This window comes from Colletotrichum destructivum, chromosome 12, assembly GCF_034447905.1.
Source record: "Colletotrichum destructivum chromosome 12, complete sequence".
Classification (NCBI taxonomy): Eukaryota; Fungi; Ascomycota; class Sordariomycetes; order Glomerellales; family Glomerellaceae; genus Colletotrichum; species Colletotrichum destructivum.
Window position 1 is genome coordinate 272,758 of NC_085907.1, and position 55,601 is coordinate 328,358.

Here is a 55,601-nt window from a genome sequence, read left to right on the forward strand (position 1 = left end):
AAATCCAGCCTTAGCACCTAGCAATTGGGACCCTAATAGGGATCCAAAAGCTATAACAAGGGCCCCTAATAAGGCTATGGTTATCAGAGATTATAATACTAAAGCCTCTATTAAAGGAAAATCCCCTTTAATTAATACTATTAATACTACTATTAATAATAGTAATAATAATAGTAGTAATAATAGTGATTCTATAGATGTAGAATTACCTGATTTCGACCTTGATTATGAGGATATCGAATTTGAAGACGTTAATATAGGAAATACTCCTATAGAGGTAAAAAACCCTATTAATAGTAAAGAAATACCTAAGCTAACTAAAATAGATTTAAGTACCCTAGAAAGGTTACTTAATAATAAGGAGTCTATTAGTTATGTTAAGGTAAATAATACTAAGAATAATAATTACTATCAAGCCAATTTTATAATAGATACTGCAGCTGAATCACATATTATTACAAATAAGGCCTATTTTAAGGACTTTAAATACTGTAATAAAAAGGTTAGCTGGGGATCTGCAAAAACTATTATAATTAAAGGTATAGGTAATTGCTATATTAAATTCTTAGATAGTAATATTACATCATTACTTAAAAACTGTCTCTATATGCCAGAATTAGGTGTTAACCTAATTAGTCAAGGCCGTCTTGGTAATAATTCATCCTCTATATTTAACAATAAGTATACTTATACTATTCAAAATAATAAAAGAATAACTAAAGGACTTAAAATAGGTAACCTATATTACCTACCTATTGAAATTATTATCAATTTACTTAATATTACTAGTACTAGTATTAATAATACTAGTAATAATAATACTAGTAAGAATAATACTAGTAAGAATAATACTAGTAAGAATAATACTAGTAAGAATAATACTAGTAAGAATAATACTAGTAAGAATAATACTAGTAATAATAATACTAGTAATAATAATACTAGTAATAGTAATATAGAAAAAGATATATTTCTTCATAAAAGACTAGGCCATATGAATAAATATTATCTTAGTAAACTAAAAGATAATACTACTGGTTTAAATAATAATATAGTATTAGCAGATTTTAAGAACTGCGAAGTCTGTATTAAATCTAAATTAACTATTAATAGTAATAAAACTACTAGTTATCTAGAAAAGGTTAACAGTGATCCTTGTGGATCTATTACACCTATAACATACAATAACTATAGGTATTTTATTACCTTTCTAGATAATTATACTAAATATCTAGAAATTAGGCTATTAAAAACAAAAGAAGACGCCTATATTGCTTTTAAAGGCTTTACAAATATAGCTGAAAATAATAACCCTAATAATAATAGAATAATGGTATTAAGTACTGATAATGGTACTGAATACGTAAATAAGCGATTTAAGGGCATATTAGATGAATCTGGTGTTATACATCAAAAATCTACTCCATATACCCCTTCGCAAAACGGTACAGCAGAAAGGATAAATAGGACCTTATTAAAGAAAGCAAGGGCCTTATGATATACTGCTAATTTACCTAAATACCTATGGGGTGAAGCTTTCATTACAGCAGTTTATCTATATAATAGAACGCCTAATAAAGCAATAAAATATAAAACCCCTTATGAATTAAAAAATAATAATAAACCTGATTTAAGTAATATAAGGGTTTTTGGTTCTATAAGTTATTATAAAAATAAAGAACCTAATATAGCTAAATTCGACCCTAGAGGATTAAAAGCTATATCAATAGGCTTTGGTGCTAATAAATCTCACTATAAAGTATGGGATATTATTAAAAGAAGGCCTATATGGACTAGAGATATGATAGTTCTAGAAAATACCTTTCTACCTCTTAGTTATCTTACTATAGATAATAATACTATAGAAAATAATATAGAAGGGTATATAGACCTAGACTTAACTAGTAATAATACTAGTAATTATACTAGTAATAATACTAGTAATAATAGTATTGCTAATAGTAATATTATTAACCCTTATTCTAGGGTAACTAAACCTTTAACTTATTATAATAATGAAGTAGATGAATTAACTACTGATGTATTAGTAGTTAATAGTAGTTATAAAGACCCTACTACTTATAAACAAGCTATTGATAGTAATAATTCTATAGAATGGCAAAAAGCTATGGATTTAGAAATAACAGAGCTAGAAAACCAGAATACCTGGAATCTAGTTAATTTACCTAATAATAGGACCCCTTTAGGCACCCGTTGGGTATATAAAATAAAGAGGGATAAAAATAATACTATAACTAGGTATAAAGCTAGGTTAGTTGTACAGGGATTTAATCAAATAATCGGTATAGATTATTTAGATACCTTTAGTACTACTTGCAGGCTAGAAACCTATAGGTTATTATTTATTATAGCTTTAAATCTAGGCTATAGTATTAAGCAATTTGACGTTAAAAACGCCTTTATACATGCTAATATAGATAAAGAAATCTATATTAAACAACTAGAAGGTTATATTAATAACAATTACCCTTCTAGGGTACTTAAGTTAAATAAGGCGTTATATGGTCTTAAGCAAAGCCCTAGACTATAGTATAAGTATTTAGCTAAGAAATTAGTTTTATTAAGTTTCGTTATATTTGAATACGATAATGGTGTATTTATTAATAAAAGAAATAAAGTTATATTATCATGCCACGTTGACGATATATTAACTCTAGAACCTATACTAGAAACTAACAAAATAAAGAATGCTTTAAGTAAAGAAATTAAACTGCAAGAAATAGGGGATATTAGTACCTTTTTAGGGCAAAAAAGTTACTATTAATAAAGATAATAGTACTATGTCTATAAGCCTATATAATTATCCTAGAAATATTATCTCTAAAATTAATAAGGATAATATATATAAGTATACTACACCTGTAGACCCTACTTTAAAACTAGTAAAAAGTAAAGATACTGCATTAAAGGAAGAAATAAAGCTATGTCAACAGCAAATAGGCTGCTTAATATAATTAGCAATAAAAGTAAGAATAGTTATTACTTTTGCAGTTAATCAATGTGCGAGATTCATGTCTAACCCTAGTAAATTACATTTTAGGGCTTTAGATAGAATATGGGGTTATTTAAATTATGACACTAATTATAGTATTATTTATAACTATAATATACCTATATATAAAATACTAGGTTATTCTGATTCTGACTGGGGCAATTATATACCTGAAAGAAAGTCTACTTCAGGCTGTATATTCTTTTTAGGCCCTAATAATACTATTAGTTGGAATAGTAGTCTGCAAAAAACCCCTGCAACTAGTACTTGTGAAGCTGAATATATGGCTTTAAAAGAGGCTACTAAAGAAGCTCTATATCTTAATAATATGCTTAATTATATTAATAATAACCTAAAATTAGGTTATAATATAGAAATACTGACCTTAATAACAGATTCTCAGTCTGCACAGTATTTAGTAGAAAATCCAGAGTTTCATAAGCGTACTAAGCATATAGATATAACCTATTACTTTGTTAGGTGGAATATAGTTAATAAAAAACTATTATTAACTTATACTAAGTCTAATAAAAATATAGCAGATAGGTTAACTAAAGGGCAAAATACAACCCTATTTAGAGCATTTATTAAATAGACTAATTTAGTTAATTTAACTAACTACTAGTTATTTAACTATGATTACTATAATTAATATAATTTATTTACTCTAGGGTACTTACTTTATAAGAATCTAATTAACTATTAACAATTAGCTTCTAGGGAGATATAAGCCCTAAAAATACTCCAGGGTCCTCATTTTTTGTATTCTAGGGTACTTAATACTAGAATCTAATTAACTTAAGAAAAACCCGAAAATGCTTCGTTACTAAAAGTAGTAATAATACTATTATTAATAAAAAGATTAAAAAGGTTAGTTAACTACTGCAAAGCTTGGATATTATTATCTAAGCGTTATCTAACCAAACTAAAAAGGGCTTAACTATTAGGTATATAAAAGTATATGTAACCTTTAATCTTCCCTCTATTAGAGAAGGGAAGATTATCACTTTCACTACACATAACAATAAAGCCACCTTTTAACCTATTACCTCTTTTACCCTCCTTTTACCCTCTTTCTATTAGTCTTACAGTTTAATAGTTAGTATTATAGTACTTTAGCAAATATATGAGTTATGTACGCTTTATAAAGTATAATATGTTAGTGTTAATAATAGTTTAGCTAGTACTCTACTAAGAGTATCTCTGAATTAGGCCCTTAGGGCTTTTATGAGTAAAACTTAGACTAAGATGCAAATAGAGAGTTAAATTATATAAAAGTAACACTCAAAAAAAGAGTATTTATAGAATATAAACAGAAATATAGCAATAGAATATTTATTTTATAAACTAAATTAAATAGGTACAATTAGCTAACAGGTTGCACAGTTATTCTAGCCTAGCAAAAGCACTATGTTTTTGCTTTTGTTACATTTTCTATTATTTTCAAGCTAACTAGCTATTTGTAAGACTAATAGAAAGAGGGTAAAAGAGGTAAATAGGTTGAAAGGTGGCTTTATTGTTTTATATTATAAAAGATGATAATCTTCCCTTTTCTAATAGAGGGAAGATTAAAGGTTGTATATACTTTTAGATACCTAATAGTATGTATTAAGGTATTTCTACTTTACTAAGCCCTTTTTGGCTTAGTTAGATAACGCTTAGATAATAATATCTAAGCTTTGCAGTAGTTAACTAAAGCTTTGTTAACGCTTAGATATTACTAGGATAATTATATCTAAGCTTTGCAGTAGTTAACTAATGCTTTATTAACGCTTAGTTAACGCTTAGATATTGCTAGGATAATAATATCTAAGCTTTGCAGTAGTTAACTAACCTTATTAACCTTTCTATTAATAATAGTATTATTGCTACTTTTAGTAATAAAGTTAATTAGATTCTAGTAGTAAGTACTATAAGCCCTAAAAAAGAATAAAACTACTCTAGAGTACTTATTTTATTATAAGTACTATAGGGCACTTAAAAATAGTATTATAGTGTACGTAAGACTAAAATCTAATTAACTTAGTAGAAATTCGCTACTATTACCTAATAAGGTAATAATAGTAATAGGTTAATAAGGTTAAAGTATTATTAACTAAGGTTAATAGGCTAAAATACGCCTTTAGTTTAAGCGTTAATGTTCAAAATAACCTCCTTAGTCTATTAAGGTTAAGATAAAACTGGATCTAAGGAATCCCTTAACGTTAATATAGGATAGGACCGGATCTAAGGGATCCCTTAATGTTAACCTTAATTTTAACCCGTGAAAGACTGGATACCTAGAAATCCGTAAAGTATAACGTTAAATATACTACGGATCTAATAAATGCCGGTTTAAGGGCAGTTTCTAGTTAAAGTATAATAATAATCCTAAATAGGGCATTATTGCGACTTAGAGGGACTTTAATTATATATAGAGACCTTTTCTCCCTACCTAAGGGACTTAGAATTATTATTCTTATCACTTTATTAAAAATAACTAAAATAACAACAATAAAGCCACCTTCTAACCTATTTATCCTATTTACCTCTTTTTACCTCCTTTCTATCAGTCTTACAAGGTACCCTAGAGTATTTTAGAGCTTTTTGAAGCTCATAAGTAGTACATAGCTATTTAAATATGTACCTCATATAATAGAAACCTATATGCAGTTACTAAGCTACTTTATACAAAGGCTTCTATAGTGGTTAGAGGTTATAGTAGTTTTTACATAAAATAGCATTTCTATTAAGAATCCTATTCTATTAAGGTTATAAATATTATTGTCATAAGTTTATACTCTATACTCAATTTTACATCAATGTAAATCAAACCTGCATTATTATAAGACTTTTACTGAATGCCTTCTAACAGTTTGTCTTATAATGACAGTATATTTAGTCACGATTAGTATTATATGAAGCCTTCTGCTTTTTAGGGTCTATATATATTATATTATATTTATCAAGAAGGTAATCAGCTATGCTTTATGTAGTATTAAAATACGGTAGAATCTCTGAATTAATTAAGCTAATAATCTATTCAAGAAGTATCTTTTCTTTCGAAGAAGTTATTTCTATTAAAGTTACATAAGTTTTGCATTTTAGTAGTTATTCTATCTATTAACAGGATAGTATGAAGAAGCAGATATTATAAATATCGGCTGCTTTTTATACAGAAAGTTTAAAGTCTTTTTTTAATCACTTTAAGTATAAGAATAGTATAGTTTTTATTCAAAGAATAACTTACTATTATATGTAGAGAAAATGAGCGTTGAGGTAAAGAGTGTACAAGAAGAGAAAATTAATTGTCTTCCTATATGTATGTTATTACTATGGCTTCTTGTTACTATATAGCTAGTTCTTTAGGTTCTATTAGTAAGAGTATCTTGTAGATAAACTATCTAAGCCTCCTTTAATACGTATATTACTTATTATATTGACTAGTAAGAGTATTTTACTTCTTATTAGCATGAGGATTACAAGTTACTTAATTAAATAAATAGTTTCTATGTATATAATAGTATTTGTAACTTCCAGTGTGTAGAAGAGAGAGTGTAACCAAAGGGCAGCAATTAATAAAGACTTTAATATAGCTAGCTAGATAGATCTACCATAATAGAGATAGATCTATTTTATTTCATTAGTCTAGTTAGGTTGATGCAGTTTTATTTTTCTTCTTAGTACTATTAGATTACGCCTAAATCTAATCTTAAATACTAAAATAGTATAAGCCCTAATGTACTCTAGGGTACTTATTCTTAGTATTCTAGGGTACTTGTAAGACTGATAGAAAGGAGGTAAAAAGAGGTAAATAGGATAAATAGGTTAGAAGGTGGCTTTATTGTTGTTATTTTAGTTATTTTTAATAAAGTGATAAGAATAATAATTCTAAGTCCCTTAGGTAGGGAGAAAAGGTCTCTATATATAATTAAAGTCCCTCTAAGTCGCAATAATGCCCTATTTAGGATTATTATTATACTTTAACTAGAAACTGCCCTTAAACCGGCATTTATTAGATCCGTAGTATATTTAACGTTATACTTTACGGATTTCTAGGTATCCAGTCTTTCACGGGTTAAAATTAAGGTTAACATTAAGGGATCCCTTAGATCCGGTCCTATCCTATATTAACGTTAAGGGATTCCTTAGATCCAGTTTTATCTTAACCTTAATAGACTAAGGAGGTTATTTTGAACATTAACGCTTAAACTAAAGGCGTATTTTAGCCTATTAACCTTAGTTAATAATACTTTAACCTTATTAACCTATTACTATTATTACCTTATTAGGTAATAGTAGCGAATTTCTACTAAGTTAATTAGATTTTAGTCTTACGTACACTATAATACTATTTTTAAGTGCCCTATAGTACTTATAATAAAATAAGTACCCTAGAGTAGTTTTATTCTTTTTTACGGCTTATAGTACTTACTACTACAATCTAATTAACTTAAGAAAACTAAAAATAATTCATTACTAACAGTAGTAATAATACTATCATTAATAAAAAGATTAATAAGGTTAGTTAACTACTGCAAAACATAGATATAATTATCTAGTAAGCTAAAAAGGGCTTAATTAAGTAAAAAACCTTAATACTTAACACTAACTATTAAAAAGTATATATAACATCCTCTTGTTAATAAGGAGAGATTGTCACTTTATCCATACAACATCTTTTAACCTATATACTCATTTACCTCTTTTTACCCCCTTTATATTAGTCATACACTACTCTCACATATCATTATTACAAGTAGATATTACATTCTCTTATAATGTACTAGTAGCTAATATCTACTTAAATGATGTATTTACTTTAGTATAAATAAATAGACTATGAATAAGTTTAACTTACATTAGATCTACCTTTTAGTACCTAATAATAAGTATTAAGATACTACTACGTATTTAAGCCTTTTTAAAGCTTAGTTAGATAACGCTTAGATAATAGTATTTTTAGGCTTTGCAGTAATTTATTAACCTTATTAACTTTTTTTATTATTTCTACTTTCAATAATAAAGTATTCTAACTTTCTTTAGTTAATTAGATTCTAGTATTAAGTACTCTAGAAAACTGATAGTAAAGATAAGTATTCTAGAGTGTTTCAGTACTTCTAAGGCTTATGGTTTTAAGGTCTAGAATAACTAAAATAAGGTTTTACTGAGCTTATTACTTAATCTTCTTGAAAGCTTTATTTAATTGACTAGTTTTTTGGAAGGCATGTTTTTCTACAGGTTTAAAACCATATTAAAACTTACTAAACTACTCTTTGAAGCATTGTTAATGTGAGACTTATAGAAAGAGGGTAAAAGAGGTAAATATGTTAAAGGTGACCTTTTTGTTATGTATAGTAAAAGTGATAATCATTCTTTTTGTAATAGAGGGAAGATTAAAGGTTAGATATACTTTTAGATACCTAATAGTACGTAGTCAGGCATTTCTACTTTATTAAGCCCCTTTTAGCTTAGTTACATATTGGTAAGATAATTAGATCTAAGCTCTGCAGTAGTTAACTAACGCTTTGTTAACGCTTAGATATTGCTAGGATAATCTTATCTAAGCTTTGCAGTAGTTAACTAACCTTATTAACCTTTTTGTTAATAATAGTATTATTACTACTTTTAGTAATAAAGTATTTTTTAGTTTTCTGAAGTTAACTAGATTTTAGTATTAAGTACCCTAGAATACTAAAAAATAAGTACCCTAGAGTATTCTTAGAGCCTTTAAGGCTTATAGTTGATAAAGGTTAATAAATCTTAGAAATAAATAAATGTATTTCATAGGCTGAGGTTAAACCTCATTTTTAACCATCATGATTTTCTAAGTGTCTATTAAGGTATACCTAGTGTAATGATAAAACTTTTATAATAAAAAGTGTATTTTATAGCCTTTTAGCTGATTAATAAAGTTTCTAAGGTTGTAAAAATCTACAAACAATATTATTTAGATACATAATAGTAAATCTATTTAAGAACTCCAATAGAAAATAGTTAATTATTGTTTAAAAACATCAGGTGTATTTATACACGTAAAAAGTATACTAGAGTACTTATATTTATCTTTTTGTAGACTAACGTATATATTGTACTTTAAATCTCGTTCTTCTTATATCTTTTATTAAGCTATAAATCTTATTAAACTTCAAAGATAGAAACTACTTAACAATATAATATTAGTTATTAAATTTTAAAGTTAAAAGGTGGTGAGTAGTAGTTTCTTATTTTAATATTATAAGCTATTGATAGTTAATATAAAGTTAAATGCTAATCATTCTTTTTAAGATGCAACTAAAATAAAATCTTCCACTACTAATATTAATAGTTAAATGTATATTTTTAAGTTTTTTGAAAGTACTTATCAACTACTTTTAATTTTATTCTATTAAGTCTATAGACTCTGTAACCCTTTAGGTGTACTTGTTTTAAAGCAACATCTTATAATTCTATAAGGTATACTGCAGTTAGCCTGTTTTAGGCTTTGTTTTAAATAGTTACTAAGACTTATTTAGTAGTTATGTAAAACTAGCATAAATCCTTAAGTATCCTAAGCCTTAGTTAAGTTTACCTTAGTATATTTCTATAGATATAAAATACATATCTCTTGTAGACTTAATCCTCCTAATGTAGTTAACATGTCTTTACTTCTTAGATTTATTTAGAATTTTTATACAATTTTAACTACGTTTTTATAGCTAAATCTTTTTTTTTTACTCTCTTGAATGAAACGGCTTTTTAGCCACCATTTTCGGCGTGATCTGCCACCATATTCAGCGGGACATCAGCCAAAAACAGGACGCCGCTTTCAGCCAAGAGTGCAGACCCGCCCAGCGCTCGAAGTCCAGTCCGAGGTGGGGCATGTACCGCGGGGTATTATCGCCCAAGGTACATTTTGACCTCTTCCATGCCAGTGTTTTCCAAAGCCGCTATTTTCGGGTTGCAGTGTCCCAACACAACATCCAAGAATGGCTCCCACCACGGTGTTCAACTTGGCTTACGCGCTGAGGGTACATAAGCCGCGCCCGCTGCCTTCCAACAATGCGTCCTGTTCGCATCCTTTTCCATCCGTCTTTTTCCTACCAACGCTCGTAGTAGAGCATTCAACCCTTCGTGCGGGCCCCAGCCCCTCCCCAACAAGTCTTGCTTCTCTTCCATTACCATGCCACCTCGCCGACGTCGTCCTGTGGACGCCTACGACTCCGACGATTCTTTTTCGCCTAGCGATGACGATATTAGCGAGGACACTTCCAATGCGAACGAGTGTGTCTTTGACGTGAACGAAGATGACGACGGCTCGGACACCGACGCGACGGACGCCGAAGACCTCGAGGAGGATGCCGAACTTGACGCTGAAGACCAGATCAAGCTGTTTGGCGGGAATCTCCACCCGCCCGATTACTGGCGAAAGGCGGTGGAGGACATGAACGACAGCGAATTCGAATGTCAAGATTACAGTCCTTCGACAACGGCATTACTCGATAACGTCGAGGAGCAGTGGCGCTTGTAAGGACGACGTGGGCTTGCCTTGATATTGCCGCTGGCTAACGCCCCGAACCATAGATATTGTGCGGTTCTCGACCGTGAACCTCGACATTGCTACGAAACGATCTCGATCAAAATCCTTTAAAACTTCTTCGATTGGTACCTCAACCAAAAAGTTGGCAAAGTCGGGATTAAGAGGAGCGGTATCAAGAAGAAAAGCTCTTTGGTAACATTCTGGAAGATATTTAGGCTTGTGTTTGAGAGGGCTATGGGTGAGAGAATAGCCTCGAAGCTGGGTCGCAGCATGCGTAAGGTATGTAGACCTTTTGATTCGACACAGCCGCTCTTGCTGACGGGATTAGGTTATCGGAAGACTGGCCAAGAAGCACGACCTAAACGACCAGGCGCGGGCCAACCGTATCATGACGATTGATCAACTGAAGGAGCACAACAAGGAAACACTAAGCACAACACGGAAGATGTTTGGGTTGGGAGAAGTACGCATTCTTGCTGTGCTCTTTGTCTTGTTAGTTGCTCCGGCCAGTGCCCGCGAGAGCTATCGCGAGGCTTCGTTTCGGTGACATACGCGTCGTCCTAGCGAGAGATCCAGAAGGCGGACCGCACAAGCTTCTCATTCGATTCACTCCAAAGTTTACAGAGGAATACCTTGGCGCTAAAGCTCAGTATGTGCCCAGTGCTAGTGTCCTGAGAATGACAACACGAGCTAACGCGTTCCCAGGAACACCTACCCAATCCCCGAAACCATGTTTGATGACTCCTTACTGCTCAGTCCACACGTGTTTCTTCTGAGCATCCTCTTTCGCCACCAGGCATTTCGTGCATCCAGCCTCACCTCACCGGATCAGCTAAAAAAGCTCGATATTTGCCCCGGCGAATTCGAGTTGCCTCTATCGCTACGGGAGGACTTGAACGACACCTACATTTTCCGTCGCGCTATCTTAACAGCTACAGGTTATGTGCTATCCGTTAATGAGCCCATTTCCGAGGCCATGATAGGGGCCTTTTTCAAGAGAGTCAGGGAGCTTCTTGGGTTGGCATACCTCACCATACTGTGCAGTTTGCGCTACAACGGAGCGAACGAATATGATCAAAGCGGTTTGAACTCCACCTCCCCTCCCCTTCAGTAAGTAATGCTAACTCCAGCCATAGCCGATGTCAGCGAGGCACTCCGAAATCTTATCATGGGTCATGCCAGCTCCGAACCGTTTCGACATCACTATCTTGGACGTGAGATTGGCGCCGACCTCTGGGGCATCCTCCGCGGCCAAAAGCCGCAACAGGCGCTGATCAAGCAGTCTGGCAGCATTGGCCACTCCATCAGCAAGCGTCGGCCAGCCGATCTCACGCAGGAGCAGTCTGCGTCCATCGCTACTCATCCTACAATCCGAAGATTAACGACGGCCCTTCGACGACTACCTCGAGGCTCTGAAGCGTACAAGGATGCTAGGCGAGAGATAAATAACGAAAAGCAGAGGCTTAGGAGAGAGCTCAAGCAGAGTATTATGCATGAATGGACTGACAAACAGGCCGTTGATGACATCGAGCGCCAATTACACTAGGCCTGCGGTGGTGGACACCTACCGTCCACAGGGACCAGCACAAAAGCGCTTACTCGCAGCGCTCACTGCTCCGCTCATAGCCACACTCGAGGCCCAATACCAACGGAGACACGACGCGTATTGTCTTGTCCAGGAAGGATGCACCACGCGCCGGCCTCGGCCTGTGTCGAAAATCTCGCTCTCTAAGACGCATTCCCATCGCTCAGAGAGCAGCCCCCTTGATCTTGCCCCGCTATCTGTCTATGCCAGAAACAAGACAGAGAGGCCAAGGAGGTGCTTTGTATGCATTGGTCAGGTCCATAGTCTCCCCTCGGGTGAGCCTCGGGTGGATGATCTCATCCAAGAGTTCTACTCGTCTACCGACCTGACCAAGCACTTCAAACGTAAGCACTTGTCCAAGATGAAAGCCGATGACAAGATAGAGTGCAAGGTTTGTAAGATGCCGCTTGACCACAGGATGCACCTTCAACGTCATGCCTTTGAGATCCACGGCACTGTTTCCTGAGCGTTCCTGTCTCGTTACAAATATAGCAAGCCGGTTTTAGTAAGGAAAACTCAGGACGACTCCATGACCCGCAACCACAAGCGTAAGCCAAGGTAGAATCCGGTACCACCGCCCTGAGGACAACTCGTAGCCAAGCAGGAAGGCCATATCACATCCACTGGTAGTGTGTACCTCACATCAGGTCATGCTAAGACGATCAAAAAGGTGAAGCCTAGACAGACAGCTAGAGGGATATGGGTCCAAACCGAGAGCCGGGCCGAGAATAGATCTACTAAGTATGTACTGTGGACGCTCAAATAGACACAACAGTTATTTTAACACCCCGATCCTAGACCTTTCGTACAAGATAATGCTGACTCGTGATCGCTAACGGTTCAAGTATTGTAAAGGCGTAGCTAATTACACATCAGCGCGAATCTACCAGGCACCGAGATAAGGCACCGACCTTATTGATGACCTTCCTGTGGAGAAGACAGAGGTTATCGGGACGGGAGTCTCAGGACAGTAGTTGTCCGAGGATGTCCTCGTGTTGTCCAAGGATGTCCTCGTGTTGTCCCGGGACGTCCCAGTGTTGATTTATTGGTTGGTAAATTCATAGGGTGACCCAGCCGCCATAGTGGCAGCTATGCAGCGTACAACTATAAGTCTAAGTGCTCCTACTTATTGCTTCCTAGGAGGCCTCTAGTTCTAATAGGAATTGTCTTACTACAAATAAGTTGTTCCTATTAGAACTATTTACCCCCTATTTAGATGTAGTTGCCCCTCTACTAATAGTCTTTCTACTCATTCTGTATCTATGTACTTATTAGTCCTTTTCTAGCCCTCCTATTCTTCTATTTCCTACTTATTACCCATCTTCACTATGTGTATTAAGTACTATAGATAGGACCCCCTAGAATTACATTCGAATTTCCGTCCTCTAGATCATCTTTACTGCTTATACTGCTACTGACAGTTTACAGAGAATGCGCTTAATATATGCGTATATTCGCTTGCCTGCCCACATCCAGTGTCATTCGTCTACCCAGTTTCTGCACCCAAGGATGGTATATCGCGCCGTCTGTCTCCCGCGGTCGCATTCGCACTCGTCAGTGCCAGCCTTATTGATGCCGTGGAGATGGGTCGTGTTGCGGGCTGTAAAGCGCTGGATTTCAAAAATTTCGTTCTCGCTGTTGTTGATGTTTTCAAAGGGAACCTACCGACAACATCTGAGTTACCACCCAGAACAAACGCCCCCACTGCCAGCCCGGGGACCGGAGACCCAAGCCAGGGCCGACACTGAAAACTGAACGCCAACTACAAAGGCCGAGAACGAAGACATCACTTGATAAACACATTGAAGAAACAACACAAGCCCTTTCAGCCGCTGTTGACGCTGGGGTCCCGACCAGAATCTACTCCCAAAATCGAGGACAGGCTGGCAAGTCAGGTATCGATATGCGAAGGAACTCAATGGGCTTGGGATATAGGATCCACATTAACAGGTCGGAGAGAGACCACAGTTTATGGATCCGCTTTGGGGGGGGGGGTACTTTGAGGTAAATTAGCTAATCACTTAGAAGTCAGGTTTCCATACCACTCACTACCTGCTCACTGATTATTCATCCTGTCTCCAATGACAATCGAACCATCAACCTCGTTATTTCTTCATGTCCCTTCAATCTCACCACAATGGAGGGTGAACTCGCCAAACTACGTCAGGAATTGCGAGAAGAACAACACCGACGCGAGGAAGCTGAGGAACTTTTACGACCACAAACATTTTCGGCTTATCTCGAGACCTGCCACTCGCTCAGTCTCGCCATTCAGGTCGCTACCGACCGCTCCCTAACTACGCCAGGCGACACGACCAACACGACCAACCCGACCAATCAAATATTTCCTCGACGCATTATCTTGTGGGATAACTTTGCAACAGCATAAGATGAGGTCTAGGCCATCTCTTGGACCAGCAATTTTCTTCCTAACCCCTCTTCCCATCCCAATAACGTCACATACCCACTTTCCGACCACCCCCCCATTCCGACCACCTAAAAATGCCTCACCGCCACATCCAACCTCCCACCTCCTCCTACTTCTAACTATCACAACATTTTCACCACTCATCCAAATCACCTCATTTTTTGCATACGCTTTATTCTAACCCTAATGGGGCAGTATACCGAATATGAGATCAATCAGGCTATTGAGGCTGTAGAAAAGGGTATGAGTCTAAGGAAGGCATCCATTGAGTATGGCATCCCAAAGACTACCCTCCGAGACCGTCTGCATGGCACCCAACCAAGGGATATTGCCTTTGCAGACTACCAGAGGCTCTCTATTGATCAGGAGGCTAAGCTTGCTGAATGGGTGCGAATCCAGCATGCCCTTGGGCTTGCTCCAACCCATCAGCAAGTGAAGGTATTCGCAGAAAGGATCCTTCATGCCATGGGGGATACAGATCCTCTAGGAAAGCAATGGATCCAAGGATTCAAAAGAAGAAACCCATCAATCAAGGTCCAGAGAAGTCGCCCTGTTGACTCTAGACGTATTAATGGAGCATCTACTGAGGTCATCAGGGACTGGTTCAACCTCCTCGCCATACCAGAGGTCAAGAGCATCAGACCAGCCAACAGATACAACATGGATGAGACTGGTATCCTTGAGGGGCAGGGATCTAATGGGCTGGTCCTAGGTATGGCTGAGACGAAGTCTGTACGCAAGAAACAGCCTGGATCAAGGGCATGGGTATCTATCATCGAATGCATCTCTGCCCTAGGCCATGCCCTTGATCCCCTTATTATATATAAGGGAAAGACAGTCCAGCAGCAGTGGTTTCCTCTGGATCTTGGCCCTTATAAAAGATGGCAGTTTACTGCAACAGAGAATGGATGGACCACAGACGACACTGCAGTTGAATGGCTGCAGAAGGTCTTTATCCCTCAGACCCTCCCTCAGGGCAAGGAGGAGGCCAGACTGCTAGTTGTTGATGGCCATGGGAGTCATACAACGACTGAATTTATGTGGCTCTGCTATATTAATAACATCCATCTGTTATTCTTACCTCCACACACCTCCCATGTCCTTCAGCCACTTGACCAGTCAGTCTTTGGCCCTGTAAAGGCAGCCTATAGGAAGGAGCTTGGATACCTCAGTCAGTGGAATGATTCTACTATTGTAGGCAAGAGAAACTCCATAGGCTGTTATCAGAAGGCTCGTCTGGCAGGCTTGACGATAGAGAACATCAAAAGTGGCTGGAAATATACTGGCCTATGGCCTGTCTCTATGGCCAAGCCACTTATGAGCCCTTTGATGCTCCCATCAACACCAGGGCCATCAGATCAGGCCTGCAAAGGGCAGTCTAAGGGCAGCCAAGGGCAGGCTGGAAGTAAAGAAGCTGAAGGATGGGTATCTGCGTCGTCTGCAGTGGCATGGTCAACGCCAAAGAAGATGAAGGATCTGGCTGGCCAACTGAAGCTATTCACAGAGCTGGAAAATCACGCTTCTACTCAACGCCTCCTATTCAGGAAGGTAAAAAAAGGCTTTAGTGAGCAGGCTTATCAGTTGGCAGCTGCCCAGCACAAGCTGGAGCTTCTGCAGGCCCAGGTTGCCAATACTGCAGTAAGAAAAAGGAGGGCAGTCCAGCTGGATCCAAACACCAAGTTCGCCAACATCAAGGACATCCAGAAGGCCCAAATTGAGGCTGGCGAAAAAGAGGATATTACAGATGGATCCAGCGAGTCTGATTTACCCAGTGAAGGTGAAAGCTGTATTGTGGTGGCATCTGGGTGCAGTTAATAGTCAATTGAACATACTGGTGTTGGTGGGAATACCCTCTTTTTTAGGTGGTCGGAATGGGGGGGTGGTCGGAAAGTGGGTATGTGACGTTATCAACTAGACTATGTGATGTTCCTGGTCAGCCCGATCAGCAGCGAAAATAGGCTCCAGAATTACAAACGCGATGCTGTCGAAAACCCGGTGCAGAAACTCATCGACGAGGCGTACGATAACCTGCAAATGCAAACCGATCTTGGCTTACTGGGAACTGTGACGTTCGAGAGCCATACGAACCTCAGCAAGACCGACGACAGCTTATCCGAACACATGCCTCGAATTTTCATATGGAAGGACGATAAAGGCCAACCGCCGCCGAGCCGCAAGTCCCAGCATAGGGCGCCGGGGAAGGGCAATCGGGCGAACCAGTTCTGCATACATCGCACCTCCGACGGTCGGAACATTCCTGCCGTGGCGATCGAGTACAAGGCGCTGCATAAGCTGGGGCGCAACGAGGTCGTCACAGGCCTGGCGTCCGAGATCCAGCCGGAACGCGACGTGATCAACAAAGACGGCGAGGGGTTCGCGTATGCTTCGAAGGCGCTTGCTGCCGCCGTTGTCACCCAGCTCTTCTCCTATATGATTGGCAAGGGCATCCAGTATGGATACGTGTGTACAGGCGAGGCCTTCGTCTTCCTACACATTCCAGATGATCCCACTACCGTCCGCTATCACGCATGCGTCCCCAATCTGGACGTCTTGGATAACGACGTGAATAGACTTCACCGTACGGCTGTCGCGCAGGTCTTAGCTTTTATCATCCAGGCCCTGCGTGTCGAGCCGCCTCCTCCGAGCTGGCATGACGCGGCTGCGGCCCTCGACACCTGGGCTGTAGAATATGACGACGTACTGAGAAAAATCCCCGAATCCGTACGCAAGGGCAAGCAAGCTCTCGCCGCTCCCTACAAACCCCAACGCTGGCGAGGCTTCAAGCGCTCGCCGATTCAGACACGCTCTCGCTGCAAGCAACCCGACACGAACACAAGTCTAAGGGACGATAGCAGCGACGATGAAGAAGACACTCGGCCTTTCTCTACACCAAGTCGATCAACTCGTCCTAACAAAAACGCCATAACTTTGTCAACAGGCACAGGCTCGACCGGTAAACAAACAGGGTCAACGTCGGTAGGAAGAGCAAAAGAAGCAACAAAGGATACAAGACCGCCCGTTCTGCACTTCAAAATGCCTCCGAGGATTGGTGTATGGCGGTCCAATGGACAAGACCTGTCCTAATTTTGAAGATCATGGACACCATCACATCAATCGAGAACAATTCCTCCGGTCCATCCTCATTCAGCTCGCTCAAGACCGCGGCCGCGATGCGGACGCCGTACCACTCTACCTATCCGGGTCGATTGGGTCGCTTTTCAAGGTGCGGCTATTATCCTCGGGCTACACACTTGTTGCCAAAGGCGTTGAGAGGGTTGACCTTGGTCGTCTACGACACGAGAACGACTTATACGATCGATTGCAGCCCATCCAGGGGACACATGTACCGGTATGCCTCGGTAGTGTGGATCTAGTCCTCCCATACTACTACGGCAGTGGTGTATTTGAGCACTTCTTGTTCCTCAGCTGGGCTGGACTGCCTCTGTTTGACTTCATCAACCGAACTACCAAGGCCGATATTGTGAATAAGGTTACGGCAGCTTACAAGAGAATCCACAGGCTGCACATTCTTCACCATGATGCGGAGCCGCGCAACATCATGTACGATCAAAAAAGTGGCAACGTCATGATTGTGGATTTCGAGCGGGACGAGTTCCGTAGTCGTCAACCCCTAGGCCCACTCGGCCCTAACGCGAATCAGAGGAAGCGACGGAGAACACAGAAGCAAGGAAAGGATGATTTCGAGAAAGAACAGGAATCTGTCACTGGAAGCTTCTTGAGGCTGATGAAATGAAACCTAGGGCATCTGAATTCAATTTTGACAGGGCTTCTTTGACTACAGACCCGCCTCAGGCACTTGCATCCAATCGGATGATCCGCATAGATACACAAGCGCTTTCTGCGTGATTTGATAGAAAGTGGGTCTTGCATACCCTTGAGAAAGGCGCCCTGTCGTACGTTGGCCAACCAGAGTGCCGATCTGGAGGTGCCATTCCAACAGCCACGCTTGATCCAGTGGGTGCTATGCCAAGAGCAGTTCACGGGTGTAATGAGCGGCTTTATCCATGGCCATCTTCAACCCTTGCAAGAAGCAGGCCACGGGCGATTTCAGTCTCCACTCAGAGAACCTTTCACAGACGCCAGGCAAAAGTACAGGAGACATATCCTGGAAATAGTGGCGTCATTCCCCTTGTCAGGCACCATGCGATTGAGTACACTACTACAAAAAGAGCAAGGCTTGCGGAAGCTTTTGGTTGCCCTTCTCAAATGGAGTATAAACTGGAGCATACTGTAGAACCCACCCATTAAGCACGGCTCCGCTACAAAGGGGTGGGCACTCCCTGGCCTGTCCTCAATTGTCAAGTCTCAACCAACAGTTGCATCGATAGGTCAAATGCATCGTGCTTATCGCGCATGTCACATTTGCAACCATGCTGTGTTTCCTACTGTTTTTTTCTACATATTATTGTGTACCTGTGCGACCTCAAGAGGGAACGCCTTGGCCACGTACCTTAGTCACATTTGCAACCGTCCCAAGGTAGGCCATGTACGTCGTAATTATGCCATGTATGCATCCTCAACACCGCCTCGCTTGAGGGCGTACTGGGTCCGTTATCAAAAGCTACTTCACCGGTAGAGCCGCGGCCAAAGCATTTCAACACTTGTGCCCATCAAATAGCGTGTCTCCATCGATTCTCACTGTGCGTCACTGTGTAATGACCTGTTCGGCCATCAGTATCCAATCGGATGATCAGCAAGGCTGCACGAACGCTCTTCGTGTGATGAAAGATAGGAAGTAGGCTTGCCACACCTTGAGAGGCTTTTTGTCTGAAAAGGCGCCCTGCCGCTCGTTGACCAACCAGGGTATCTATCGACCTTGAATGGGGCCATTTCGATAGCCATGCTTGAGCCAAAGACTGCGAGGCCAAGAGGGCCATGCGGAGAGCAGTTCAGCGGCTGCAATGAACGGCTTTGTGCCATGACGCAGGGCCCGATCTTCCGCCCTAGCGTTGTGAAAAGCAGGCTACGGGCGCTTCCAGAGTTCCGCCCACCAAATAGAGCGCTTTCCGCCGCGGAAGCCGGAAGCAGCACCCGTCGTTAGTATGAACCTCAAACAACAAGGTCGACTTTCAGCCCCAACCAGGGTGACGAGCAGAAACTGGCTCGGCTGAGACCGGGGGCCTGGACTAGTTGGATTATCGCCTGCGTTCACGACCAGGCTCCAATCAGTGACAAACCAACACTACGCATGGCACAGCCCGTTCTTGCGGTGAAGGCAGCGCGAAGCGACCTCAGGCATGCAGATACAGAGTACTTTTATGATCTTGGGGTCAATAATAGCCCACCGCGTGTCAAAATAACTCTGATTTTATGATGAACCAACGCCGTACACCATCTGGTGTCGCCTCTTGGGAAATGACTTTTCGCCAAAAGCGGCCGTACGTGCTCGCAAAGGCTGTGGTGGAGAATCTTCGGCGCATGAAGCAGCTTTCCACTCGCCGGACTCAGCGCAGGGCGACCCACACAGTGAAACATATTCTTGCTCCGAGGCGAGTGTACAGTGTAAGCACAGACTGTCGCCTCATTAATGGAACCCCGAGTAGCACGTAGGAAGGGATCGGCCCTGCAGCATGGTCCTGTGGGTCTGTCGCGAGCGAGGTCGTTGTATTGTTAAGTGACAGAGGAAATCGAAATAGGTGTCCATGTTCTCACACAGAAACTCCTCTGCGCACATACATTTGTGGATCCGTTTGTTGACAGGATACATGATGAGGTCCAGAGAGCACATTCGGTGATGACCTCCACAGTCGAAGCCAGAAACTGCTTTTACACTGTGTTTGTGGTTTAGACCCATGTCGCATAATCCAGGATCCACAAACGGCGGTAATAAGTGCAGCCTCGGTTTTATGCCACTTGATTACACCCACTTCCATTGCAGACACGGACGCCACAGCACCTCTGCATTTATTTGTTGGTTATCCTCCGTCCATAGAACAACAGTCTTTCAACCGGCCCTGCTTCATGCCCGACTGTCCTGAAAATATGGCTTCATAGTGGTCAGGTTGACGTGAATCTCCTCCCGCAACAACAGCGACAGAGCGGGCTGATGTTCACGGCGTGCGCCAATGATGTTGAACGTGGACTAAAATGGCACATGCATGCAGTGGCAATAGACACGTACGGTAGTCGTTTTCGGCTCATGTGAATCGTCGGGCCAGCAGACATCACAAGGTGAGTAGTATGTGCGGCCTGTGCGTAATGTAGGAAGGGTCAGACGTCGCTCTTGCGAGTTGTGACGCTTATCGATAAATGTAAACACGACGAAGCCCCACTCGGCCTTGTGTGCGTACTTGATGGCCTGAGTATCATCATTCAAAAGCTGCAAGATGGCGATTGATCAATTCGCATGGCGTTGAACTGGAATTCAGGTCTTGTGTTCTGTGGGCACTCAATGGACAAGCCCTTCGAAGAAGCCCAGTGACGGAACAACATAAGTACTTAGAACAGCCCCATACAATTGGGGGCCCTCTCTTTTGTACACATGGCTTATCGATACATGTTCCAAGTTCTGACACCCAGTCAGCCTAGAAAGCTTGATGGCTCGAATAAAGCTTTGGCCTTAAGTAGGATGAGCGAGACAGAAATGGACGAATACTATGGCCGCGGCCAAAACTTGATAACTAATACGTGCTAATGTAAGTGAGCAGCCAAAGTCATGCGTGGAGGGGCAGAATACCGAGGTGTCACGTTATTATTCACATGCCTGAATGCTCACAGAAAGCCATTAATTGTATGGATCAAGTCTTGGAACACAGTCCTCGGACACAAACTATGCACTACTAGCCATGCACCGCTACATCCTCTATCAATAGCATTGTATAATTTGTTTCGGTTCATGGCCTCTTGACGAGGACGCGCCCTTTGGTGCAACAGGTATGGGCTTTGATCGCCCACATTCCAATACTTACAGACACATTGCAAAATCATGACCCGTACAACCGATTCAGCTCATCGATATCTCGAAGAATTCTGTACGACGTGTCAATTTCTGAATCCAGATGGGGCATATGGTGTTCGCTCACTCGTCTCGAAGCTCTGGCGAATCAGAAACCGTCAAAACTTGGTTGAGGTTGAACTTAATACTGTATAGCCGAATGCGATCGTTCCACTGCTCTGTCGGCTCGGACGGAGGGAAATGTCGTCGATACTCCTTGAAATACGGCCAGCCCAACTCTCTGCAGCGCCAGGCCCCCAGCTCATACTCATTATGAGCATACAGCGAAGCAAAGCCGAAGAGAACAGGTGACGCGGTTGCTGCGTTTTTCCTCATGTTTCTCGAGGACAAATTGCCATGAACAAGAGACGGCTTGATAAATCGACCATCTGACTGCAAAGCGCCAAGGAGACGAGGGATTGTCTGCTCGAACAAGGTCACAAAACCAGGATGGCGACTAAGCCATGGTCCGTGTGTCGCTGTCTCCAGCTCGCAGATATGTTTGAGCATCTTGGCGAAGAACCTAGCCCAATCGGAGTCCCAATGGACGAGCTGAGGGATGTTGTTGTGGTAAGTATAAGTAGGGAACCCAAACTTGTTCGGAACTGGCGAGACACTGTCTCGGTGGATTGCAGCGATGCGATAACAGAGGTCCTCTGACGCAGGTCGCGATCCGTGTGTGACCAAGAAGTGCATGACGAGGAATGACCTGCCGTCCGGATATAAAAGCGTATCACCCCCTCGGAACTCTCTTTCATGGACTTGGTCTTTCTCTCTCTCTTGGTGTTTCGAGCTCCGTCCGACTTCGAGCTCCGTCCGACTTCGAGCTCCGTCCGACTTCGAGCTCCGTCCGACTTCGAGCTCCGTCCGACTTCGAGCTCCGTCCGACTTCGAGCTCCGTCCGACTTCGAGCTCCGTCCGACTTCGAGCTCCGTCCGACTTCGCGACGATCGTCGGGTCCAACTCATGGAATGCCATCATTGCCACGTGCTCGCCCGCAAGGGATTCACGTGCCTCAGCCGTGGAGGCATGCTGTCGACTGTTTAGTGATTCGTTCCCATACTATGGATCTTGGAGTTAATACTTTGATAAAATAATCCTTAGTTCCCTTCGGCTCCCGTACAGTGATGCGTCCTTTCATTGTCCAAGCCGAGCCATAGCGTTGACCGTCGATTATGTCCGACCCTGGTGGGAAAACTGCGCGAATCAGTCATGCTCAAAGGGGTGCGTCAGGTTCCGTACAGGACATGATATCTTCGTCAATGACCATTCCCGCTATCCGTATTACCATGACTGCGAATGTGAGAGTGAATAGGAGAAATCTGAATGGCACGGCATCTTCCCTCGGTCGCGCGGTACGCATCATTAAATTTGTCTGTGAAGATGGCTGGTGCGCTGCCGTCGGGGTAGATTGTCCCTGTCAATCCACTCCTCCTGGCGAATCATGGCAATTGCCAAGGACCGCTGGTGCAGTGTGACTTGTTCGTCACATCGTGGGCGCCTAATTTGGGCGATGTCAACCCTGTCTGTACCTTCAAATGACAAAAATGAGCACGTCTGCAGTCAATTCCACCATTCATTCCTGCACATTTTTTCTCCGTTCAGATCTCAACTCTTTTGGATATTTCGAGGACAATATGTCGGCAAGCCAAGATGAATCGCGCGACAATTTTGCATCAAAATTGGCACGGAAGCTCTGGCGCAGAGATGTCGCAGATCCAAATCCACCTGCTTTGACTCGTGTGTACGCGCCTCCGGAAGGTCCTGTGTGCATGGATATTGTATTTGTGCACGGGCTCGGCGGAACAAGCAGAGGCACATGGACTGGAGGATCCTACTTTTGGCCGGGATCGTTGGACAAGAACGATCCACTCCAGATGGCCCGGGTATGGACATTCGGATATGGAGCCGACTTCAAGAAAGTCTTCAAAAAGTCTGCTGCCGGAATCTATGATTTTGCCCTTGAGCTTCTATGCCAATTGAGGGATAACGACGAAATTTGTGGAAGTGAGCCGTCGCTACCTTTGCAGAAAATCCGAAGTAGGCGAATTCCACTTGTGTTTGTGGCTCACTCGATGGGTGGCCTTGTCATCAAAGAGGTAACGTCAACAACCCCTTATTCGTCCACCCCCCTTATTCGTCACCCCGCATCATAAGCATCACAACATAACTATTAATCGCTGAAATTAACACAACTAATTATCAGCTACTACAATACAGCTGCCAACACTTCCACTAGGGCTTCTACTACCGCCGGTTTCATCTAGACCATCGCTGACTTCGCCAGCCTCAATTTGAGCCCTGTGGATGTCTTTGATCCTTGCAAACTTAGTGTTGGGGTCTATCTTAACTGCCTTACGTTTCCTCTTCCTTATGCTGTCCATCTGGGACTCCATCATGCTGATCTTCAGCTGGGCAGCTCCCAGCTGATAATCCTTATCATAAAAGGCCTTTTGGACCTTTCTGAATAACAGCCGTTGGGTGCTGTTGTTGCTATTGCTGCTGTTATCCAACTTGCTGTATAAGTCCAGGTGATCCTTGAGCTCAGCTGGCTTCCTTGGTGTATTCCACGTGACTATAGTCGTATGAGAGTCCCAGTCATCAGCAGACCTACTCTGAGGCTGCTGATTTAGTGCTGAAGGGCTGTTGTCAGGCACCAAAGGATTCCTAAGGGGATAACTGGCAGAGACAGGCCATAACCCTGTCCGCTTCCACCCACTAGTGATATTCTGCCCTGTCAGAGCTGCCAGACGTGCCTTTCCATAGCAGCCAAGGAAGTTTCTCTTGCCCACAACAGTTGAATCGTTCCAGAGGTCCAAGTACCCTAGTTGCTTCCTATAGGCAGCCTTCAGAGGCCCAAAGACTGACTGATCAAGAGGCTGGAGGACGTGTGAGGTGTGAGGTGGCAGAAAAAGTAGGTAGATGTTGTTTTGATAGCATAGCCACATGAAGTCTGTTGAAACGTGGCTGCTGTGGCCATCCAGGATCATCAGCCTTGCCTCCGCCTTGCCCCCTGCCCCTGTCAATGGAATAAACACCTCCTTCAGCCACGTGACTGCTGTCTCGTCTGTTGTCCAGCCATTCTCAGTTGCTGTGAAGGTCCAGGTGGTATAAGGGCCAAGATCAAGAGGAAACCACTGCTGTTGGACTGATTTACCCTTGAATATAACAAGGGGCGGCAGAGCATGCCCATCAGCAGAGATACACTCGATCATAGAGGTCCAGGCTCGCGATCCAGGCTGTTTCCGCTGGACTGCCTTCACTTCAGCACATCCAAGGACTAGGCCGTTAGATCCCTTGCCCTCAAGGATTCCAGTCTCGTCGATATTATATCGATTACGTGGCTTTATAGCCCTGACTTCTGGTATGGCGAGATGCTGAAACCATGGTCTGATGATATCAGCAGTTGCTCCATTAACACGGTTGGAATCGATAGATCGGCTTCTTTTAACCTTGATAGATGGGTTCCTTTTGATAAAGGCCTGGATCCAGTTCTTTCCAATAGGCTGGCTATCGCCACTGATCTGAAGGATCCTTTCTGCAAAGTCCTTCAGCTGGCGATGGGTTGGTGGAAGGCGTAGGGCATGCTGGATTCGCACCCATTCACTTAGATGATGCTCTTGATCAGTCGATAATCGCTGGCGATAGTTATTGCCTATAGATCTGGTTTGGCAGCCTCGCATGCGATACTCCAGTGTTGATCGAGGAATCCCCCATTCAATTGCAGCCCTCCTGACAGACTTGCCATCAGTAACAGCAATAAGGGCCTGTTGGATCTGATTTTCGGTATATTGACTCATAATGATAAGAGTAGTCTGTAGTGAAAGATTGATGTTGTTTGAGTAATAATTGCAATTGTTATAATAGTTTGAAATGAGGGGGTAGAAATCATGATCATAGGATTACGCGTCGTGCGGGGTGACGAATAAGGGGGGTGGACGAATAAGGGGTTGTTGACGTTATGTCTCCAACATGAGTTTTAGTGCAGCCTGGTCACACGAAACAGGCATATCTAGAATGCATTACCGTCGACGAATACAAAGCTATTGTTGAGTCTATATGCGCAATGCTTTTTTTGGGAACACCTCATCAAGGCTCTGCCCTCGCTACTACGCTGGCCTGGTGTTTTGAGACCTCCGGACGAGGTGTTGAGCCCTTTGTCAGTGAACTACAGCACAACTCGCACGCTCTGGAAGAATGCAACAAGAATTTCTGCGACGTGGCCGCTCGTTTGCAGATCACTTCATTCTACGAGACACTCGAGACGCGAATCGGGCCAATTTCTAGGGTATGTTTTCAAAATCGCCTCAAATCTCTTCTTGTCGAAGTACTCATATTTTCAAGTTGATCGTCGATAAAAACTCCTCGCGGGTAGGATCCCAGGGAGAACTTCGGATACCTATGGAAACGGATCATCGGAACATCGCTCGTTATAACAGAGATACGGACTTCAACTTGAATAAGATCGTCCGTCAACTACAGCGCTCTATGGATACATTTGGTCCTTGGAAAAACGACGTCTGGAAGGTTGGACTGAATCGAAAGGCATGGTTGGTGAACCGACTTCTCGGGGTCAGTGAGGCGCCTCAAAGTGACTTCACTTTCTTTCTGGACATGGTTGCACCAGGCACTTGCAAATGGCTCGAATCGGACCATACATTCCTCACCTGGCGTGACAAACAAGGTTGGAGTCCTGAAATCCTATGGATGTACGGACTTCCCGGCTGTGGGAAATCGGTTCTGGCCTCCTACGCTATCCGACACCTCCAACATGAGAAAAACCTCACCTGCCACTACTTTTTCTGCAAGCAAGATGATGACAACAAGACATCCATTGCCTCGCTTCTCCGGTCTATCGCGCTGCAGACAGCCAATAGTTCCAGTCATTACTTGAACCATCTTGCAGCACTCGCCATGAGAGGGACCAACTTGGAGCATTTGTCAGCGGATGAGGTTTGGAACCAATTGTTTGCAAACGAGCTGCCAAACCTGGAAGACGATTACACTGAACCAGTGTACTGGGTCATCGACGGTCTGGACATATGCCCCTCCGGCGACTCTCTCTTCACCATGCTCGCCTCCGACCACTTGTCTCGCTTGCCCCTTCGGGTTCTTATTCTTAGCCAGTGGTCGCCAGAGCTTTGCACGGCTGTCAGTAGAGCAGGCGCCACATCATCAGTTGACCTCGATACATTGCCCGCCAGAGATGAATGCTTACGGTCATACGCAGAGTCGCGACTGGGAAGCACACACCCCTCAATCAGCCAACTCACGACACGTGCTCAAGGAAATTTCTTGTGGATTGATTTAGTCCTCAACGCCCTTCCACACTGTTATACAGATGTGTCAATCGCTGCCGCGTTAGAGGAGTCGCGGTCACAGTTCGAAACAGCATGGAGGACTATCTGTTCGAGGCTGACTGCACGTTGGAGACGAGACGAGCTTGTTGTGGCCAAAAGCGTCCTCGCTTGGGCCACATACGCAAAGTCACCCCTCTCTGTCAGTCAACTGAAAACAGCTTTGCGATTGCAAGGTCTGGACATTTATGAGCAGCATGACGCGATACGGCTATGCGGTTCGCTCCTCAAGGTCAACCGGGATTCTCGCATAAGTCTAAGTCATGGAACAGTACGACAGTTCTTGACAGAGGTCAAAGACCACAACCTTTATCTTGAACCACAAATGGCCCATACGGAGCTTCTCAGAGCTTGCATGCGGGCGATGGTCGACATAGGTCAGGGAAAACCGGGGGCTGTCAACCTGAAACCCTTTCACTGCTATGCTATGGCCTCTTGGAAGCATCACATGTGTCAGTTCGCTAAACACATAACTTCTGCGAATCCTCTCCTGGAACACGGAGCTGAAGATTTGCTATCGCTTGTGGAAGACTTCCTTGACGGACGCTCGTTGATTGAGTGGATGTATTGGGCAGCTAATACCAATCAACTCAACTTGATGGTGTCCGCGGCGAATGCTCTAAACACATTGCATTCAAGCCTGTCGATGCACTCAAATGCTGCGAATACTTTGGCTAAACCGTGGGCTGATGAGCTGCTCAGAATTTTGGGCCAATTTGGTGGCTATCTTTTGAAGTATCCCAGAGCGATATACACAATCATACCGCCTTTTTGCCCCGGATCCTCGTTACTCCGTAATCGAGTCGACTATACCCATGGACCATATTTTTTCGACCTCAGAGGATTCTTTCGTCCACAATGGGGCGATTTGCTCGCAAGGATTTCAAAGCAACACAACTTCACGGGTATTGCGTGCGCCAACGAGCACATCGCGCTATCTACGTCCTCCGTTGCTGGGGACATTCTGGTCTACACATCTCTGGGTCTCTCTCATCGGCGAACACTAAGGCATGGAGAATTTGTTCAGAAGCTCAGGTTCAGTAACTCTGGGACCATGCTCGCAACCTACGGCATGCAAACGGTCAAAGTCTGGCAAATTGACATTGACCACCCAGTTTGGATCTTCAATACTCGCAAAGCTGTATCCATTCTGGACATAGTATTCAACGAGAAGGATACTGTCGTATTTTCCTGTGCTGAAGATGGGAACGTCTGGGCGTTTCCACTTCGGCGAGCAACCAGTGTCGGAACCTTGATCGGATCGGTACTTGAGAGAGCTGTTGATGGGAGTCAGGAAGAGGTTCCCAACGCAGCCGCATTCCAGCCAGGCACCAACTTACTTGCCACTTCGTACAAATACCTCCCAGTGTCAGTATGGGTCTTAACGAGCACGAGTGTGCTGAGGCGTCGGCGACAGCCAAGTTTGCGAGCTGAAGTAAAAAGCATCTCCTGGGTTCCTGCTTCGCATCGGGTTTTGATTGTGCGATACAACGGCTCAGCATCATTGTGGAGCTCTAGCGATCAGCGAGAAACCGAGCTTGCTAAATCAGGAGTCGACTTTCTCAAGAGCAGTGTTTCGGGTGCACTCCTCATCTTTGGCGATTGCCAAGGGTCAGTTTCTATTCGAAAATCAACAGACCTTTCTCTTGTCCACGAAATGAGAGGAGTTCAAGGACTTGAAAACGTCGAAGTTTGCCTTCAAGGTCAAAGAGTGTATGGACTTCGGGGAAACACCTGCGATATCTGGGGCCCAACCTGCCTCGCCCGATACTTGTTTCATCAGGAGGCAAGTTGTCTAGAGATTACCGAAGCAACACGCGGTAGCTGTCTAGAGATTACCGAAGCAACACGCGGTAGCCAAAGAGAGAGCACTCCAACAGATTCTCAAGCGTCAGTCTCGCCCGAGGCTCCGGTGGAAGTTATTGTAGTTGGTTCTCGGTCGAACATCTACTGTACTGCCCATTCGCAAGGGAAGTTGAGGATCTTCGGAGCAGATGGAAACATTTTGCTTACGGCGTCCGCTCCTCACCCTTTCAGTATCATTCATCTGGCATGGAGCAACAACGAAAAATATCTCGCTATCATGAATGACGAGGGCAGCTTATCAGTGAAACGCTTTAGTTTCACTGCAACTCTCCTTGAAGAAGTTGCCCGGATGAAGGTCCGTGGGAGTGTTCACCAGGTGTTGTTCACCGAGGACAGCAAGTCACTCATCCTATCTGTCGACTCTTCAATCACACGGCTAGACTGGAGAAGAGGCGTAGAGGCATTCAACTTTGCAGTCGGTGCAGCCTACCGATGGATGATCCACCCGGGTGAACCTGGTGTCCTGTTGGGATTCGGCCACCTCGACTTGTGTGTATTACACATGGGCAGTCCGGAGCCACCGGCATATTTCAGCTTTCACTGGGCTTCATCGCAAGAGACGGCTCAAAAGCCCCAAAATATGCAGGCATGCATGGGCACAGAGACCCCAATGCTGTATGTCGCTGGGGATGGGTCTCGAGTACTCGTCCAGACTCGGCGTGTAGAACGTTCCTGCGAGTTTGGGCTATTCTTCGTTGCTATCGAAGACATCGACGCTGCCCGCCAGGGTCTTGAACAGACGGTCCAAATTTCCAGTCTCCCTCACGCACTTCTGGAAAGGGTGTCTAAACCCTTAGGACTCACACACCCTTCCAACCCGAAACGTGGGACTTGTATGGCGTTTATCGACCGGGACGGATTAATATGCACCATTGGCACAGATGGAGTGGTCGAAAAGCATGTGTTCCTCCCCTTCGCCTGGCACGATGGGGACTGCCTGGAGCTAGCACAGCTTACTTTGGATGGGTCGGTTCTGATTCCAAACGATGGGGAAGTTGGCATACTGGTGGATGTTTTTCGTACTGTACTGCCAGGGCGTCACGCTCAAAGCTGAGTCAATTCATCAAACTATTTTCGAGTCATGACTTGGCCACCAGTGCTTGCGGAGGGTTTCGGGATGCTCTGAAGACAACTCGTAGTCAAGGAGGAAGGCAATAGTATATCTACTGGCAGTGTTAATTTTGAGACCATAATCGATGCTGCGCCCTTTGAGGATTTCTAAGCGCATGATAGGGCAACTCGCCGGTTGAGGTTGTCTCTCAGCTTTTGTGAAGGCCTCACGTTCCCGTCACCTGCCTGGGATCTAACAAAGAACAGCATCAGGATCGCCAGTCAAAGAAGCCGGTTGCCCCTGCAACAAGCAGTGCCGACCGGCTTACTGGATGCATTCAAAGTGTATATGCAACCTAAACAGGGGTTCTCGCTCAGATCTGCGAAGCATATGCGACACCTTACGTGGAGTTGTGTTGGATACTAGACAACACCCGGACAAGAAGTGGACGTAGCCATTGCTGGCGACTTTAATCAGCACGACCAGCTCCGGGGAGGAGACTGATTGATTGATTGATTCATGACTTGTCTTGACTTGACTTGACTTGATTTGATTGATTGATTGATTGATTCCGACACGGTTATGAAGCCGCTTCTTATGCCAGCAGCTATGCCCGGAAAGCGGGGTTTGGCAGACAGCCGAAGCGTCGGCGATGAGCCGCGGCGTCCCACTTCGCCCTGTTGTTGGATCAAGGCCAGCTGTCCCCAAGCTCCCCACTATGCTATCTATTCTGTGTGTTTACAGTATGCCCTCTGTTGAAGAGTGTTGTTCTCCTGCCTGCTTCCTCGCTTTCGTGTTGCCTTTTAGAATCCTTCTTTCGTGTCCTCCTGTTCTGGCTCTGTCGGTGCTAGGCACCGTGTCTGGTTCTGCGTACCTACAGTCTCTCCCTGGCGCTCAGCTTCGTCTGTTTCTCTTGTCCGCATCCTCTCGGACTCGTATGGACCATTTCTCAGTTGTATCTGTAAGTCTTTTGTTGCCTCCTGCCAGGTTCCTATGTGGCCTTCGTGTTTCTTGTCTGTTGACCACTATTGCCCTCCACCTCATTGGCCCAAGCCTATTTCACGAAGCACAATGCTCCACTGACTCTGGCGTTTTCGATTACTAGGTATGAGAGCTCCTGTACAGATTCCGCAGACATTGTCGCGCGTTGAAGGGACACCAATCTTTCTTCACGAAAGGGGCGACAGAGAGCCAATCCGTCTGTGGTCTGTAGTATTGTGCTGCATCGATCGTGGCATGCCTAATGTCTGGTGCTTTCTCTGTGCAGAAGTTGATACTGTTCTATCGGACTCGTCTTCGTCGTTGTGGGACGTTGCGAACTATTGTCGGGGTGACAGGAAAACCATAACCTGTCGGTGGCAATTGTGTTTCGTGTAGCAGCTCGTGGCTCGCCCGCGATGGTGGCGATAGTGTTGTCAATTGACACGTCGTTTTTCGCGGCTTGCTCTCGAAAATTTGGTGGTCAGGGCCTGCTCGGCAGCCACACGTGGGCCCCTTTGAAAGCAGAATCAATGCCGAGGATGGCATTTTGCCCAGAAGAGCTTTTGTGGCTGCGAGCAGGGGTATTTCGCTCGATTTAATGTTGCTCTTCAAAAATTTCGTTCTCGCTGTTGTTGATGTTTTTTCTCTGGGGAGGAAACGAGGACATCCATTTTAGATGTCTATTCTACTTGGTTCGCGCGACGCCATCTAGGGCCCACTATGTGTGCCGTGGAGATGCCGGATCTTTTGCCAATCAGCATGGGACAACGCTATGATTGGCTGATCAGCGAAAGGTGAAAGACCCACATTGTTAAGTCAAATTTTGACCTGACATTGTGGATCTCTGACCTGAGGCTGGAAGACTTTGGTCTTTCACTCTATTGACCCCGCTGATCTACCATAGCTTGGGCATCTTACCACCTACCCATGGCCATCTAACAGCCTCATGAAAGATGAGCGCCAGAGCTAAATGACATTGATCTAGAGCTGGATTGCGGTGCTGCTGAAATGAAGCCTAGACTGACGCGGGCGCCTATTTGCGGTATCCTCCTTAAAGACAAGCATCGCCACCATATACTTCTCCGTTTCGGCCAAACAGAGTAACAGTTTTATTACGAGAAACATCAGTCGCAATGGAACCAGGTTGCGCTGCCGATCTCACACCTGGGCCTAGCTCTGTAAGACTTGTTAGCATTAGGCCCACAAACCTGTGGTGATCCCATCCACTCCCCAGCACGACGAATAAGACACTCTTTTCTGCTCACCCCTACCTGACTAGCCGTCACCATCACATTTCACGTTCATGCACGGACCTCTAGTTGGAATGCTAGCCACGAAGCCTAAAGTGTGACAACGCGTTAACGCGGACGACCGGAAACCATACAATTAATGAGTGATTTGTCCATCCTCCCCTGATCCATGCACGTATGCCACAACCAAGGGTGTGGCTAGGCCCCTCCCTCGGCCTGTAGATGTATTAAAGGGCCAGATGCAGTGTGACCAACAGGATGGCGCCAACCCCTAACCAACGGGATCGGCAGGGGTGGTGGCGCTTCTCTGTCCCTGGGCACGACGGGCACTGGGGTGTTGGTGTGACAAAACGCACAAACGGGCTCCTCTTTGCGCTGACCACACCCGACGAACCGTCCACACAGCCTGCCGGCTGGTCTAGGATGCGGTATTGGTCGATTGCGCGTACCAGGACATCTGGACAAGGGATCCTTTTCGCGTAATCCGAACGGTGCGGACGTATGATTACCACCCATTAGGCACTCCGCTGCAAAGGGGTGGGCACTCTCTGGCACACATCGTGTCGACCGACAATTAAATCGATATGCCAAATGCTTCCTTCATACTTATCGCGCATGTCATATTTGGGTGGGCCTAGTGTATCGTATGGCAAAGCTGTGGCCAAGGCGTATCAACGCCGGTGCCCATCAAATAGTGCACAGATCCTTCTCGGCCACCAGTATTCAATCGGATGCTCGCCCACATTCTGCCAGCCAAGGCCCAACAAGCCCACCGCCTTCTTTTCCTTTCCCCTCAACCACCATAAAGCAGGCCAATCCTGCGCCCGATGCCAGCCCAGCCTCCCGCAGGCTACTGGAAATAATCAATTCTTGGCTTCGCACCCAGGCGTCATTTTGCACTCGATTGGAATCCCTTCACCTTGGTTTGTTGTGCCTGCACTCACTGAAACCCTGGTGCAACGATGGATTGTGGCTTAGCACAGGTTACCCTGCCGAGCTGAGGCCCTCCACGTTTGGGCATCGCGTTGTGTTGCGGATAAACCAGCACTCCGTATGCACGAGCCACTCCACACATTCGATTTATTTCTCTGCCTAATGTGTCTCGCAGCAACGTCAATTTAAGCCTACTGAACCCGACGTCCCCCCCTTCTTTTACTTTTAACCTCACATAGTTGCTTCTGCTCCGCCCCCGTTTTACGAAATATCACACAACACTAGCTTCTGCGTGCATGGAATTTGTACCGCTGTCGCTGGCCCCTCCCTTCTCGGTTCATCAGGTCCCTAATAATTCGTCTCGTATCGGCGCGGCACTGAACCCACTCGAGTCGAAAGCCTCTCTAGCTTCTCCTGGTGAATGCATCTGAATCTGACCTTTATTTTGCTCGGAATTGAAATCCAAGGCGCGTACTGACTGCGGAACGAGTTCCAACGTAGCGCCGCCCAGAGAGGGTGACACTCGATGTCCACATCCCGAGCAGCTGCTGTCATTGCCGACTTCGACGAGACATGCGGACCTTAATGTTACAGGCCACGTACAAGGCGACTTAGCAACCCATCATCGAGATCGCCACTTCCCAACGACGAAGTCCACTGAGCCCCGCGCCTCTTTCACTCATCGTGCCGACAAACCTCGAGAATGGCTGCCCATATTCCTTGCGGATATCGCTCCATCACCGAATACCTTTTCCGCGATGATCAAGGCGACACAATTGTTCGAGCCGCTGCTTACCATCGCAAAGACTATTGTCATTCTGTGATATGGTTCTCGCCCCGCGAACACGTCGGGATTCATCTGTCGATAGCAACGCCTTTCCAGCGGATGTCCAATACGGGACTCGGTTCCCTCGATCGACTACCCCTCGAGCTCCTGCATGATGCATTACTACATTTAGACATGCATTCTCTATTCAACTTTCGACAAACAAACCTCAGGTCGAGACAGACAGTAGACTCTCTGATACAATATCAGATGGTGGTCTCGCATGGACTGAACCTTCTCTGCGCCCTGCTACGAACACAACTTGCCACCCGCGTTTCTCTGTTTGACTTTTACGACGCATTATGTACTAAGGCTTGTACTCTTTGCGGCAAATTTGGGGGGTTCATATCCCTCCTGACTTGGAGTCGATGCTGTTTTCTATGCCTTCAAAGAGCTCCGGAAACTCAAGTGCAAACTCTTGCCGCTGTCCGGAAGCAACTCCACTTGACCAAGGCCAAACTCGACCACTTGACATCATTCAAGACTTTGCCTGGAATATATTCGATGAAGGAATCCGTACACAAGTCACGCATCACAGTCGTATCTCTTCATCAGGCCATATTGGTTTCTGGACAGCATCGGCATGCACTACCACAGGTACATCCAGTGAACCTGGAACGAAATCAGAAATTCAACTTCATGGGGTCTTGTGCACTCCCTTATTATGATAGACGAACCGGCAGAGTCGAACACGGAATATCATGTGCCGGGTGTCAACTTGCTCTCGAAAAAGACATCATAGGCTCCAGAGGCGAGAAATGGGCGTTCGAGGCTCGCGACATGGTATATGCGCAAGACAGCTTTTTAGAACATTTTCGGTGGTGTGAACAGGCACAGCTACTGTGGAAATCGAGTGGTGAAGGTAATAAACGGTCGACCGAGCTACCAGAGGCTGCTCGGAGAGGAGGCTTCTTCAATGAAAGAGACTAAAAAGATGTTGCAACTGTTCGCCAATATATTGCGAACAGGCTGTCTACCATGTGTCTGAGTAGAAATCACCCAGGAAGCGGACAAATTCCCTGACTACCCAACCTACAGTGCACCATCTCAATGCCGCTCCGTAGTTTACACGCCGTGTTTCACTCTTCCACGACCTGTCCGTTTTGATCTGTGTATTTCACCGGCGCATCTGGCTTAACCAAGTGCCTTGAACAGTAGTTGGTCGAGTCCTTGCCCCATTCTTTTCTGACTGGATTGCATTTGACATTGGTTCCCTGGCGTTCCGGGCACTGGATGAACTCCATCTCCTTCTTACAGCCGCATGTATATTTGATATATTTGGAGGTACACATTCCTTGACTAACACTGTGTTAGATATTAGATCGGGCTCGGACATGGGGACTGCTGCCTCCTTACGATGTTGGACAGTTCAATGACTTGTACAGGTTTGTCGATGACAAATAGAAACGACTGACGCAAAAGCAAAGCTGTACTAACGCTGTCGAGAAATGTGGATGGGGCTGGTACAGGTCGGTTCTGAGCGCTTGATTGTTGCTAATACACTGAGAGGTGAGACTGGGTTGTTTAGTTTGATGCCATTACTGTGTAGACGTTGCTTGAGGTGGCACAATTTATAGCTGCCGAGCCACGTTTTCCCCTGAGGCCTGTTGGCCACAAGGTGTCTGGAGCCATTTTTGGCTGCTTCCCAGGAAGACAAAACCAGGACCAGAACAGCAATGCAGGCGGTCTAAGCGCCAGGTCAGCCTGTCTGGCCTTTACCATGTGTCCATGGCTGTTATCCTTTGTTCCCAACCTCGCTCCGTCTCTTCCCAATCTGGAGAGCAAAGAACAGTTTTAAGTAATCGCTGTTCCCTGATGGGCGTTACGCTTACTGCATGTTTGGGGAGCTGTTTTAACTGCCTTGTTGAGACGCGCGCTTGGAAATGCTTCGAGAAGCGGCCAATGCGCTCAAAATGGAGATTTTGGCGCCGAGATAGGCACCACAGCGGCTGCAGAGCTGGACAGTGGGAAGCAGGTCGCCCCAACTGGCTGGGCTGTAATTGTGTGGGAGGATTCTAAGTGGCCAAATCACATCGAATCTTCTAACCGCTGGGCAAGCGCTGGGCCAGGCACCAAGGGGCCTGTTTGAACGCCGTCGCTGGGCCAATTTGGTTGCCAAGAAGTTCCGATTAGGTCCGTCATTCCCTCGCAATCCCTGTGAATACCAGGACTCAATCACAGTTCAAGTAGCAATATGAGCACTCCCGCAGCTGGAAAGCCACCCAGTCATTCGAACACCGCCTCTTAGCAGGGGAAGAAAAAAAGAAAAACAATGGGGGGTCGGGGGTGAGAAGCATGCATGGCGACGATGAAGGAATCCTCGAAGCATAAGTGTCAGAGGGCTGCAGAATTCTGGATTTGATTTTTCTTCAGACGCATAGACTAATGCTCTTGCAATCAGTGATCCATTGTTGACAATGTCTGGCTATCACACTACAAATCCGTCAATGCAGCCGACCATACTGTCCATGGAAGTGGACGATGACGATTCTTTTCAAAGCGAATACCGACTACGGATCGAAAATCAAGTCAAATATCTCGTTATCCTCCCCGGAACCTTTGACAGAGACACACTTTCATTCCCCCTTCAGTCCCTGCCCCGCCTTCCTTACGATAAGGAATGGACTGTAGCCAGCATCTCACGAGATAAAACCAGCGGCGACTTGAAGACCTCTCTAGTCAACCGACCGCTAGCTGGTGTGGAGTATCAATGGCATCACACCAAGGTTGATTGCCTAAAATTGGAGAAGACCAAACAGTTCACGGCAATGGCGTTCGAAGCCCTGTCCCCTTCGACCCTCCCAACCAATCTCGCATCACCGGCCACCGTAATCGTCAAAATAGCCCGTTTCGAATGGGAGCTGCCTCGCATCGAACAAGAAACAAGAGCATATCAGCTACTTGAGGGTTACGGACTGGCCCCGCGCTTCCTCGCCCATGTCCATGAGAACGGACGTATTATGGGTTTTCTATTAGAGAAAATAGAGGGACGCTCTGCTTCCTTCCAGGATCTGGTCGTCTGCGAAGCCGCTCTAGGAAAACTCCACGAATTAGGACTTGAACATGGGGATGTGAACCGATATAACTTTCTGATTGCGGAAGAAGGGGTGAAACTCCTCGACTTTGAGCGCCTTCGGGAGAATGCCAGCCCCAAGTCGAAGGACAAGGAATTGGAGAAGTTGCGTGCGGAGTTGGCCGACGAGTCGGGACGCGGCGGAGGTTTCATTTTCCAAGGCGATAGCATCTACGATTGAATATCAAGACGCACTTATTAATTTGTAGATGCGCGTATACACAGCGTGTCAGTGAATCGTCAGCTGCAGAGGCAGCATCAGATAAATTTGACGAAGCCGGCAAACGACTGAGCTCTTCAAACAGCGGCTCAAGCATGCACGGTAACGATGATCGCAAATGGTGCACTGTAAGAAGCGCCATCGTGTCATGAGATCGGTGAGAGCCCCGTAGCTTAGCCAGATGAAATAGTAGCAGAGGTGAGCGCTGATTATGATCCATAAAATGCACAGGTAGATCCAGTCATCGACGTCATGTGCCTCAAGCATAGCCGCCGCCTTGTCGAAGGCCAGTCACAGCTTTGATCCCAATCAAGACGGTAAGAGCGGGCTCAGGTAACCACTCCACTGGCCCCCTCTCATCCGTTATTGGTAGGTTGGCTTCAGCGATGTGATAGTGGCTGCATGTGACAACTGCTTCTCCACCTCCCTGAGCAGAAACCAGGTTAGCGCAAAGTTTTCTTGTTTAGTTCTCTTGCTTGTCCATCAAACTATGTATCCAACTCGAATTTGGCATATGGAGATATGGATTTACCGCTGCCGTATTTCAGTTCAGCGGCAGTGGCATCGACAGATAATGTCATACGGGCTGTCCCAAAGCTCTTTTGCAGGACTTCCGTTCTTTATACAAATCCTTCGATAATTTTGACACAGCGCAGCCTTTCTGAACTATACAAATCCCCGTGGTGTGACAGATCCAACAACTTGCATTGTTCCATCATTGACTCGCCACGAAGTGGATATTGCATGGTACACGTGGCAGCTAGTTAGCGACTGACCCCTCCCAGCACCAACCCTTGATAGCGGCAAATTGTGCAATCTTATTGGACACAGCCCACTGCTACCACCACGCATGGGTACAGGCTTGCAACTCCTATCTCCCTTGTCATCTCCTTGCCCTGCTGCCAGTGCAATTAGTGTGAGCTCCTAGCCCGCTCGTGGACCTTGACCAGTTCCCCTTCTCCCTTGCTCCCGTCTCATGTTGTCCATCGTGTGACATTGCGCCAATATGAGGATAGGATGCCTCCAGTTTGCTCCTCAAGTGGGCGACATAGACAACAACCTCAATCGAGCTGACTCTTGTCTGAACAAAGCGAATACAGACAATCTTGATATTCTTGTCCTGCCTGAGCTGGCTTTTACAGGTGAGTTCTGCTATTTAATTTGGCACTCTTGCATGGCGCAGAGGGCAGCCTTGTGTCGTACATGGTGGCTTCGGGGGCGCATCCTCTCCGCGGAACTGATTCTTGATAGGATACAACTTCAAGTCATTGCAACATATCTCGCACTTTCTCGAACCATCAGGCTCCGGCATCACATCGTTGTGGGCTCGAACCACTGCCCTCAAATACAACTGCAATGTCGTAGTTGGCTACCCGGAAAAGGTAGATGTCTCCAGCAAGTGGCCCACTGGCCCGGAGTTCTACAACTCTGCCATCATCGTCAATGGAGATGGTGAGACGATCGCCAACTATAGGAAGAATTTTCTCTACCACACCGACGAGCCATGGGCTCTTGAGGGGGGAAAAGGATTCTACGAGGGCTGCATTCCCGGACTAGGGAACACGTCTATCGGCATCTGTGAGTTGTCCCGCGAACAGTTTTGGACTGCGCCACTAGCCATCTCTCACTGCAGGCATGGACTTGAAGTAATTAAGTCTAGCTTCCAACATCACAGGGACTCGCTACTGACATCCGACAGCCCTTACAAGTTCCAAACCCCGTGGCATGCTTTCGAATTCGCTTTTCATGTACTCGAATACGATTCTAACTTGGTCATCCTGTCGATGGCATGGATGACCCGGGAAGACGGTCGCATGTTCAGTCGGATGCCGAATGAGCCAGACATGGACACCTTGACCTACTGGGTCACTCGTTTGGAGCCTCTGATTCGGGCGGAGAAGAAAGAGGAGATCATCATCGTCTTCTGCAACCGCACCGGTATAGAAGATGACGCTGTCTATGCTGGAACGAGTGCAGTCATCGGGATTCAAGATGGCGAGGTCAAGGTATACGGCCTTCTTGGACGAGGCGAGAGGGAGCTTTTGGTCTTCGACACCGAGAATCCTCCTTATGGAAAACTCGTGTATCGTCCGGAGTCTGAGAAGTCGCCTATCACGAGCTCTGAGCTGCTGCAGCTCGGCGGCTTCCCGTCACCAGTTGTTTCGTCAGGGCCTGTTGCTTCATCCCGCAACAATGACTCAAGACAAGGCGTTTCTTTGACTATTCGACCCAGCCTCAGCCTGCTTCTCTTCCCAAAAGATCATCTTCTGTCTTGGGGTCTTCCCAAAAATCGTCGAAGAGGTTGCCAGCGTTAGGCCAGACAAAGCTGTTGCCAGCGATCCAAATGCCTACTGGTACTCCGTTGGAGTCAAATTCTAATGACGATACGGCTAGCTCGCCAGAGAGCACATATATCTCAACACCAACTGCTCCAAGCCCTACCCCTCAGGCAATTCGACCGAAACTGACCATTCCACTATCGACACCCCTCCAGCCATGGCAAACCGGTAGCCCAGTACATCACAGTTATCAATCCACCCGCTCGGCTCACTCCCTCCGTTCAACTGACTCAACTCAATCGGACCCGCGGCCCCCCGAAGACAGCACTCCATATCCCCACAGCGGTATTCCACGGAGCACATATCCTAGGAAGGGTCCAGAAGGAGAATATATAGTGCGAGTGTATCAATCACCCACTCGCCTGTCAGACACATCACTCCTTTCAACGACCACTCGCCAACGGAGGCTGGCTATGTCTGGCAACCTTCAGACCGTCTTTTGAAGACACCACTGGAGTCGCAAGAACGGAACCCAGTCGCAGAGTCTGATGAAACCAGAACGCAGACTTTTCACCTCCCGCTATTCGCAAAAGACGAGCCAGCTATTCCCACCCCCCCCCCCCCCTTCTCCTCCGGACGCGTTCCTCAACCTCTGTTCGTACAGCAGTCACGGCTGGCAGCTCAAGGTCGAAGAAGACGGATGACCAGTCAACGAAGGAAAAGATCCCTGGTACGTCTCAGAGTGGAAATACGCGTCCTTCGAGCAAGTCACGTTCGGGAGAGGCCAGTAGTTCACGAGGCGAGATGACGTCGTACACTGGATTACCAGCTCGGCCTTCGTCTCCAAAATCCCGCAACGCTAGTCGAAAAAGGATGCTTGATCGCGCTGATTCCGCTTTGGCGCCCCGTGATCAAGCCAGCGCATTCTCACAGAAGTTAGGATCTATATCTCAAAGAGCTGAGTCAGTGAACAACATTCGAAGCCTGGCAGAAGAAGCTGGCACACCCCAGAACCGGCCGTCTTTGCCAGAGTCTCAGAATTGCAGCAAAAGTCGCCCTCACGAACACTACTCGTCCATCCCGATCGCGGCTAGTCCAAGTATTTACATTGACAAGCGCAATCGAAGATCGCTACCGGCGCTACCGGACGCACACAAGCTACAAGCTCGGCAATCAATGCATAGTGTCAATCATCGCACAACGACTGTACCAATTGCCGAAATTGACATCAGCAATGTGCGGAATGATTGGTATTTGACACGAGACTCAATGACCGAAGACCAGGCCAGGCCGCATACTGCTTCTCTCTCCAGCCCAGCGCAGCAACCAGGTCCGAAGTTCCCACTACCAACACTATCGCCGCATGCCCACTTTAACCCCTTGGATCAAAATCCGGATGAGGTGGCAAGACCAGGGCACAGAGTTCTTCCTGATCTGTGTTCTGGCGGGTCTTCACCGGCAGCGAACAGCACTGAAAGCCCCGTCGCTGAGCCGAAGAGCAAACCAGGAGAAAACCCCAGCTACTCAATCATTGAGTCTGACAAGACTAGCGAGACAAGATCTCTTGCTAAAACTGTTTAAGATGTCTAATCGGCGAGCCGCTCGCAATCGACATCACCGTCCGAGCCGAAACTAGGTTGCGACCGAGCCTGAGCCGGTAGCCTGGGCGGACGTCGTGGCAGAGCCTGAGCCAACAGCGGAGGTTGCGGCCGAGCCTGAGCCGGAAGCTTGTGTGGAATCCATACCAGGGCTCGAGCCCGAACCCGAACCAGCGGCGGAGATAGAAGACGATGGGTGGTCATGGCCTAAGAAGGTCAAGAAGAAGGGGAAGAAAGGGAAGAAGGTTGAAAGCCAGGAGATTTTTTGCTTCTGGAAGGAAACGCATCTTGTAGATGGCGGATGGGAGGATTGTTCCAGCTGTCGGCAGTACGTTGGCAGATTCGTGTCATCCTATCATCAGTCGAGAGCAAATAGTTGATTGGGGATATAGGGCAGCGGTTTTCACGGAACACAGACTAGATAACCAGCTTCTTGACACTGAAACCTTTTCTGAGACAGTAATTGGTGCGTGTGATATCGCTCTCTGACACATTTCATTTGACACTATCTAAAATCTCTCCTCGCATATCCAAGTCCAATACCATTCTCTCAATCCATCTAACCATTTACATGTCTGTATCGCACCTCACTAAGCTCTTTTATCTCGTCATCTTTAGCTTAGTAAAGAAGTGGACTTGCAGCGTCCCGAGAGACCGGCCCGGAAAGGAACTCGAGAAACAGCTGTGGGTCTCCCTCCATGAAAGGTTCTGTCCTTTCAGTTGAAGCAAGAGTCTATTCTCATGCTCTGAAAAGGGGCCCTGGACTTAGCAGACCGCCTCGTAAACTTTCATCTCTCCAGCGAAGAACCCAAGGTCTGACTTATCAAGGGATAGCAATGCGGTTGTCGTTCTGTGGACGGCTGCTCCTATTGCAGTTGAAACGTCGTTAAAAATCCATCTGTGATGCGCTTCAGGACTGCATTCTTGAGAGGCCAGTCATCATATCGCGCCAAGAAAGATTTAAGGTCTATTTCGTTATCGATAGAAGCAAGAAAGACCGGCGGGGTCATAATTCCACTTGTCCTTGGTCGATTCATAACCCGCTCTGACCTTCGTCTTGGTTCTGATGATGATTGTGATGACGTGTGTCGTGGTCTCAGAGCCTTGCTGGTGCCAACAGTCTCCTGCAGAATTGTTCTCACAGCTCTGGGGCCCTAGCTGAATTTTGCCAGCGTTGGCTTGGTCTCTGACGCAGTCATCGTTGGATCTATAAGCGCCATCCTCATCGCTAGTTTCCAGGTCCGAACCAACTTCGGCATAAGCACCTGGGAGCTATTAGTCTCTCGATAACTGGCGGACCTAGAGGTCTAAAAGTGGCAAACGCACGCAAAGCTTCACTCGCTTCAGCCTGGACTCGACTCGCTGGAGGACTTTGGACGTTGCCGACATCTCGGGAGGTATCTACTTCAATTTTTATTAGAGGCTAAATCGGCCTTGTCCTAGTGAACAGAATGGCTTATCAGTCTTGTTGGAGGTTGTGTGAATTATCTCAGTACTGGTAATGCATTCAAGTTGGATATTATCTACCGCCTTCCATTAAATACGTTTGATGTTAGTCTTGCAAGACATCAAATGACAGATCTCTGAAGTCGTTGGCAACTTAGTAGCAAATATGCCTGAATCACTTTGCTGCCTCCTTGTCTTGCCTCTCCATTATCACCCAATGCTGAGTCACAGCTGGCTCGCTTCGATGCAGCCTGTTTGCAATCCATGACCGCTCCTTCCCCTCTTCAATGTATACACGCAAACGCTCCTCTTCCCAATCCGTCCAACGGCGCCGCTTAGACCTTTTAACGTTTTCTTCAAGACTGTCTGGGCTGGGGTAATCATCAGAACAATCATTGCCACTTTGGGTGTCGTGTTATACGGTTCGTCTTCCCCCGTGATTAGTTCGTTGTGTGGAAGTCTCTCCGTAGCATAGTTTTTGATGAACCCAAGGAATAGCTCAAGCATGTCCATTCGTCTTTCACCATCAGGCAACCTAGCGATACCCCCATTGAGAGCCTCGAAAGTGTTGATCATGCGTAATAGGTGTTTCGCAGAAAAGCCGCAAGCATGGCATGTGGCTACTGGTAGGTTCGCCGTGGTGTTGATAGGCGGAGGGGGAACCAATCCGCACCTCTCGGTCTGATCATGGTTCCTAGAAAGGTGGTTTGGGCGAAGTGAGGTAATAGGCGATATTTTTCGCGAGCGACCCTGCCTTGCTTCCTTGCACCTGCTTCTTTTGGAGGTATCAAACCGATGGGGTCTTCCGCTTCAGACCGTTCCGGTGTTTCGGCCGAGCGACGAGGCTGTGTTTCAATTTCGTTTGACAGCCTCTTACTTGATATTTCTGCCGGGACTCGAGGTGGCAATGCGCGTAAAGTCCTGGGTGGCAGAGCCGGTGATTTTGTCCCGTTGTCGACTTTCCGAGGCCTCATTCGTTTAGCCGGGCATAGTCCATGGCTCGCGCTGCCGCCTTCGGTTGGCTCGCCTCCTCGTTTCTTCCGACAGGTAACAATATGGCCAACTTGCCCTGAATCGGAGGCGTGATCAGACGCTGGGGTAGGGAGTGAAAAATCGCCGGTTTGAGGCTCTTTCAACCCGCCCAAGGAACCAACTGGTGCCTTTGCCGAGTCGCTGAGAAATGGGTTTCTAGCAACAGACGGGGACTCCTGGCAGTTGGGCGCTGCGGGGTTGCTTTGTGACAGGGCGTGTAGTACAGGACTACCTGACAGATCTTTCCCCATAAGTTCACATCTTGGGACTGCCATCTCTTGATGGCAGCTCTCAATATCGGTCTCTTCATCGTCAGAACCCCTGCCGTCGTCGGTCTCATCAGCATTGCAACTCCCGCTGCTCTCGCTGCTATCTTCAACTTCAACTACAGCTGTGCAATGATTACGCCAGTCCGATGTTTCTTCCTGGATCGAATCTTGGCTACTCACATGCGTTCATGGCGCTGATATCAGAATTTTCCAGGCGAAGTTGCCCAGTTGCCCGTCTGGCTAGGTCAAGAGCCAATGACAGTTCCTCAGCCGAAGATGGATTTGCCTCGTCATGAGGGGCTCGTTTTGTGGAAGGCTGAGCAGGAAGGGGTGCGCAAGACAACCAAATGGCGAATGTGAGTTGATATCGTCTGCAAATGTGGGTTTTGGCATTGTCGATAGGATACCACCGATCTCACAAGGCGGTTCTGTGGACCCCAAGGACGCGAAGTCGCATTGTGTGTACGCTTCGCCGATTCCAAGATTCTCACCGGAATCAAAGTCAAGGTTGCCAATGCTAGCGAAAGGGTCGGCGCTTGTCCCTATGGTTGTAAGGCGACGTCAGCGGGATGTGGTTAGAATGTAGTTGACATACAGCTTGTGGTCTGGGCCCCTGTCGCATCCAGAACTCCAACGGTCTGTCCAAGTAGTGTTGCAAGGGCCGTTGATGGGAGTTGCGCTTGTTTCTGCTGCTGCTGCTGCTCTTCGCGCTCGTGTCGACGCTTCTGCTCTGCGCGTTGCCTGTTTTTACGCTCTTTTTCTTCGAATAACTGTTTCATGGACTTTACGTCCAATTTTCTGAACTGTGAGAGGGCCATCGTGGGCGAAAGGAAGAAAGGCGAGTTTGACTGATCTAGCATGAGCCGGCTGGCATGGTAATAGCCAAAGGGGGGCTTTATATATTTGTGTTATCCGCCTTGAAATGAGCCCCTCCTCTCCTGGACACGACTGTTCATCCAAAACATCCGCCCATCAACCCATAGAAGACCCTGCTGCTTCCACACCTACAGGGGAATACGTAACCAGCATCACTTGGCCCACTAGCTAAATGCAACTCATTCGTCATGCGGTACTCAGGATGATGCGATATTCTCTTCCAAGCCTTGGTGATGCCCCTGACGCGCTGATGGGCGCCTTCTCGTTTGTGATTGCCGATCTGCCTCGCCCATCGACGGCTGTGATAGCGGACTTGCCGGGCGAATGGTTGGCCATATCCGCAGCATGGCGAAGCCATGAGCCCCTGTCAAGACCTAGCGAGCCACGTCACCAGCTTTGAACTTGGCCTGGACGGTCTCAGCTCCCAGGCCGTCCCTGGAGAATGAACCATGGTCGTCAGACTGCGATAGGCACCCATCCACTTGCCGTACAACTTCGGCGTTCTTGTGACACTGAGTAGGGCCTGTCCGGTTGAGTCTGACACTCTATCGAGCCCGGTCGACCTTTCAGCCGGCACAACTAAGCCGCCCCCTGAGCATGGATGAGAATGAGGCCATCAGCGATGCGGCCTCGCAAGCCATACCACATGAGGCAAGAATTTGGCGGAACTTTTGATTGCCTCGGGAATAATGCGCCGGTGCCTCGAGCTGAGTTCGAGCTATCCGGTGTCCCCCGTCTCGTATAGGCAAGGTAATCAATGTCGGCGTTACCTGGTCGAAAAGTCATACCAGGGGGGGCCAAATGTCCAGGAAGGCCAGGAAGTGAATTGCCTGAATAGGTAATTTTGTTAACTCAGAAAGTCGGCTTAGCTGATATCCGACGCACCCTGGATTCCTTTCATCCTTGGTCCACGTCAGGTCTATGCAGACTCGCGTACTGTCATGAAGGTCCAAGAGCCGACAGCCCCTCCCATGGTGTGAGTCATCCCGAAAGGGGAATTTGGTCGGCGAGAGGGGAAGTTGCTAGCTTTGTATTTCTGGCCGCTCGGTGTCGTGGCAACCTACATATTTGGTTGCGGCGTTTTACACAAGCTGCCCATTGACTGATAGTTCGGGAATGCCGACACAAGTTGGTTCTCGGGTGGAGGGTTTCTTCACGAGCCTCGCAAGAGCTATCCCTCCTGGAGGAACATGCTATCTCAAGGATGATGAGCCGCGGAACGTCGTTCGAGACCGTGATACGCGTACAGCCTGGCCATGCGCTACATCTCGTATATGGGAGGCCAGCATCGTTGATGTTACCTCAGTCCAGGCCAGAAACAGGCAGAGCCGATGTCTAGGGTTCAGACAAGACGTGAATTGCCCATTGAGGCAATTCGCTAGCGTGTAATCGTAGCCCCTGACTGTAAGGCCGGAGAGAAAGAGACCAGCGCGGCAGACCCTGCTCTGTGTCATGCGACGTGTTATCGATCCTTGCGGATTGCTGACCCAAGGTTGAGGGCTTGGAAATTACCAGACATAACGTCAACAACCCCTTATTCGTCCACCCCCCTTATTCGTCACCCCGCACGACGCGTAATCCTATGATCATGATTTCTACCCCCTCATTTCAAACTATTATAACAATTGCAATTATTACTCAAACAACATCAATCTTTCACTACAGACTACTCTTATCATTATGAGTCAATATACCGAAAATCAGATCCAACAGGCCCTTATTGCTGTTACTGATGGCAAGTCTGTCAGGAGGGCTGCAATTGAATGGGGGATTCCTCGATCAACACTGGAGTATCGCATGCGAGGCTGCCAAACCAGATCTATAGGCAATAACTATCGCCAGCGATTATCGACTGATCAAGAGCATCATCTAAGTGAATGGGTGCGAATCCAGCATGCCCTACGCCTTCCACCAACCCATCGCCAGCTGAAGGACTTTGCAGAAAGGATCCTTCAGATCAGTGGCGATAGCCAGCCTATTGGAAAGAACTGGATCCAGGCCTTTATCAAAAGGAACCCATCTATCAAGGTTAAAAGAAGCCGATCTATCGATTCCAACCGTGTTAATGGAGCAACTGCTGATATCATCAGACCATGGTTTCAGCATCTCGCCATACCAGAAGTCAGGGCTATAAAGCCACGTAATCGATATAATATCGACGAGACTGGAATCCTTGAGGGCAAGGGATCTAACGGCCTAGTCCTTGGATGTGCTGAAGTGAAGGCAGTCCAGCGGAAACAGCCTGGATCGCGAGCCTGGACCTCTATGATCGAGTGTATCTCTGCTGATGGGCATGCTCTGCCGCCCCTTGTTATATTCAAGGGTAAATCAGTCCAACAGCAGTGGTTTCCTCTTGATCTTGGCCCTTATACCACCTGGACCTTCACAGCAACTGAGAATGGCTGGACAACAGACGAGACAGCAGTCACGTGGCTGAAGGAGGTGTTTATTCCATTGACAGGGGCAGGGGGCAAGGCGGAGGCAAGGCTGATGATCCTGGATGGCCACAGCAGCCACGTTTCAACAGACTTCATGTGGCTATGCTATCAAAACAACATCTACCTACTTTTTCTGCCACCTCACACCTCACACGTCCTCCAGCCTCTTGATCAGTCAGTCTTTGGGCCTCTGAAGGCTGCCTATAGGAAGCAACTAGGGTACTTGGACCTCTGGAACGATTCAACTGTTGTGGGCAAGAGAAACTTCCTTGGCTGCTATGGAAAGGCACGTCTGGCAGCTCTGACAGGGCAGAATATCACTAGTGGGTGGAAGCGGACAGGGTTATGGCCTGTCTCTGCCAGTTATCCCCTTAGGAATCCTTTGGTGCCTGACAACAGCCCTTCAGCACTAAATCAGCAGCCTCAGAGTAGGTCTGCTGATGACTGGGACTCTCATACGACTATAGTCACGTGGAATACACCAAGGAAGCCAGCTGAGCTCAAGGATCACCTGGACTTATACAGCAAGTTGGATAACAGCAGCAATAGCAACAACAGCACCCAACGGCTGTTATTCAGAAAGGTCCAAAAGGCCTTTTATGATAAGGATTATCAGCTGGGAGCTGCCCAGCTGAAGATCAGCATGATGGAGTCCCAGATGGACAGCATAAGGAAGAGGAAACGTAAGGCAGTTAAGATAGACCCCAACACTAAGTTTGCAAGGATCAAAGACATCCACAGGGCTCAAATTGAGGCTGGCGAAGTCAGCGATGGTCTAGATGAAACCGGCGGTAGTAGAAGCCCTAGTGGAAGTGTTGGCAGCTGTATTGTAGTAGCTGATAATTAGTTGTGTTAATTTCAGCGATTAATAGTTATGTTGTGATGCTTATGATGCGGGGTGACGAATAAGGGGGGTGGACGAATAAGGGGTTGTTGACGTTAATTCAGCCGAATGCCGCACAATGCCGATGCTTCTGTCGGTCTTTTGTGTCTGACTAACTAAGTTCATGAGCTATATTTCAGAGTTGTATATATGCCACCATAGATTAGACGTCTTTCCTAATGGTCTTCATGTAGGAGCTTACGGCTCTTAGTAAGGGCGTCAAATGTTGAACTGCTTTGGACTCGCGCATGGTGTAATAATACGGTACGACGTTCCAGCTGCAAGTTACCACGTCTTTCTACACAAACTCTTTGTTTTTGTCCGGCTTTTCCGGGCCCTAAGGAAGCAGAGGCCGAAGCTTCCGGCACCTGCCGGAAGGAAAGCGGAATATGTTAGTTCCTTGTTGCCAAGCGGGAGGCTGAAGGGTGGGATATCCTGTGCGGCCAGTTGTGCTATATATCTACCTCAGATGGGGAGTTTTGGTATTATAAACGACATTCTAAGAGTATCAATAAGATAGTCAGTTGTTTCCGTATAAGTAAACCAGCACACCTGGAAAGATAACACCTTGGTGTTCTTCTCCGCAATAGACTTCTGAGAGGGTCAGGATGCCATCCGGTGCCGGCCCCGGCAGGCAGGAGATACTGCTGCTAAGTGGGCCTCTCGGAAGCATCTACACGACTCTGACTTCGGAAAGATCTGCTGGTGACAGTGCTGGTTGACGAATATAACCAGAAAATGATTGGTGTTGATAAAAGTGACCAGATGAGACAAAATTTCAATAGGGCCGCCCTAATCGTCGAGGAGGCAGGCAGGCAATTAAATGTGATTTCCTGTCAATTCTTTTATTGAATCTTTAATGGTGCACTAGAAAGTCTACGTAACTGGTCACCGTGCACTGCAGGCAGAAAGATGATCAACAGGGTAGCAAGTCCATCACTGTTGTTGATAGCACTTCCAGTCACATTTCAATGACTATAGAATCCAACGGATACCTGATCATAAGAGAAACGGTCATAAATCTCTAAGCATTCTGATAATCCCCAAAAACTTTGTACTTTGAGCCTACTAACCTGTGTATGATACACAGACGCAATGGCGAATGCATTCTCTAGGTTGCAATGGTACCTTGGAATGATATTTAAATCTGCTTACGAGCTCACCATATTACCTGTTAGTAAAGGTTACTGATGGAAAGAGAACGGCAGATCTCTGCTGGCTATTGTACTAAGAGCGGGCTTTGAGTGAGGTTTATTTTGTAAGGCTAGCTAGTATCACGGGTCATTCGTGATAAGAACTTTGTACTAGGATAAGACTATTAAAACCGAAACCTCGTAGGCAGTGCATTGCCTTTGAACGAGGCGCTTGTAGCATGAAGTTCATAGTTGATTTAGTTTATACGAGCAGGTCAGAACAAACAACTGCACCGCAAAGCAAAAGCTTAGGTAATGATGCACCTGCATCATTATCTCATGTTCTACACTATATAGTTACGTCGGCCAGCACCCCAACCGGTTGTACCGTAATACTAGTGACCATGTTCTCACCCTCTAAGAAGAAACCACATTTTTGACGCAATAGTTTTGGAACTATCGTAAAGAGGCATGTCCATAAAGCTAGAAAGTGTAAATGCGAAGGGGTTTCGTACGTCGCTCTGAGGCCGCGCAAGATATGCTGCCACAAGGGGTACGAGGCATTGGTGACTGCACGTAAGAACTTGCAAGCGGATCATGTAAACCTTGTGCCACCAAGTCTGGGCTAGATTTAATTTGTAGGCCTTAACATGCAGATTCTTCATATAACATTTTAATAATACTCAGCTCAAATTTTGATGCTAAGCATGATGGAGTACGGATCCGTTTCCAGCGGGCGGGCGATTTGCTTGGTGATTAGTATAGCACAGCGACTCGGTTTACGGTGAATTTAAGGTAACTAAGGCAGAATTGGGCCATTATGCGCACGTGTAGCGGCTAACACCAAGGGAATTGACTACCTAGTTATCTAATACTAGCATAACCAGCATCGATATCACTATTTTTTGTCCATAGATGTCTATTTTGGTTGACGTTACTTTTGGCTACAGAAACGTCGATACCTTAGTGTATGTCACTTAAGGCGATTACGGAAAGATACGTTAAGGCGGTGCAGAGATAAAAGAGACTTTGTCGTCTCCTGGTAGTTCAACTGTTGCACTGAACATAGTCATGGCATTATTGCTTCTCAATCAATGATCATGAGTACGTATACGCAAGACGCCTTTGAGGACATGATAAACGACGAGCTTGCCTCGAAGCAATTGCTACAAGAAGCATTACAGGCAGCTGATGAGTAGCATGCTCTTTGGAGAGCAGCGTTCTTGTCTAGTGTAACGCTGAACATTGTACTCGTTTTAACCCTGCAGTTTGTCTTAGCTATTAAATACTACAGCGTCTAGTTTGGTACGTATGGAATTCTGTAGTCATATATTTTATCGACATTAAAGCTTTGATTCATAGCTTTGATGAGAATAACAGAGGCTGCGAGTTATGATGGGTATACAAATAGAAAGAAGCCCAGCTTAGAGCGTAAAAAAATATAGTTTTTGTTTCTCAACGCTCTCAGAATTTTAGTTTGTTCCATAATTCTTTACATTTGGATTTTTCCTGTTTACCCTGGCTGAGAAACGAAGCAACACTGTTCCAGGTTAAATGCACCAAGCCCTGAATCGAACCCTTCCATCTGCGTGTTCGTTGACAGAAGTTTAGGTTAGCACTGCAGAAATAGTGAGAAACACCAGCGACACATTCGATATGCTCAATATGAGCCAGTCTCATCGGAGACTCACCGCCCCAAGCGAAGGCTCGGGTAAGGTGAAGTCTGTCGCTTCGAAGGCAGGGGATATGTGGTAACGGCCGTGGCCTCAAAAAAACAAGCCGTTAGTACACCCTTTTAGGCCTGTAGAATCGGCAATATAACGAATTATTTAACTTTGCGTAAAGTTTCAATATAGACTTGTGTAGGGGTGGGATTCAATGAAGTGGGCAGAGGAGTAGTCGAAGGCACGAGACCTAGGTTTTACAGTCAGGTATCCTACAGCGGTGCTTTCTGCTAACGGGTACTTGAGGTCGTTACTCCAGAACAGTAGTTGTTAGCCTCGTAGGTAGTTTGGCAAGTCTGGTAGGTTTCCGGTGATAAGTCGTACACTTCAAGGCGTAGGTAGCTCGTTTAGCTTCAAACAGAAGGATACTCCAAGATTAACTACGTATGAGAGTGAATCACGAAGTTGAATGCTGAAGAGCTATAGAAGGTTTCTAATTTTACTGTCCCATAATCGAGCATTATACTCAAGTCCTTGCACCGGATCATATAGCTTGACTAGTGATCCATGGTGTTGGATCAGTTGCACTGGTTCCTGAACCTTGGTGGGAGATCGAATTATTGATTGAATTATTCCTGCACGGTTTCAACCGCTATTATATCAGCAGCTTTGTCCGGAGTGCGGGGTTTGGCCAACAGCCGCAGCGTCGCCGATGAACCGCGACGCCCCACATCGCCCTGCTGTTGAACCAAGGCCAGCTGTTTCCAGATTCCTCGCTGTACTGTCTATCTCATGTGTCTCCATTCTCTCTGTTGAAGTGTATATTTACGTTGTCTCTTTTCCTAGCTATTTTCTTTCTCGCCATCGAATTCCCTCTTTCGTGTCTTCCTGCTTCGGCTCTGTCGGTGCTTGCCACCATGTGCGGTTCTGCATACCTACAGTCTCTAAAGTCCTTTGTTACCTACTGCCGGATTTCTATGTAGCCTCGTAATTCTTGTCTGTTGACCACTATTGCCGTTCACCACCTTGGCCCAAGTGAATTCCACAAAGCACAATGCTCCACTGACTCCGGCGTGTTCGATTACTGGATATGAGAGCTCCCCGCACAGATTCTGCAGACATTGTCGCGCGTTGAAGGGCCACCAATCCTGCTTCGCAACAGGAGAGACAGAGGGCCAATCTATCTGTGGTCTGTGGTATTGTGCGGCATCGATCGCAGCACGTCTAATGTCTGGTGCTTTCTCTGTGCAGAAGTTGATACTGTTCTATCGGACTCATCTTCGCCGTTGTAGGACGTTGCAAACTATTGTCGGGGGTGACAGGAAACCCAACAACCTGTCGGTGGCAGTTGTGTTAATGTTGGTTGTTTGGGCGCAGTCGTTGTGCTTCGTGTATCAGCTCGTGGCTCACCCGCGGCGGTGGCGATAGTGTTGTCTATTGACACGCCGTTTTTGGCGGCTTGCTCTCGAAAATTTCGTGGTCAGGGACTGCTATGAAGCCACACATGAGCCCCTTTGAAAGCAGAATCAATGTCGAGGATGGCATTGTGCCCAGATCGTGTTGGATCAGGTGCTGCAAGCTTACATTTTTTATTGACCGCCTGCCGACTTGTTCAGAGGTGCCCTAACGCTGCCCTAGTAACCAACTGAACTCTGAGTCGTAACACTAGTCTATATGCTCTGCTAAAGCCTTCCTGATGCATCTTGTATCGGAAACGTCTCCCAAATGAGTTGCATGTAACTACTGCCTTGAGAGTAAACTTCCTAATAGTGAACCTGCGGGCTATGGAATAATACAAATCAGAAGGGTCTGGTTTAAAATAACAACTAGCCTTGTTAGCAAAAATTTGGACATGGAACATAACTCTTGGAGATGGGAGGTGATAGACAATAGCCATCACAGGCCAGTATTACAGCCCAACCTGTCAGGGTGCTGGGCGGCGTAACTATAGTGCAGAATAGGGGATCATCATGCACACGAGCGACGCCAGTTCGTCACTAGAAGCGTTGCCTTTATCAGCATCGGTGACTGCAACAATCCAACGGGCTACGTTCGGGTTTGGTCACTGTATTGTTGAGGTCAGCCGCCAGCAATGCCGTCAGACCAGACAGTGCGTGCGCTTAACCCTCACTTTAATTTGGGTTCACGGGCCACAAGAAAGCAGAGCAATGTATAGGTTGAGTCCGCACTGGAAAAATCAGCTGCTGCATCCACTTCGGAATACTCGTCTAATTATCACGTGAATTAAACGGCCGATGACAGTCTTCATATCCACTTTACACCGACCCGAAACTGTCAAATTATTGGGGCCAAACGTACTAAGAGAGTACTTATGTTAATCTAACTCAATCTATCGCGGGTATGGATGTGGCCTTTTGGAAGTGGGATTTGATTTGTATTGGCCAATGCGTTAGTAGTACGCCATAACGAAATACCCATTGGGAGCACTAGTTACCAGACTGTCGGGATCAGCCAGCCGTGGACTATCCATGTTTAGGTTTGAGATTGCGACAGCGAAACCTGAAACTTTTGTGCAACAATCAGCACCCTCTACTCTGTACACGTAATTGGTGATCTCCACGAATCGGAGACACCCTCACGAAGGGTCAGATGACACTGCCAGCATTTCTTTTACATCCGCGGCAAAGTGACAACGATTCGGAGAGGATTGTGGTCTTCTCGATTGTTTGACCTTACTAAAGTTCTCCACTTCATTAAGCCCGTCGCAAGTGACCCATCCTAAACAATGGTGGCCCGACATGGCTTTATCAACACTGTCCGTTTTTGCAAACAACAAGTCGCCCTTGCACTCTCCATCTCTTCTAGTTCTGTTAGCTACTGTTATTGCCTCGCCATGCATGGACTTGGCCAGCTGGCTTGGCCAGTTCGGTCTCCAGGTATGATGGCTTTGTTTGCAGCAAGAATCCTTTCGTGCGTGGGACGCTCCATGACCGTTAAATTTGGCTGATGACATGGTCCGTGCTGTTCGAATCGGTCTTTAAAGCGGAAATGATCTGGCGAATCACAGATGTAACGGTGAAGTTGAGGTAGGGTTACGGCCAGGGAGGTCTAAAGCACAACAAATTGCGTAATTCATCCAGCGCCTTCTCCACTTCAAAGGTACGCATTCGCCGCGACAAAAGGCTGCTTACTTACTGCACATTCATTCCGTCGCAGATAAGCATGCGGGTGGCCAAGTTGGCCTTTGAATCAGTATGTGAGCCTGGCATTCCCTTCCACATTTTGGACACTTGCTAGAATGCAGAGTAAATGGTCCTTGGTGGTGGGCGATCTTTCATGTTGCTACCCTGTTTGTTGGACCGTACTTTATCCGCGATTAGCCAGAGTATCCCCTACTGGTTGTGATTTGGAATAAGTCTGACGCTAGTAAACTGTGATCGCCTCTGCTAGCTTGTATTGAGCCTAATTCTTGGCGATTGCTGGTTTGATTTCCTTAGCGGAACGCCCTTAGTCTGATTCTTCCATCACTGGCCAGCACGAGAGAGCAAACGCCAGAGGATCCGTGGGGAGATACGACAATCTGCTACACAGGGTGATGAAAGGGTTTTCGATTACAGATGCCATTAAGAGTGGATAAAAGGCCAAAAGAGGGACACGGGGTGGTCAATCGCTTATCGCCACTAAGAACCTACAAATGAGCTACATACCCCATCAACGCCCTCGTGTCGACTTAATTTTTTCCATCAGGGGCCTCAAGTCACTCAAGCAGCAAAAATGCCTCAACGATTTGGTCGTACACAACTGGCCTAGCGTCATGCGCCTGACGAAGTCGGTATTATTGACAGCCTGGTTGTGAACTCCAGGCAGATGTGCGACCGCGCCCGATCCCGGCTTGCGCCAACTGAATGCAGAAAGCCAAGCTGCCGATTTTTCTTCAACATGCTCATCATTAGACCGTTTGTGTTTGGGAGCGTGACAAAAAGTGTCTTTAGGGAGTCGAACTCTTTGAGTCGACCAATGAGTACACGGGTCATGGCGTCATTCCCAACTTTCTGCGCTAGATGCTTGACCAGCCCGACCTACAGACCATCTTCCGCAGAATTAGTGTATCTGGCTGCCTATCATAAAACCTGAGTGACACTCCTTCTCACAGTTCATGTCGCCAAGTAAGTCTCACAACAGTGACTGCGGTATATACGCTGTCTGGTTTCCTGAGAGTGTTGCTTTCTAGTGCAGCTATACCAAAGAACACTAATATTGACCTGAAACGAGTACATAACTTTGCGGCAACATGTTCTGAATACTAGTCAGTCTGCAATCAGGTCAATAACATTTGGTGGTATTGGTCATACACCTGTGGAATTAACACAATTGTTCCGAAGTTTCGTCGCACACGATAGGGAGTGAGCCAGTTATATTGTTACACACAAGCGGTAACACAGTGGTTTTGCCACACTGAAAGGAAGCCTGATTGTTTGTAACATAACCTATAATGATTGGTTACGATTATTTAGACATACTTTACTGATACGGACTTTTCCCAATGTATTCTTTGAAATGCTGATCCTCCCATCTTTATCTGATATCATACTCTGTTGGTTATTTATCTGCCGTTCGCGATGGAGCTAAACGAGGAGAACATAAATCCAAACAAGACACATTATGAACCATCATCGTAACGACTCTCGTGCCGATGCTTGAATGACCGGAACAACGCCTGTTGATCGGCATGTGGATGCCACCGCTTCTTCAACTACCATAAATGCTTAATAAGTTGCGCCTGCCTTTCATTCTGCCGACTAGTGAAACTGCCTGCGTTCAAATTGCTTTCTCTTGCCATATTTACGATAATTATATCATGCCATCGCAGCAAAACAGGGGGCCAGAGCTCCTAGGCGTGCAGGTAGCATTTCTCGTAGCAGCCTGGGTTGCTACTCTCCTTCGAGTAACTCAACCCCCCCACATCCGAAACACCCCCGCATCCGA

The 55,601-nt window shown here is 46.1% G+C and overlaps 12 protein-coding genes across 12 annotated transcripts; 7 read left to right on the forward strand and 5 right to left on the reverse strand.

Moving 5' to 3' along the window:
• The first annotated feature begins 14,184 nt into the window (after positions 1-14,184).
• Positions 14,185-14,490, forward strand: CDEST_15508 (uncharacterized protein). Its single transcript, XM_062931664.1, has one exon. The coding sequence runs from the start codon at positions 14,234-14,236 to the stop codon at positions 14,483-14,485; it is 252 nt and encodes an 83-aa protein (XP_062787715.1). The 5' UTR covers positions 14,185-14,233; the 3' UTR covers positions 14,486-14,490.
• Positions 14,491-16,916: 2,426 nt separating this feature from the next.
• On the forward strand, positions 16,917-18,282 carry CDEST_15509 (Putative protein kinase). The gene is made up of 2 exons (XM_062931665.1): positions 16,917-17,477; positions 17,536-18,282. Exons 1-2 carry the CDS (start codon positions 16,955-16,957, stop codon positions 18,276-18,278), a joined length of 1,266 nt encoding a protein of 421 aa, XP_062787716.1. The 5' UTR covers positions 16,917-16,954; the 3' UTR covers positions 18,279-18,282.
• Positions 18,283-20,416: 2,134 nt separating this feature from the next.
• CDEST_15510 (Putative protein kinase-like domain superfamily, fructosamine/Ketosamine-3-kinase) lies at positions 20,417-22,845 on the reverse strand (the record flags this gene model as incomplete). Its single annotated transcript, XM_062931666.1, has 4 exons — positions 20,417-21,514; positions 21,568-22,511; positions 22,564-22,676; positions 22,722-22,845. 4 exons carry the CDS (start codon positions 22,843-22,845, stop codon positions 21,469-21,471), a joined length of 1,227 nt encoding a protein of 408 aa, XP_062787717.1. The 3' UTR covers positions 20,417-21,468.
• A 181-nt stretch (positions 22,846-23,026) lies between these two features.
• Positions 23,027-23,635, forward strand: CDEST_15511 (Putative alpha/Beta hydrolase; the record flags this gene model as incomplete). The annotated part of the gene is made up of 1 exon (XM_062931667.1): positions 23,027-23,635. The coding sequence occupies one exon, from the start codon at positions 23,027-23,029 to the stop codon at positions 23,633-23,635; it is 609 nt and encodes a 202-aa protein (XP_062787718.1).
• A 9,066-nt stretch (positions 23,636-32,701) lies between these two features.
• Positions 32,702-34,674, forward strand: CDEST_15512 (Putative F-box domain-containing protein). Its single transcript, XM_062931668.1, has 2 exons — positions 32,702-33,035; positions 33,093-34,674. Exon 2 carries the CDS (start codon positions 33,621-33,623, stop codon positions 34,671-34,673), a length of 1,053 nt encoding a protein of 350 aa, XP_062787719.1. The 5' UTR covers positions 32,702-33,035; positions 33,093-33,620; the 3' UTR covers position 34,674.
• Position 34,675: 1 nt separating this feature from the next.
• Positions 34,676-35,287, reverse strand: CDEST_15513 (uncharacterized protein). The gene is made up of 2 exons (XM_062931669.1): positions 35,100-35,287; positions 34,676-35,042 (listed from the first exon to the last, which is right to left on the reverse strand). The coding sequence occupies exon 2, from the start codon at positions 35,033-35,035 to the stop codon at positions 34,823-34,825; it is 213 nt and encodes a 70-aa protein (XP_062787720.1). The 5' UTR covers positions 35,036-35,042; positions 35,100-35,287; the 3' UTR covers positions 34,676-34,822.
• A 903-nt stretch (positions 35,288-36,190) lies between these two features.
• On the forward strand, positions 36,191-36,997 carry CDEST_15514 (Putative protein kinase-like domain superfamily; the record flags this gene model as incomplete). The annotated part of the gene is made up of 1 exon (XM_062931670.1): positions 36,191-36,997. The coding sequence occupies one exon, from the start codon at positions 36,191-36,193 to the stop codon at positions 36,995-36,997; it is 807 nt and encodes a 268-aa protein (XP_062787721.1).
• A 393-nt stretch (positions 36,998-37,390) lies between these two features.
• Positions 37,391-39,367, forward strand: CDEST_15515 (Putative carbon-nitrogen hydrolase, protein amidase). The gene is made up of 4 exons (XM_062931671.1): positions 37,391-38,178; positions 38,288-38,614; positions 38,670-38,682; positions 38,736-39,367. Exons 1-4 carry the CDS (start codon positions 38,043-38,045, stop codon positions 39,349-39,351), a joined length of 1,092 nt encoding a protein of 363 aa, XP_062787722.1. The 5' UTR covers positions 37,391-38,042; the 3' UTR covers positions 39,352-39,367.
• Position 39,368: 1 nt separating this feature from the next.
• CDEST_15516 (uncharacterized protein) lies at positions 39,369-39,977 on the forward strand. The gene has a single exon (XM_062931672.1). The coding sequence runs from the start codon at positions 39,381-39,383 to the stop codon at positions 39,816-39,818; it is 438 nt and encodes a 145-aa protein (XP_062787723.1). The 5' UTR covers positions 39,369-39,380; the 3' UTR covers positions 39,819-39,977.
• Positions 39,978-41,888: 1,911 nt separating this feature from the next.
• On the reverse strand, positions 41,889-42,302 carry CDEST_15517 (uncharacterized protein; the record flags this gene model as incomplete). The annotated part of the gene is made up of 2 exons (XM_062931673.1): positions 41,889-42,178; positions 42,236-42,302. 2 exons carry the CDS (start codon positions 42,300-42,302, stop codon positions 41,889-41,891), a joined length of 357 nt encoding a protein of 118 aa, XP_062787724.1.
• A 146-nt stretch (positions 42,303-42,448) lies between these two features.
• On the reverse strand, positions 42,449-43,709 carry CDEST_15518 (uncharacterized protein). Its single transcript, XM_062931674.1, has 2 exons — positions 43,176-43,709; positions 42,449-43,128 (listed from the first exon to the last, which is right to left on the reverse strand). The coding sequence occupies exons 1-2, from the start codon at positions 43,664-43,666 to the stop codon at positions 42,585-42,587; spliced, it is 1,035 nt and encodes a 344-aa protein (XP_062787725.1). The 5' UTR covers positions 43,667-43,709; the 3' UTR covers positions 42,449-42,584.
• Positions 43,710-43,900: 191 nt separating this feature from the next.
• On the reverse strand, positions 43,901-44,478 carry CDEST_15519 (uncharacterized protein; the record flags this gene model as incomplete). Its single annotated transcript, XM_062931675.1, has 2 exons — positions 43,901-44,202; positions 44,256-44,478. 2 exons carry the CDS (start codon positions 44,476-44,478, stop codon positions 43,901-43,903), a joined length of 525 nt encoding a protein of 174 aa, XP_062787726.1.
• Between the last annotated feature and the right edge of the window lie 11,123 nt (positions 44,479-55,601).

Coding starts and splice junctions, on each gene's coding strand:
- CDEST_15516 (XM_062931672.1), top strand. CDS start 39,381: ATGCCTACTGGTACTCCGTTGGAGTCAAATTCTAATGACGATACGGCT.
- CDEST_15518 (XM_062931674.1), bottom strand. CDS start 43,666: ATGGCAGTCCCAAGATGTGAACTTATGGGGAAAGATCTGTCAGGTAGT. Junction 43,129..43,175: donor TCGGCCGAAACACCGGAACG/GTCTGAAGCGGA, acceptor CAAAAGAAGCAG/GTGCAAGGAAGCAAGGCAGG.
- CDEST_15513 (XM_062931669.1), bottom strand. CDS start 35,035: ATGTGTACCTCCAAATATATCAAATATACATGCGGCTGTAAGAAGGAG.
- CDEST_15512 (XM_062931668.1), top strand. CDS start 33,621: ATGGCTGCCCATATTCCTTGCGGATATCGCTCCATCACCGAATACCTT.
- CDEST_15509 (XM_062931665.1), top strand. CDS start 16,955: ATGATTGGCAAGGGCATCCAGTATGGATACGTGTGTACAGGCGAGGCC. Junction 17,478..17,535: donor AACAGGCACAGGCTCGACCG/GTAAACAAACAG, acceptor AAAGGATACAAG/ACCGCCCGTTCTGCACTTCA.
- CDEST_15508 (XM_062931664.1), top strand. CDS start 14,234: ATGGAGGGTGAACTCGCCAAACTACGTCAGGAATTGCGAGAAGAACAA.
- CDEST_15515 (XM_062931671.1), top strand. CDS start 38,043: ATGAGGATAGGATGCCTCCAGTTTGCTCCTCAAGTGGGCGACATAGAC. Junction 38,179..38,287: donor GCCTGAGCTGGCTTTTACAG/GTGAGTTCTGCT, acceptor GATTCTTGATAG/GATACAACTTCAAGTCATTG.